This window comes from Lemur catta, chromosome 13 (genome assembly GCF_020740605.2).
Source record: "Lemur catta isolate mLemCat1 chromosome 13, mLemCat1.pri, whole genome shotgun sequence".
NCBI lineage: Eukaryota > Metazoa > Chordata > Mammalia > Primates > Lemuridae > Lemur > Lemur catta.
In genome coordinates this window covers 6,819,961-6,892,049 of record NC_059140.1, presented here as the reverse complement: position 1 = coordinate 6,892,049, position 72,089 = coordinate 6,819,961, and the positions used below count along the sequence as shown (strand labels likewise).

Genomic DNA, 72,089 nt, shown 5'->3' with positions numbered 1-72,089 from the left:
GATGTATTTCTCAGACTTCAGGCCCCTCTCAGAAGCCTGGATGATGTGGAGCCCCAGCCTGCTGAGCCACAGGAATGTAATCACTTGTCAGTGTGAATTCCATGCTTGGTAGTCTATTTGCAGAGCTGTGGAGCCATCATCTCATTCTAATTTAAGCACATTTCCATTAACCCCACCCTACAATTTCATACTGTTTCCAGTTACTTCCCATTCCCCTCCAGCGCTGGACTACTGTTAGTTTCCATTCTGTCCCCAGAGATTCATTTTTTTCTGGACTTGTCTTATAATCAAAACCATACAGAATGTGGTCTCTTGTGTGTGGTTTCTTTCTGTCAGCTTAATGTTTTTGAGCCCCATTCCTGTTGTAGCATGTATCATTTTATTCATTTTGATTGCTGAAAGGTGTTCTATTATAAAGGCATACCACACGTTGCTTTTCCTTTTACTCATTGAAAGGTATTTGGGTTGTTGTGCCTTTGTGTGGACGTAGGTTTTCATAACTTTTGAGCACATAACTGGCAGTGGAGCTGCTGGGTCAATGTGGTAATTCTATATAAAACATTTTGAGAAACTCAAATTGTTTTTCAAAGTGACTGCGCCATTTTATACTCCCAGTATCCATGTGTGGGAGTTCTGTATTCTCCAGATCATTGCCCTTTTTTGTCTGTTGTTATATTAGAGTTATTCTCCTGTGTATGAAGTGGTATTTCATTGTAGTTTTGATTTTCATTTGCCTGATGACTAACATTAAGTTTAGATTTACATATTTATTGTCAATCTGTATGTCTTTTTGGCAAAGTGTCTATCAAAATCATGACTTTGTTTTTAAATTTGCTTTTTAAATCGTATTTTGTAGTTTTTACTATAAAATCAGTGCACTGTCTTCCTAGATTTATTTTTGTATTTTCATTCTGTTTCATGTAATTTTGATTGCTATTGTTTTCTTAATTACATTCTCAGAATGTTCCTTGCTAGTGTATAGAAACAATTGACTTTTACTTCTCAATGTCATATTCTGCAACATTTCTGAACTTGTTTATTACTTTGCATTTTTAATAGATTCCTTAAGATTTGTTTTACATACAGTAGTATGTTATGGGCACTAAAAGGAAATACTCTTTCCTTTGCAAGTATATTTATACTTAAATATATGTCAGGCCAAAGGAAAATTGTACTAAATGATATTTATAAAATAATAAAACTCTAAATATTGAATATTATTATAAAGATGAGGAAATAGACTTCAAGCTTCACCTTCTCCAAAATAACATATTATCTAAAGCAAAATAGCATTGGGTTTTACAAATAGCTTTTCTTCCTTTCATTACCATTCTCTTCTGATCTAAGGCCATAAACTTTATAATCAGTTTTGGTTCCTGGTCTATTTAATTGTGTTATTCTCCCTAATGTTCCCAAGACTGTGTATATGCTTTGGGGCTTATAAAATTAAGAATATTCTAAGATGAAAGTGAGAATAATAAAGATGAACTGGATCTACATTATCTATCTCTGAGAGTCCTTAACGGTCTCTCCCTCAACGCAACCCAAAAACAACCTGGTTTCCACATGTCATCGTGAGTGCTGAGATTTGCACTCAAATTTATAAGTTTTTATTGTATCAGATAAGACCCACTCCCCCTTTACACCAAGACCTATCTATATGATCTCTATACGTTTTTCTTCTATTTCATTTCTCTCAGGTCTGCATTATGTTTTAAGATCCCATGATTATTTTATACTGTGGTAGCCAAATTCATTCAATGAAAATACAGGAAACACAGTTAAGTTTAAAATTCAGAAAAAAACAACAAATAACTTTATAACTATAAAATATTGAAATATTTTCATGCAACTATATCTACATATGTCCATCCTCCTAGATATTGTGTAGAATTAATATATATATACACACACACACACAGATTATTAGAAATTTATATTTAAGAGACTTTCTTGTACTTTATCTGTCGACCCCATGCAAACAGATTCATATGCCTTCCCAGTTCAGGCTCAGCACCAATGTCCTCTACAGTCTTCCTGCAGAAGGAGGCCATATGACCAAGCAGATACACTCACTCTTTCTTGTGGAATGTGAGAGCCATTTACAGAGTGAGGGCATGAATTAGAAGTTGTGGTGAGCTGAATAGTACTTGGAATGAGAAAAGAAACTAATAAAATTCTTATCTCTGTTACTTTTCCGAGTATTTTTATTAACTTTTGGTATATGGCTTACAATATTGCAGGACAATAATACAATTATTCAAGTAGATAGTTATAAATAATTCCACATACATTACTAATTCATGCCCAATTATTGTTTAACTTGTTCTGGATTGTGAGCCTTAAGATGTGGAGACCATTGAGCCTTGAAGTCAAAATCCTCCTGGTGCTTCTCCTGAGGGCAACATGGCAACAGATTTCAGCCAAGCTGAAGCTGCAGATGTATGTTATTGGGAACTATTCGGTTTCTTAATTCTAACAGTTGAGATAAATATGTCCATTTACTAGTTTAAGAATTTGGAGAAAGAGTAAGAAAAACATATGTAATGAACTGTGTAATTTTTCCTATAAAGTCATACATGTCAGGTGATTTTGGAGCAACGTTCTACCTCAGCCATGCTTTTCTGAGTATGAACCAGCAACACTAACTGAAATGTTATCTGCATTGTTTTACAGATTTATACTTTTCTTGCTGATTTTCCTGAGTTCTAAATAGATTCTAGTTATCAGTCCTTTATTGGATGTGTAGCATGCAAAAACTTTTTCCCATTCTGTAGGATGTCTATTTACTCTCATGACAGTTTCAAGTAGACCTACCATTTGATCCAGCAATCCCATTATTGGGCATCTACCCAAAAGAACAAAAGACATTCTATAAAAAAGACATGTGCACCCAAATATTTATAGCAGCTCAATTCACAATTGCAAAGATGTGGAAACAACCAAAGTGCCCATCAATATATGAGTGGATTAATAAGATATGGTATATGTATACCATGGAGTAGTACTCAGCTATAAGAAACAATGGGGATATGTTCTCCTGGATAGAGTTGGAATGTATTCTACTAAGGGAGGTATCCCAAGAATGGAAAAATAAGCACCACATGTACTCACCATCAAATTGGTTTCACTGATCATCACTTAAGAGCACATTTGGGAATAACACTAATCGGGTGTCGGGCAGATGTGGGTGGGGGGAGGGGATGGGTGTATACATACACAATGAGTGCCATGTGCACTAAGGGATGGACACGTTTGAAGCTCTGACTCAGGGAGTGGGAGGGAGATATACATAACCTAAACTTTTGTACCCCCACAATATGCTGAAATAATAATAAAAAAATAAAAAATAAATAAATAAATAAAAAAGATGCCTGTATTTGGAACAAATGACATGAGAATATAGTTTCTAAATTATTCAGTGAAATTTCACAAGAAATTCAGATACAGATACAGAGATGTCTTGATTTAGACACTCGGGGAGTCATCGATACTATTGGAGACCTAACTGTTTTTAAAGGCAAAAGGGTCATTAATGAGTTCATTGAAGTATCAAGAAAAGGTTTACATGTGAGCATTTTGATGCAACCTCATGGATATCATAATATTGGGAAACATGTCATTTGGTTATTTTGGTTTTTATTTTTATTTTTTTTTTGAAAATTGAAGGCAGAATTTTACCAATTCTCTCCTGAGATAAAGAGAATTTACATACAGGGTTTATCACATGGAAACTAATCTGGGAGAGAGACAGGACCATTTTGAGGAGACACAGTTAATGTTAAAAATGTGTACATTTTAATTCCCTGACCCTGGGACTATATTAGATAATCCAATCTAAGATAATTAAGGTGCAGATGCCATCAACATTAATAAGTAGCTGACTTTATGACAGAAAGATCATCCTGCACTGTCAGGGTAAGCCCCATGAAATTACAAGGGTATATAAATGTAGAAGAGGGAGGAAGGAGAAAAAATGTCAGTGGTGTGTTATGAGGTCAAATCAATGGAACGTTATTTTTCAAGATGTTTTTGGTAATTCTTTTCCATTTGCATAAAATTTTTTTTAGTTCAATTGTACAAACACCTGTGATTTATTTTTATATCACATTACTGTCCTGGGTGCTGAAAATTAAATACAGAAATGTAGAAAGTAAAGAAATGCTTTATAATGGCCCCAGGTACTGTAGGAGTATAGCTAATGTGCACCATATGCAGGTGTGCCAGTGAATGTCTGGGTGTTTGATATATTAAATCAATAATTTTGTGTATAAAATAAAATTTAGCTTGTATTTTTAAGAATTTATATGAGATAGGGTTAATCAAGACAAATGAGTGGAATTAAAATGACTTTTGTGATATTAATAATTTTGACTATGAAACAACATGGATGATAGAAAATTTATTCCTTTTTTTTCCCAGATACATAATATACATCTCCTTTTTGCCATTAAGATGAACACACTTTCCAATTATGATATCACTAAGGAGCACATTTCTTTTCCAAGCTGGTATTGGAATCTCAGTGAACACCTTCCTCCTTTTCTTTTGCATCTTCACAGTCCTTCTGGATCACAGGCCTAAGCACACTGACATGACCACCAGTCACTTGGCTCTTGTCCACATCATGTTGCTTCTTACTGTAGTGTTCTTGGTGTCACCAAACCTCTTTGAATCCTAAATTTTCAAGATGGCTTCAAGTGTAAGGTGCTTTTCTACATGAACAGGGTGATGAGGGGCCTCTCCATCCGCACCACCTGCCTCCTGAGTGTGCTCCAAGCCATCACCATCAGCCCCAGCACCTCCTGGTTGGCAAGATTTAAACATAAATTTAAAAATTATACTTTCCACACTGTTGCCTTGTTATGGTCCCTCAGTTAGTCCTGCAATAGTTATGTAATCTTCCTCCTATGGCTTCCTCCTATGTGACGCAGACTGATATGCTGCTGTTCAATAAATGCTGCTTAATTTCCCCAGTGAAGTCCATCATTAGGGGCCTTATATTCACTCTGATCTTATCCAGGCATGTCTTCCTTGTGGGAATCATGCTGCTCCCAAGTGCATACATGGTGGTTCACTTATTCAGGCATAAAAGAAGGTCCCAGCACCTTCACAGCACCAGCCTCTCTCCAAGAGCCTCCCCAGAGCAAAGGGCCACCAAGACCATCCTGCTGCTGGTGAGTTGCTTTGTGGTCACGTACTGGGTGGACTCCAGCATCTCATCCTCCTTAGTCCTATCCTGGGTGCCTGACTCAGTAATCCGTGGTGTTCAGGGTCTTTGGGGCAATGCCTATGCCATTGTCAGTCCTTTGGTACTAGTCAGTTCTGATAAAAGGATTATCAACATTCTGCAAAATATGCGACAGAAGTGTCATAGATTTTTAACAAGTGAACCATGAAAATAATTACCTGAAAATAGATTATTCTGACATCAGTTCAATTATTTAAATAGCAGATAATATGATATTTGTTTAATTAAATTATGTAGAATTACATTGTTATTGTATCTAAATTCTTTGGAAACTGATGCTGCTAAAGTCCAGTGCCCACTATGACTTGATGCCCATGTGTTGACAAGTTTCTTACCTTTTATTTGATTCCCTGAACTTAAGAAACCTTTCCTATCTTTTTGAAGTGTACTCTTAAAAAGCTCCTACTGATGATTAAATTGCTGATGAACAGACATTAAAGAAGAAAAACATTCAACTCACAGAGTCAGGAAAAAAACAATTCTGGTGAAAAGAGAGAAAGAACACTAACCATATAACAAAGTGTAAACACAATACATTTTTAGAAAAGTATTAATAAAATTACCGATCTAAGAACTGGTTCTTGTTTAAACAAATGCAAAGGACAAAATTAGGGCACAAGGGCTATGTGTTTACTTTTTAAGCTATCAGAAAACATCCTACAGCGGAAATTTGAAAATTTCAGATAAATGAAGGTTGTTGAAAACCATACAAAAAGGCCAAGATTGACTTGAAGTAGAAAACCTACACTGACCAATAATCAGAGAGGAAAACTGAAAAAGTTGTCAGAAAGGTGGCTCCAAAAAGCTCTGAGCGCAGACTGTTTCCGATGAGCCCTCCACGGGCCCCTGTCGCGGGGGCGGGGCCGCCCGGGCCGACCTCAGGCCGCGGCAGCGGGGACAGGGCGAGCTGCACAGGGGACCCGCGCAGTCGGGGCTGTTTCTGGCGAGGCTGCGGCACCGGGCGCCGGGCGCGGCCGACCCGCCTCGGGGCCCTCACGGCGGGCGGCAGAGGCGCCGGCACCGAGCGCCCCTTCGCCTCCGAAAGGCCCGCGGCGGCGCCGCCTCTCGGACGGGGAGAACGTCCCGAGCCCGCCCGCCGGAGCCCCCGGGGAGGACGGGCCCGGCGGTGTCGCCGTCCGCGGGAGGGGTCGGCCGCGCAGCCCTCCTCCCGCCCCGCGCCCTGGAGCCCCGGCCGCTGCGACCCCTGCCCTGAGCAGACCGCTGAGCGACACTGGCTCTTCTTTCCATGGTCATAGAATAGACCCTGACGTAGATAAAGGATTTAAAAATGGACAAACAGCAACAAAAGTACTTGCAACGAACATGACGAAGTGTAATTCCCTTATAACCGCAGCTAAATACCTGTAAATAAGGAACCACGGACACGCCGAAGGCTTACCAGGCAGCGGACGTGGGTAGACAACTCAACAGAAGTTAAATGTGAGTCACTGATAAACGTATTGTTAAAAATTTGTCTATTAAAACAGTGCAAGGTGTATTTGTTTTAACAATTATAAGAGTACAATAAAAAGTGTGGTTCGTATACTGCACTTGGAAACGTGTCATGAAAAGGGTTCATTTTTAAATGTTCAAAATCTTTTACCTAGTCATTTCATTTCTAGGAAAACTCAACAGACATTTTGGCACAGTAGTATCTGTAGTCTTATTTATAATAGAGGAAAATCGGGAATAGCCAAAATATCTAACAGTTGAAAACTAGTTAAATTATGGTGTGACTTCAAAGCCAGAAATCGTAGTGAAGAACATGGATATATTTGATTACACACAAAATTTAAACCACTGTACCATGAAATATTTGAATAATGACAAAGCAGGAAAAGTTTTTATATACTGCACAGGTATGTTATATATATATGATGTATTTTTAAAACTCATACACATCAACTAGTGAAAGAAAAGCATCCCAATTTAAAAATGAGCAAAGAACGTGAATTAATAGGTAACAAAAGAAGAAACCAATTAACCAATAAATAACCAAATAACGTATAACCAATAACCAATAAACGTAAGAACAAATAACCAATAAACGTAAGAACACATATTTAACCTCACCAGTAATCAAACATTTCAAATAAAAGTGCAATGTCACATTTTACGTCTCCAGATGCTTGTGTTTTATTTACAGGTTTTAACTAGGTTTGTACATGTTGACAGCAATAATATCAAAAAAGATGGCTTGTATACAGTGGGCTTATTTTATTTCTTTCTTTTTCTTTTTTATTTCAGCATATTATGGGGGTACAAAAGTTTAGGTTATGAACATTGTCCCTGTCCCCCTCCCCCCACCAATCAGAGCTTCAAGCGTGTCCATCCCCTAGATGGTGCCTGTGGCACTAATTGTGTATGTATACACCCATTCCCTCCCCCCGCCACTTCTACCGGACAACCGATTTATGTTATTTCTAAATGTGCTCTTAGGTGATGATCAGTGAAACCAATACAGTGTTGATGGAGACATAAGAAAATAAACACTTATATAAAGCTGGTGGACACTGGTCAATGTTGATAAAGGCAAAATTGGCAGTGTATGTAAAAGCCTTTATGAAATTTTACTTGAATGAATCAAGGAAGATAGAAAGTGTGCAGTAATGTGTGTGTGTGTGTGTGTGTGTATGATCTTATTTACATGACATTCAAAAAGAGGCAAAAATTATATTGAATATATAGATAAATACAGTACCAAGCAAATCTAGGAAAAGGTTAACCTCTGTCGGGCAGAGAGGGAGACCTAGTTGGGAAACTTCCAGAATGCTACTGGTACTAGTAGCAGCATTCTGTTTTCTAAGCTGGATAGTGGATATGTAGGTGTTTACTTAGTTTTTTTAAAACTTTACACATTATATATACATTCTTTTGTATATGTGCCATATTACACACACTTTTTAAAATGTTTATACATGGTGTTAAGGACAGCATGTTTTTGTTATGTTCTAATTTAAAACTGGAACTTAAAAGTGAAAGTCAACCCTGAGCCATCTTGTAGTATTCAGGGATACTTGTCTTTACAACTATATTCCAGTCATCTGTGTAACTGGCTAGGGTAACCTTAATATTAGGTTATTAAGCATGAAATGTCCAATTTCCTCAAGTACTATGTTTGACAGTTGATATCTGTGACATTGCATTTTGACACTTCTTGTTTTATGTTTATTGTGAAGGCACATCCTCATTCTTTCAGTCACATGTTTTGGCTTGTCATTATTCTTCAATTTTTTTTAGAGCAATTTTTGTCAAACCATGGATAAGTCCAAAATTTATGTTGTTTTTGAATATGAGTTCCATGGTGAAAGGAATGCAGCGTGGACAGCTAGAAATGTCAATGAAGTATTTGGGATGTGGCTAATGAATGCACAGTATGGCCCTGGTTTGAGAGCTTCTGTCCTGGTGATTTTAATCTTGAAAATGCGCCCCATAGGTGACCTGAGACCAAGGTGGATAATGATGAGCAGAAAGCTATAGTGGAAGTGAATCCATCTCAACCTGTGTGTGAAAAAGCAGCAAGGTTTGATGTTACTATTCCAACAATATTGGACCATTTGAAACAAATGGGCAAGATAAAGAAGGTGGATAGATGGGTTCTGCATGAATTAAACAAGCGTCAGAAGAGAAATTATCTCGAAGCTTGCCTTTCTTTGCTGTCATGACATAAATGGTGAATCATTTCTACATATTGTTACATGTAATGCAAAATGGACAATTTTTGACAATTGGAAGCGTTCGGCACAATCATTGGATAAATATGAAGTGTCTAAACACAGTCCAAAACCGAATATTCATTAAAAAAAAAAAAGCTAGTTGTGTCTGTTTGGTGGTCCAGTGCTGGTATTATCCACTACAGCTTTATGAAACGTGGTCAATCAATCATAGCGGATGTCTACTGCAACCAGCTGGATGAAATGATGAGGACGCTTGTAATGAAGCAGTTGAGATTGGTCAGTAGAGACAGGCCAATCCTCTAGAAAGACAACACTGGACCCCATGTCACACAAACAACATTTGTAGGGACCGTCCCTGGGCAAGAATTGTCGTGAGCCCAGAGTCAGCGAGGCTGGACGTGCTTGTTGGGTCCAAAGGTCGCCTTCCTTGAGCAATTTCCATAAGAAATGGAACATGTCACCTCAGGGCTCTAAAGATAGGTACCAGGAAGTAGCTGCTGGACAAAAGGAGTATAAAAATAAAGCGACTGGTGCTTTCGGCATTGAAGTCTTGTACCTTCTTTGTGTGTCTGTGTGTTTCTTTCTGTGTTCATCCCCCGTTCTGTAATCGGGCCGCTACAACACGGCTCAAACTACAGAGGCTGGACTTGGAAACTCTCTGTCATCCACCATATTCACCAGACCTTGTGCCAGCTGACTGCCACTTCTTTCAGGTTTGGGCCACTTCTTGCAAGGAAAAATATTTAATTCTCAAAAAGCCATCGAAAACACCTTTTGTAATTTCATTGCCACTCACTCTTCCGGCTTCTTTGTTGCTGGCATAAACAAGCTACCATCAAGATGGCAAAACTATGTCGATAGTTACTTTTGTTAATTGTACTGCTTCTTGTTTGAGATATAATAAACTAAACTTTTGATTTGAAATCAGACATTTCATATTTAATATAATGATAAGATGACAGAATCAGGCTTTTTAGTCTTAAGAAATGAGAAATTCATATCTGTATATTGGTTGTAAAATTTCACTTTAGGATTTGAGCTATAGTTCATAAATGTGAACTAATGAGTTGAACTTAGGGCTTTCCTTTAATTCAGAGTCAAGCCTATCAATACAAAATGGTTCTTAACCTCTTTTGAGGTTTTTAAAATTGTATATATATAAAGGTTTGTTCCATGGGACTTCTATTCCATCAAAGAGAATTGACAGCTATCCCAGACTTGATGATATATGGCAAGATTAAATTATTTCTCCGAAGATTTAATATTAACTTTGTATAACCTTATAATTTCTCTATGAATCACACCAGTGAGGAAGCTGTAGAAACAGCACCCAGGACTAATGACAATTTTTTACCACTCCTGGCCCCATAATCTAGCAGTTGGAAAAATGCAGTGAGTGGAAAAATCAAGTCACTTCTCAGCTATTCCATTTCCAGACTATCTTTGTACAGAAATGGTTTCATCACGTTAGACATTACAATAGTTTTCTGCATTTTTACTTTGTAACATTGAATTATATCAAGTACAATTTCATTCAGAGTTAGCATGATTTCATCTATGAGAAAGATAATATTTTCTGTAATATATCTCTTAATACTCTTCCTGATTCTGTATTTGTCATATTGTTTCTAATATTTTAACTTAAAAAATTAATGCATTTATCAGTCTTTTGATGCAGAGCCATAGTGGTTAGAGCTGTACATTATCTTTCCTACATAAACCACACCTAGACTACATCAGCTGTCATCTCAAATTTTGTTTTTTAAGTAGTTTAATAGCTTAAAGAAAATTTTGATATGTTGTTTTCATATTTGTCCCAGCAAACATGGCAACATTGGTTTTCATTAAAATATAAAATAAAAAATCCTAGAGTGTTATGATTTCTTGAATTTTTAAGTAATTCTCTGATCAATGCCAAGTTTATTGGCAATTCTTTTTTAAAGAAATGATTTGTCTTCATCAAGTTTCTCTAAAGTTTTGAACATATTTTCAGAAAAAAATTATCGTGTACTAATTTTACTGACTTGTAATTAAATAATGTTATTAAATTAACAAGTACTACTGGCATAAACAGGTTTAAAAATATAACTGCTTCATCATAAGCTTACAGCTCAGCTTGTAAGAAACAGAATACTTGTATTAAAGAGTAGCTGACTTTTTAAAAAAGAAATTGAACCGTGACCTCACACTATACCCAGAAATCAATTTCCAATAGATTATAAACTATTATATTTGTAGAAAAGAATAGAATAGCTGTATAACTTCTGAAGTGGAATGAATTTTTTAAATAATAGCTTACTAACATCCTTCAGTATACATGGGTAATATATTTTGTGGAGGGAATGGAAAGCTTTGGTTTATCCATTAGTAATTTTCTTAAGTAGACGTTTGTTAAGAGAGTGTCTACTGTATTTTAGCTTGACTATATTTTATCCCACAAAAGTATTCTTATTACCATTTTCTTAGCTCATGCCTATTAAAATTTAGTAATTTATTTAATATTTTCTTTTCTACATTGATTCTTATATCCTGACTCATTCCTTCAGCATGTAGTTTCATTCTTGGTAAAGTGCATCCTTTAGTAGTTCTTTCAGAGATGTTATTTCTACCCTCTGTGAAGTAATCTCTAGTTTTGCATGTCTAAAAACATCATTTTTTCCACTCATTCTTGGATGGTAATTTAGCTGGGTATAGACCACAAGATTGAAAGCTGTTTTTTTTTGATATTTTATGATATCTGTTGCAGCTGATGATCACAATACTCTTACTCTTATTAGCTTTCCTTTGTAGGTAATCTCTTTTCTTTCTGGTAGCCTACGTGATTTTGTCTTCATCTTTGATTTTCTCTATAATTTATCTACATGTATATTTGTTTTTATATATTATGCTTAGAATTTGGTATGCTTTTTAAACCAAAGACTCATGTCATCAATTCTGGAAAATACTGGCATTTGTTTAATAATATTACCTTTCCCTATTTCTCAATTTTTTTCTCCTGAAATTGCTGTAAAATATATTTTTGGGTTTTTTTTCCATCCCTATTTAATATATTCTATCTCCTCAGTTTCTTAACTTCTTTTCTGTATTTTTCTTCCCTCTCTTTATACTGCTTCATGCTTTAATTAGATCTTTCTTCCAATTCTGGCACTTTTAACATTTATTTTTCTGTGTTACAGCTTCTATCAAGACTGTGGAGATTTTTCTGTTCCCTTTGTGGTTTATCTCTATCTCTTATTTTAAGTTTTTCCCTCTTTTTTGTATTATACAATATGATTATCATTTTCATGGTGTATTTTTTCTTTATTTTCTCTTTTTGGCATAATGCTTTTCTTAATTTAAGGATTTGTGTAGGTTTTTAAGTGTACAAAATTTTAATTATTTTTGATTATTGTGTTTCATTCATTTTTATGGATTTTGGTGAAGCAATTATAGCTTAGTTTTCTCATTCTAGTCTGTATACATCTACACATATATTTATATTTTCTATCATTTTGACTTTTCTTCTGTACTTGGATAGATTCATTCTACTTACTCTCCCAGTGCACTATTTCTCTCAACAACTTAGTCTCATTTAATATTTTAGCCTATATATTTTGTGTTTATAAAATGTATTTATTTTATTTTTCAATTATTCAGTTTCTGCATAGCTCTTTCCAAATATACTTGTTAACTTTAGTTTTGTTCTTTCCACATTATTTTTAATTTTTACTGACTTAACAGTGTTTGTTTTTTGGATGCTTCTTGGCTTTCTGCCTTTATTGTCTTAGAAATCAACTTTTCAACATTTGCAGTAACAGAATTCCTGAGCCTTGGAATCCCTTTAACTGAATCATAGCCCTGGGAAATTCCTCATTAATGGTATCATTGAATGATTTTCTGTTGCTGCTAAATTAATATAGAAAAAAATGGAAAAAAAATCCACCAGTTGGCATCACAACTGTTTGAAAATTCTATGAAAATGCAACATTCTTCAGGTTTGTGATCTTAGTTAATAGCATTTCAGGATCTAAAGGCAGCTGCAGGGTATCCCGAAAAGCATGGTATTTGAGGAAAACAAGGAATCAATGTGGAGCACCACATTCATTCTCTGATCTACATTCTGGCGATACAAGATCTGATAGACGAATAAACTAGTCTCGATAGGTCTCAGACTGCAGGGCAGCTAACAACTCAGGTAGAAAGACCAGAGAGCCATGCCTCTAGCCCTGCATTCTTTATCTGAGACTTTAAAGTTCATGACGCAAAGCCTTTACCATAGAGCAGGTCAAACAGGGGCTAGGACAAAATGACAACATTCTAAGTCCTGGTGGCCCTGATTATTACCTCTGTTGGATGATGTAATGGAATATACAGCCTGTAAGGCAGTGACTTGGAAGAGCAGTAAGTCAGCAGTATAAAACCTACTGGCTGGATGATACTGTTATCAGTTAACAGACTATTAGAATCCAAAAAGCTCTCTGTCTACTGATATATCAGAAATAGCTTGGTGATTAAATGTGCCAAGGATCAAGTTTTATCTGTAATAAAATTACAGTTTCCTTACTTGTAAACTCTTTTTTATAAGATTAATTATTTTTATTTCAGCTCATTATGGGGGTACAAAAGTTCAGGTTATATATATTGTCCATGTCCCGCCCATCCCCCCAAGCCAGAACTTCAAGCGTGTCCATTCCCCAGACAGTGCGCATTGAATTCATCATGTAGTTATAGCCCCATCCCCTCCCCCCACCTCCCATCCCCCCCGAGTCAGAACATTCAAGCATGACCATTCCCCAGACAGTGCACAACACACTCATCATGTAGTTATGTACACATCCCCTCTCCCCACCCACCACCTCAGGCCGATACCCAAGTGGTGTTAATCCCAAATGTGCACTTAGGTGATGATCAGGGAAACCAATTTGCTGGTGAGTACATGTGGTGCTTGTTTTCCCATGCTTGGGATACTTCACTTAATAGAATGGGTTCCAACTCTCTCCAGGAGAACAAAAGGGACTCTATAAAACTGATATTTCTTATAGCTGAGTAATACTCCATGGTATACATATACCACCATTTACTAATCCACTCATGAATTGATGGGCATTTGGGTTGTTTCCACATCTTTGCCATTCTGAATTGCACTGGTATAAACATTCGGGTACAGGTGTCTTTTTTATAGAAGGACTTTTGTTCGTTTGGGTAAATGCCCAATAAAGGGATTTCTGGATCGAATGGTAGGTCTACTTGAATCTGTTTAAGGTATCTCCATAATGCTTTCCACAGGAGTTGTGCTAGTTTGAAGTCCCACCAGAAGTGTATGAGTGTTCATGTCTGTCTGCATCCATGCCAATGTGTGTAGTTTTGGGACTTTTTCATAAAGGTCATTCTCACTGGAGTTAAGTGATATCTTATTGTGGTTTTGATTTGCATTTCCCTGATAATTAGGGATGTTGAGCATTTTTTCATATGTTTGTTAGCCATTCTTATATCTTCTTTTGAAAAATTTTTATTCAGTTCATTTGCCCAATTTTTGATAGAGTTGCTTGATTTTTTCTTAAAGATTTTCCTGAGTTCTAAATAGATTCTTGTTATCAGTCCTTTATCTGATGTGTAGTATGCAAAAATTTTTTCCCATTCTGTAGTTTGTCTGTTTATTGTTGTGAAGGTTTCTTTGGCTGTGCAGAAGCTTTTTAATTTAATCAGGTCCCATTCATTTATTTTTGTTGTTGCTGTGATTGCCTTAGGGGTCTTCCTCATAAATTCTTTGCCTAGGCCAATGTCTGTAAGAGTCTTTCCTACATTCTTTTCTAGAATTCTAATAGATTCACACCTAAGGTTTAAGTCTGTTATCCACCGTGATTCGATTTTTGTGAGACATGAAAGCTGTGGGTCCTGTTTCAGTCTTCTACATGTGGCTATCCAGCTTCCCCAGCACCACTTATTGAATAATGATTCTTGTCCCCAGTATACGTTTTTGTCTGCTTTGTTAAATATTAGATGGCTATATGAGGATGGTTTTATATTTGGACTTTCTGTTCTGTTCCACTAGTCTGTGTCCCTGCACTTGTGCCAATACCAAGCAGTTTTAATAACCAGAGCCTTCTAATATAGTTTGAGGTCTGGCAAATTAATATGTCCCATTTTGTTTTTATTGCTGAAAATTCCTTTTGCTACATGGGGCCTCCTCTGATTCCATACAAAGTGTATAATTATTTTTTCTATATCTGTGAAAAATGATGCTGGTAATTTAAAGGGATTGCTTTGAATCTGTAGATCACTTTGGGTAGTACAGACATTCTGACAATGTTGATTCTTCCGATCCATGAGCATGATATGGTTTTCCACCTATTTACATGCTCTGCAATTTCCTTCCTCAGTGTTTCATATTTCTCCCTATAGAAGTCCTTTACCTCTTTAGTTAAATATATTCCTAGGTACTTTATTTTATTTGTTGCTATTTTGAAGGGTATTGAGTCCTTAATTTGGTTCTCCGTTTGAATGTTGTTGGCATATATGAATGCCTCTGATTTGCATTTTGATTTTGTATCCTGAGACTTTACTGAATTCATTGATCAATTCCAGGAGTCTCTTGGTTGAAGCCTTGGGGTTTTCCAGATATAACATCATATCATCACCAAAGGGTGAGAGTTTGATCTCTCTTTCCCTATTTGGACACCCTTGATTCTGCTCTCTTGGCTGGTAGCTCTCACAAGGACTTCCAATACTATGTTGAAAAGTAATAGGGACAGTGGGCAGCCTTGTCTGGTTCCAGTTCTGAGTGGGAATGCTTTCAATTTTTCCCCATTCAGTATGATGCTGGCTGTGGGTTTGTCATATATGGCTTGTATAATTCTTAGGTAGGTCCTGTCTATGCCTATTTTGTTAAGTGCTCTTATCATAAAAGGGTGTTCAATTTTGTCAAATGCTTTTTCTGCATCTATTGAGAAGATCATATGGTCTTTATTTTTCCTTCTATTTATGTGGTGAATTACATTTATAGATTTGTGTATTTTAAACCATCCTTCCATCTCTGGGATGAAGCCCACTTGATCGTGATGGATTATTTTTTTGATAAGCACTTAGATTCCATTGGCTAGGATTTTATTGAGAATTTTTGCATCTATATTCATAAGAGATATTGGTCTGTAGTTTTCATTTTTGTTGCATCCTTTCCTGGTTTTGGTATGAATGTTATGTTGGCTTGGTAAAATGTGTTGGGGACAATTCCATCCTTCTCGATATGGAACAGTAATTTATGTAGGATGGGCACCAGTTCTTCTTTGTAGGCATGGTAAAATTCAGGTGTGAACCCACCTGGACCAGGGCTTTTCTTTTTGGGAAGGGTTTTTTATTGCTGTTTCGATTTCTGTTCTTGATATTGATCTATTAAGGAATTCTATTTCTTCCTGGTTGAGCCTGGGAAGGCTATGTGTTTTATAAAAATTTGTGCATTTCCCCCACATTTTCGTTTGTGTGCATAAAGATTTTTGTAGAATTCATTCATGATACATGTATCATGTATCTCTGTGGCATCAGTTGTGATTTCTCCTTTCATGTTCCTGATGGAGGTTATTAGAGATTTTTCTTTTCTGCTCTTGGTTAGTCTAGCCAGAGGTGTGTCTATTTTGTTTATCTTTTCAAAGAACCAACTTTTTGTTTTATTAATCTCCCTAATGGTTTTTTTGTTGTCCTTTTCATTCAGTTCTGATTTGATCTTAATAATTTCTCACCTTCTGCTGAGTTTCAGGTCGGTCTGTTCATCTTTCTCCAGCTCTTTGAGTCTATTCATTAGGTTGTCTATTTGTAAGTTTTCTGTCTTTTTGATGTAGGCATTTATGGAAATGAATTTTCCTCTCAGGATTGCTTTGGCTGTGTCCCATAGATTTTGATAAGTTGTGTCTCCTTTGTCATTTAATTCAAAGAATCTTTTGATTTCCATCTTGATTTCTTCATTTATAAAGTAATCATTCAGGAGAAGTTTGTTTAACTTCCATGACTTTGAGTAGGAATGAGAATTTCCATTAGGGTTCATTTCTACCTTTATTCCACTGTTATCTGAGAAGATGCATGGTATAATTTCTATTTTTTTAAATTTTTTAAGGCATGCTTTATGTCCTAGGATATGGTCAATCTTGGAGAATGTCCCATAAGCTGATGAGAAGAATGTATATTCAGTGGATTTTGGGTAGAATGTCCTGTAGATGTCAGCCAGGCTCATTTGTTCTAGCATTCTATTTAAGTCCATTATTTCTTTGTTTATTTTCTGTTTGGAGGACCTGTCCTGTACTGTCAGTGGGGTGTCAAAGTCTCCATCTATTACAGTATTGTTATCTATCATTTGGTTCAGGTCAAGTAGGCTTTGCTTTATGAATCTGTGTGTACCTAAGTTGGGTGTATATATATTAAGTATAGTTACATCTTCTTGTTGAATTGTGCCTTTCACCAGCATACAGTAACCATCTTTGTCTTTTATTACTTTTGTTGGCTTAAAAACTAAGTTATTGGAAATTAAAACTGACACGCCATCTTTCTTTTGACTACCGTTTGCTTGAAATATATTTTTACCCTTTTATTTTCAGTCTAAGTGCATCTTTGCAGGTTAGGTGAGTTTCCTGAAGACAGCAGATACTTGGTTTCTATTTTCTTGTCCATTGGGCCAGTCTATGTCTCTTGAGTGGGGAATTCAATCTATTCACATTTATTGAGAGAACTGATAAGTGGGACAGAATTCTGTTCATCTTGTTGGGTAGAACTTCATTGCTATGTTTACTCTCTTGAGCGATTGTGGTAACTGGGATTTGGTCTTTAGCTCTGGAGTAGTTTTACATTTGTGGATCTTTCTTGTGCTGCTCCATGTGTAACTCTGTTTTGAGTACTTCTTAGAGTGCTGGTCTTATCTTGGTGAATTCCCTCAGTCCTTGTTTAACTGAGAATGTGTTAATTTCTTCTTCGTATGCAAAACTTAGCTTAGCTGGGTGCAAGATTCTAGGCTGGGCATTATTCTGTTTCAGAAGAGTGAGAATGGGTCCCCGGCCTCTTCTTGCTTGTAAGGTTTCAGTTGAGAAATCTGACATAATTCCAATGGGGTTTCCTTTGTATGTTACTTGTTTCTTTCTCCTTACAGCTCCAAGAAGGGTATCTTTAGTGGATATTTTGGTCAGTCTGATGACTACGTGGCTTAGTGTTTTCCTATTTGCTATGAATCTCCCAGGGGTTCCCTTAAACCTGTACATCTAGAGTTTTAGCAAGGCCTGGGAAATTTTTCTCAATTATATCTTCAAATAGCTAACCCAACCGTTGCTTATTTTCTTTTTCGCCCTCAGGAATGCCCATAACTCTCATGTTAGGCTTCTTCACATAATCCCACATTTCTTCTAGACTCTGGTCTTTTCTCTTATTTCTTTGCTCTATCTCTGTGACTGACTTATTTAATTGTAAAGTGTTTTCTTCGATCTCTGAGATTCTTTCTTCTGTTTGATCTACCCTGCTCTTGAGAATTTCCACTGTGTTTTGTAGCTCCTTGAATAAATTCTTCATTTCTAGGAGTTCAGTTTGGTTTTTCTTCAATATTTCAATTTCCTTAGTGAATTTTTTTTCCAAATCCTGCATTTTTTTTGTGGTTTCTTTGTGTTGGTTATCCATTTTTTCTTGTATATTATTCAGCTTGTTTATAATCCATAAATGTAATTCTTCCTGTGACATGTTGGTATTTTGAATCTGGTTCGTGTCAATTGGTAGAGAGCTGGTATTCCTCTTTGGGGGCAAGACTTCCGTTTGATTCTTTATACTCCCTGTTTTCATTCGCTGAGCCCTCCCCATCTGGATGAATCGTTAGATCTCTTCTTACAGCTTTAGTCTGGACAGCAGCACACCTTGTACTCTGTTCTTAGGCTGTGAAGCAATCTAAGTGTGTTGCTTCCTTTGATTAGGGGGAGCGTGCTGTTTATTGTTTAGAGTTTTTGTTCCTCAGTTTGGCGCTGCTCCTGATGGGTCCAGCCCCAGAAGGTTGATTTGACCTAAGACTGGTTTGATGAGTTAAGTGATTGTGTTGTGGACTTTCAGTTAGCAGCCAGGATTCACACTAGTTACAGGCAAAAAGTGTCTCTCTCTCTTTTTTTTTTTCTTGGCTCTTCCTCTGGAGGGGTGGTTTCCGACTCATTCTGTGTGAAAGACACTGGCTAGGGGGAGGGGGCGGTGCCCTCGCTCACCCAGCGCCCCAGCTGCTGCAGCTCTTGTGGGCAAAGGTCTGTCCCTCCCCAATGTCTGCAAGGTCCACGCTCCACCTCTCGCGATGAGTGAGGCACTCAGTGTTCACACAAGGACGGGGCTCCTAGAGAGGGTCCATGAACTAGGGGAGGGAGCCACCCAGGGAGCCGCCCAGCACCCTATGGCTCCGCAGTGGCTACGCTGACTCTCCATGGATTCACACCACTGTTCTTGCAGGGGAGCAATCCTCTAGCATTATGGCAGGCCAAGATCCATGCTTTCCTCTCCAGGAGCATGAATCCAGGAGGTCACCTCCACTCCGCCATCACAGGATCCCCCCCTTTTTTAATTTTTTTCTTTGAGACTGTCTCTCTCTGTTGCCTGGGCTAAAGTATAATGGCGTCATGATAGCTCACTGCATCCTCAAACTCCTGGGCTCAAGCGATCCTCCTGGCTCAGCCTCCTGAGTACCTGCCACCATCCCTTGCTTACTTTTCTAGTTTTTGTAAAGATGGGGTCTCTCTATGTTGCTCATGATGATCTCAAACTTCTGGCCTCAGGCAGTCCTCCTGCCTCGGCCTTCCACTGTGTTAGGATGACAGGTGTGAAGCACAGCACCCAGCCAACTTAACCATCTCAAACACAATTTCAATAGCTGAGGTTTATGTGGCACTTGATTTCTTCTGACCTGCCATTCTAGTAGTTCATCTCCTCATGTGATTTATAATTTACAATTTTGTTCTCAGATTGGGAAGATCTTACCTTTTGGAAGTCCCAAATCAGTATATTTATTTATTTATTCCAGTTGAACTGGGTGCAAGATGTGCAGTCTTGCCTTGAGATGTGCCACTAACCTCAGGGAGCACTTGCTTCTCACTTTCATCACTCTGAAATCTCTGATAAGATTTTCAATCATTTTCAACAATTATTTCCATTACTCTGAATCTTTCTCTTTACTCATTTTTCATCCTGGGATGTTCTGACTTTTTCCTTTCAGCTTTGTTGGACGTTTGAAAGATTCTTGTGAATTTTGAGACTTACTGGTTTGCAATAAAATAGCTAACTGTATTTGTCTCTAAAAGCACAAACCTCAATATTGTACACATGAGTTAAATATTTCCCTCAGTTTCTATCATTTGATACAATCACAATAGGAACGCTGGATTTTTTTATTTGGAACACCTCCTACAGTATATGATATAATTATTTACAGAATGTGATTATTTTGTTAATATTTGAAACATTCTTATGTTTTGAACACATTTTTGAAATTATAATGCTCCACTTTAGTGAATAGGAGTAAACGAGGCCAGAATTGATGTTTTTCCCTAACATTAATTTAGTAGAAACAGTTAGATGAATTCAAGTCCTTTGATTTCAGTTGCAAGACTTCTCTTAAGTACTTCACTAATTTTTGTAAAATATTCTTAGTTTGAATTTTCTTATCAATCCAAGTTATTTAAATCAGTCAAATAAAATTTGTATGTGGCTAGGTATTACTTGTTGATTTCAGTTGCATTGCCATTTTTGACTGTCAATTCACAGTGCTTAAAAAATGATTACCTGTTGGATTTCTGCTTTCACAAAGTTAATGGCATTTGTAGGTCTAAAACTTTTCCTTTTATGATATACTTTTCTATGATATTTGCAAATGATGTGTATGCCTTGTTTACTTGTCATTAATGCTACCTACTTGTTTTTGTATTAATAGTTAACTAGGCCGGGTGCGGTGGCTCACACCTGTAATCCTAGCACTCTGGGAGGCCGAGGCGGGTGGATTGTTCGAGCTCAGGAGTTTGAGACCAGCCTGAGCAAGAGCAAGACTCCGTCTCTACTAAAAAATAGAAAGAAATTATCTGGCCAACTAAAATACATATATACAAAAAATTAGCCAGGCATGGTGGTGCATGCCTGTAGTCCCAGCTACTCGGGAGGCTGAGGCAGTAGGATCGCTTAAGCCCAGGAGTTTGAGGTTGCTGTGAGCTAGGCTGACGCCACGGCACTCTCTCTAGCCCAGGCAACAAAGCGAGACTCTGTCTCAAAAAAAAAAAATAGTTAACTAGTCAAACTTTCTAATAAAGTTATTTAATACTCTTTATATCCACTATTTGTTATGCATTGAAATAGTTTATTTCTATGGTGGCTTAATGATATTTTCATTATGTCACTTTATCATTTACATGAATCTTTGTGTCATAAATTTAATCTCTTAGATATTAAATTCTTATATGTAAATATCTTGAAATAGTGACTAACACATTGTATATTCTGTGTATTTATCACTCTGACCAAATTTTAATGATTATATTATTCTTTATTTCAAATGTCATTTTGTATTTGTCCTTATTCAAATTTATTTTGTCACCATCTACTTGTTGATAAAAAAGATAAGGTAGGCTCAGCCTCCCATCCTTTGTGAATACAGATTTAAATGGCATATTTTCCTAATTTACCTTAGACACCCTTTGTCTCACTAATAAATATAAGTATTAAGTACAACAAGTATAATAATTTTCCCCTTCTTGTAACAGAAATCCTGACACACTGAAGCTTTCATAGATTTCCCTAAAGTCTCATTTTCCCATGTTAATTTTTCTTGGTCTTCCATCTCAACTGCCATGAAAACCTAGAAACATGAAATTCTACAAATTATAAACTAATTTCCAAATAAGCACAAATTATCAAAACCAATTCAAGAGTAAATAGATTATTTAAATAGACCTACAACAGGAATAGACATTAAAGTAAGACAAACCTTTCCACAAAGAAAAGCCCAGTCCCAGATAGCTTCATTGATAAATTCTGTTAAACATTTAATAAAAATTGAATACTAATCTTTTATAAACACTTGCAAAAAGTAGAAGAGAAAGAAAATCTTACAATTTATTTTATAAGGCCAGAATTACTCAGATAACTAAGCTAGACAAAATCATTACAAAAAAGAGTTTCACAGACCGCTATGCTTCAAAAACACAGAAATCCTCAAACACACTATGTTATATATGACAAATATTATTATAAATTTTCACATTTAGATTTAAAGCTCACCTGAAATCGATATGTGTTTCTTATGTGGGCTAGGAGTCATATTCATTTTTTTTCCTATGTGGACAACCAATTGACCCTGGGATATTTACAGAGAGGACTGTCTTCTCTCAACTGCTCTGCTGGGCCCCCATTGTTATGTACAAAATGTCCTGATGTGTAGCTCTGAGTTGGATTCTCTATTCCTTCTATTTTCGCTTTTGCCTCTCCTTGCCTACTACCACACACAGCCTGATTACTGCAGGTTTAATTTAAGTTGTAATAGCTGGACTGTAATTCCTCCAACTTTGTTCTTCAAGATTGTCTTGACTATTCCAATTTTTCTGTAAATTTTGAATTTGTCTAGTCAGTTTCCACATGAATTCTGCTGAAAGACTATATTATAATCTCTTGAATCTACAGATCAATTTGGGGAAAAGTGACATCTTAGTAATACGCAGCAAAGAAAAATTAACAAAAGACAAAAAATTACTCTCAAACAAAACAAAACACAATAATTCAAAAGGGGGGAATAAGAAACCAAGAATGAGTATTTGGAACTCATAGCACAAACAGGCTCACATCCCCAATACAAAGATCCTAAAAATTGTTAAAAAAAAATACATAAAGTAGAAAAATTGGCAAAAGATATTCTATAGTTCACAGGAAAGGAAATATCAATAGTTTTATATACATATTATATCACATGGGACAGGCCTCAGGAGCAGAGCGCTCAGTGCATGGCACAAGTGCAAGCTGGGGCCTAGGTGCATGCAGTCCTCTTCCCTGGAAAAGTGGCCTGGCTGCCCCATGCTCCACGCGTACCCATATCAGGCATGTCAGAAGGCCTGTGCACCTGTACACAGCTGAGACTGCCCTACACAACACCCCACCCAGGGTTGAAGGAGCCCCAAACCATATTCTCAGTGGGCATGTGCTTATGCAGTTCTGCCTCCAACTTCTCATTCTACAATTGGGAAACTGAGGCCCAGAAAAGGAGAGGAATTGGTCGAGACCACAGGAGCTGTTCAGAGTCCAGAGTATTAGGGAGGGCTCCAGATTCCTGGGCCTTGGCTACACGTACCCATCAGGTTTGTTTTGCAAATGAGAGCTTCTGTGATTTTCAGGGATTGCTGCTCCCTTCCTCTCCACATGGAGCCATTTTCCTATCCACACCCCCACATGCGAGCACACACACACACACGGACACACACACACACACATACACTTCTCAGGTGGGGAGTATAGAGGTGAAAGCACAGAGGGAGCAGGTACTGAAAAGCCACAAAAAGTGAAGAAGAAAGGGGTGGGAGGGAGCGCTGCCATGGGACAGGGGCACCTTCTCTCCTAGCTACAAGCACAGGGGCCCAGGGCATGTGCAGGATTCTTTAGGTCCCCACGGTTCTGCCTGGGCTGGGTCCCTCCTCAGCTCAGCCTTAGTAGGATAGGACTAGGGTCCTGCCATCACCTCTGTGGGCACCTGGGGTGAGTGTGGTCCTATGTGCCCTAGTGTAGACAGGGCACTAGGAGACTAAGCCTTAGTATCATTCTGTACATACTGAGGTGACTGGAGTGTGGAACCATGGAGTTCCACATACCAGAAAGGGTCTGCTGACCTTGGTTCTTCATCAGTGCTGAGACATGGGGAAAATGCTTTCCAATCCCTGGAGATCCTTCTGTGCAGAGAAAGGCTTGAGGGTTTGGGTGAATGAAGACTTGGGATAGAACAGAATGTACAAGATCGCTGGAATCAAGAGCACGGGCCTCCCTTTTAGAAATTTAAACATACATGTTCTTTGTTAAAGAAAAAAAGAGCCAATATATACAAATATGAATATTCCCTTTATTCCTGCAAAACTATTTTATAGACACATACGTTTATTGCATTTATGTATATATGTAGGAACATACATATTTATGTGTACACATATGAACTTAGTGTTGTTTAAATGCATATTGCATCATACTATGCAACTAGTTCTGTAACTGCAGACATATTTCAATTTTAAATGACCATGAAGAATTCGTGAAGATGGATGCTTCATAATGATTTAACCATCCTAAATTAATTACATGTTTTCATTGGTTCCAATTTCTAAATATTACAAACAGTTCTCTGTGAACTTCCTTGTATCTTTTACAACTAATTCTATAAGGTCTGATCAGATATATGGAATTTCACTGCAAAATGATCAGAGTTCTTAGATTCTTAGGACAGAGAGCCCTGTTCAGAATGCTATAAATGCCCGTTATGCCAACTTCCTAGATCAAGCAATCATTCCATCCAGGCTAGTTTTAGAAATTAAGAAACTGTGAGTAGAAAACTCTTTTATTCCCATTCTGGAAACATTAGAAGAAAGATTGGATTTATTTCACCTGGAAAAAGGAAATAGGTACGTAACCAAGAAAAGGATGGAATACACAATAAATCTAAAAATTTTCTAGGAATTACTCGCAGTATCTGATGTTCCTATCCTGTCCCAGGATGCTCTGCTGGCTTAGGCCTCATACATCAGCAACAGAGTTTTCCCAGCCCAGATGGTTTCTCAATCTGGTTCTGAAAACCTCTATGAGTTTCAAATTTTTTCTTTTCTTTCTTTCTCTCTTTTCTTTTCTTTGTTTTTCTTTCTTTCTCTGTCTCTCTTTTTTTCTTTTCCTTCTCTTTCTTTCTCCTTCCCTCCATTTTCTTTCTTTTCCTTCTTCCCTTCCTTTCTTTTGCCCTTGCCTTCCCCTCTCCTGCTTCCCTTCCTTCCTTCTTCCTTCCTTTCTTCTCTTTCTCCTTTCTTCTCTCTCTCTGTTCCTCTGTCACTTCATTCTTTTCTTCTTTCCTTTACCTTTTGTAATTATATGGATATAAACAAAAAGGCATGAATATAGCGTTTAGGGTGTTTTGTTCTGATTACTTGACATACTTATTGGATAAAATTATAAAAGAGATTACAAATCAATGGAGAAAATAAATTAACCCATAATCCTTCTACTGAGAATTTATATCCCTTAACTCCCAAGAATCGGGGCCTTTGTGCTTGAGATCAAACAGAACATGGACATTTGTTGTTGGCTTTTAGATGGCATTTCTATTTCCCTCTCAACTTGATGATATCATATCTGGAAAGACTAACCAGCTAGACATCACCTGGTTAGACCCCTCCTGTGTTTAGAGATGAGCAGCAGATAGAGACAGGGAATAGGAGACCTTTCAACTTTTTCTTTCACCTCAGCATAACCTCTCATTTTTATCCCTTACTCTTCACCTTGAAAAATGACTTCGAATGGAATTTAATTCTCTCCTTCCTCTACCACAATCCATGATCTGTCTTCCCCATAGCTCATAGAATAAAGGACGATAGGGAGAACCACAAGACCTAGCATTTTTTTTTGTTTATTCATTCAACAGATATTTATTGTATTTATTTCCTGATATGTACAATTCATTCAATCCACAGTGAATATAAAGACTAAGTTTTTTTATTTATCAAGAAAAATTGATTATTTAATGAATTACTTGGTTAGATTGCTTATGTATCAACACTTGAATGCTCAATTTAGAAATTTGAGTCATTCTTCAAATATATACACTGGAGGCACTGTGAAGAAAACTTAGTCTTATAAAGATAATTTTTCAATTACCATGTCTTCCAAATAAATGCTTTGATTGTATTAAAATGAATGTATATGTAGATTGTTTCAACAAAATGAATTTACCTCCAATAGCTTGAGTGGCAAAAAGTTTAATTAACTCAAAAATATGTCAAATTTGATAAAGAATAAAAGGAAGCTATTGACTTCAACTATTAGTGAATTTTGTTTATTGGTGACCTTTAGGAGACTAGTTCCAGTAAAATCTTGATTGAAAAAGATAGATTTCTGAGGATGAAGAGAAATCAGCAACCACTGTATATAGACTCCCAACTAAGAGCTCTTACTTGAGGTCCCTGGTCTAATGAAAAAAGGGATCTTAGCTTGATCCACGTGCTTATATACAGATTCTTTTATCTCTTTATTCCTCAGGCTACAGATAATGGGGTTGAAGAATGGGACAAAACTGCAAAGCCCAGAGCAATGGCTGTGCCCCAGAACAAGGAGTAGGTGGCAGAGAAGAGTAGGTACATGAGAGCCACATTGCCAAACAAGAGCAAAGTAACAGTGAGGTGGAAGACGCATGTTGAGAATGCTTTGCAGTGGCCTTTGGCTGAATGCACTTGCCGAATCACAGCCATGATACTAGTGCAGGACATGCCAGTGAGCATCGCGGCTGTGATACTCTGCACAGACGTCAACAGTCTGAATCATGATGATGGCTTGTGTGTCTGTGCAAGCCAGGTGCAGCACTGAGAGGAAGTCACAGATGTGCTCAAGGTGATTTGAACCACAAAATGGCAATGTAGAGATGTAGGCAATCTCAGTGAGGGGATGTGATAAAGCCACAAACACAGTAACTTAAAGTCAGCTGGGCACATAGCTTGGGGGTCATGAGAGTTGGATACTGAAGAGGGCTGCCGATGGCCAGATAGCGATCAAAGGCCACAGCTGTCAAGAAACACATCTCACTGATGCCTGTGGAAAGGAAGAAATATATTTGCAGGAAACAACCATGTAAGGAAATGCTCTTCTTTTCACTAAGCAGGCTTGACAGCATTTTGAGATGGTTGCTGTGGTAAACCAGATCTCCAGAAAAGAAAGCACATTAATAAAGGACATAGGAGTGTGGGGGTGAGTATTCAGCTGGACCACTGTGATGATGACCAGGTTTCCAACCACAACAATGAAAGCATAGCTGAAGAGCAGCGGAACAAAGCAGATGACAGACCCTCCCAGGAATAAGGAAAAGAAGAGAAGATAAAATCCTGTGAGGTGGTCCAGTTGGGGGTCTCCATCTCCAAGTCGGAAGTGAGAGTTTCAACTCCCAGTGCACTTAAGCCTTCTAGGAGGTTCTGCTATTGATCAGAGAAATACATTTGCCAGAAGTCAGCCTCTGGATTGATCCCTGTATTGGGGTACAGAGGAAGACAAAGGAAGACGGGACTGGTCCATATCCTATAGCTGCTTACAACTAAAGTCGCAGTATAGAAAAAGTCCAGTCCGAAAGCACAGCCAGTACTTTTGACCAGCGATTCTCAAATTTTAGTATGTGTCAGAACCACTTGTTATTAAAATGATGATTGCAGGTACCCATACTGAGAGTTTCTAATCTAGCAGTTCTTAGGTAGGGCCCCAGAATTTGCATTTCTAACAAACTTCCAGGCAGTATTGGTCCTGCTGGTCTGGGGACTATGATTTGAACCCACTTTGTTCAGATAAACAGAATTCAACAAGGCATTGAGAAATAACAGTTAAAGTGATTTTCTTTCCTGTTTCCAGATCTTATGAATTCTCTAACAATCTCCCCAAAGCTGTTGCAAAATTATTTTCTCAAGCTCCCAGTTCATCTGATTCTTCGCATATGATCTAACTGAATATTTTAACAATAAAGGCAAAGACATCACTGGTGAATTCTGTCCATCTTCCCTTTCTTCCTCTAAATAACTCACCCTCTCTTTACATATATATTTTTAAGAATAATTCAGAGAATATTTAGAGGAGAAAAACTATAGAAATGTTTTTAGGTTATTTTGTTTTCTTTTAAAGGATGATCTATTCTATCTCCTTCTGTTCTTTCTGTTCTGCATTTTCTACATAAGGGGATCTAAAGGGTGTTTTATATCACAAGCTTTTGGTCAAATGAAATAATTTATGGAAACTGAAAATATGTATTTCAAGGATTTAATCCCCTCAATCATTATGAAAAGGAAATCATAATTAACTGATTATTCAGATAAAAAATATTGGTGGTCAGAGAGTTTGTAATTTGACCAGAACATCTGAGATACGAAGTGGTGAGAACCAGGAAATGAGTCTAGTCTCAATAATTTCATAGTCTTTTCTAGAACAAACCCCTATGTCTACTGCCCTTTGGACTAACCAGAAAAATACAATTTACAGATCCGAGACTTTGGATTTGTGTGTTGAAACAAAGCACACATGCCTGAAAGTATGGAAATGCTAAGTGCATAGCTCAATAAATTCTCTAAAGCAAGCACATCAAGTAACCACAGCCCACAAGAACTAATAAATTACCAATCCTCCAGGAGCCTCCTTTAGGTTTCCACCCCAAGTCACGGCTCTTTCTTCCCCAAAGGTAAAAAAGTATGGTAACTTCTGAATCTTTTTATTTAAGTTGACTCATATAGAATGTACATTTTATGTCAGGATAACTTTTTATCTTTGTAAGTCTCATGCTTATTTTTGGATGTGGCTGTATTTTAATTTTTATACTATTCATTATATATGTTATATACAGGGAGAATCAAGATGGTGGATGAGAAAAACCACCAGCCAGACTGTCTCTGCAAGAAAGAAAGATTTTAGAAGAAAGTGAAAAAAAAAATAATCAGGCAGACGAACATAGATCAGACAATGGTCAGAAGGAAGAGTGCCTGAAACTATAGGACACTCCACATGAAGAAGCTGCGGAGGAGAACTGGAAGGAGAAAGGCCCCCGAGAGGTTTGGAGAGCAGCAACAAGGGTAGGTGGAGCAGCTACATTTCCCCTCCCTTGCATTTTGGACAGTAGGTGGGCTTCTGAGCAGAGAGACCTGCCCACACGAGCCCAGAGACAGCCACCACCAGTGAGCCGTGAGCCTCTTGCAGACAGGGCACCAGGCTCCCATCTCCCTCGGGGCACCTCCCGGTCTGCAGACCTGAGCCGATAGGCAGGAGCCATATTGCTTCATTCTCCCCTCCCCCTTTGCCTACCAGTCACTGCCAAGAGAAACAATTTAGCCACCACCCAGACGCATCTGCAGGGAATGAGACCTCTCCTTTGGGGGACCTACAGCAGACTGAGGGGTACTCAGATTGTGAGCTCCCTACCCACCTGCCCTCCCAGGTGCTGCTTGCCTGGTGACTCCAGGAGAGCAGGGCCAATCCTGAGGTGGAGAGACACCGATCCAGCCTGGGCACCCTGTGGGTGACTCGAGACCAGCACTCCTCTTCCTGGAAGGGTGAGGGATTGATCTCCAGGGCCCAGGGGACAGGCCTGCAGAACAGATCCTGGACACCCAGGCCTCAATCGCATTGCCCTGGGGCACAGAAGGGTTATTTGTGAATGACCCTACTGAGTGTGTGTGCTTTCAGGGGCAGACCAACATGCCTGAGGGGCAACCCTCCTCTCACAGAAAGGCCATGAGCCCAGCCCAGGCTGCGATCCTGGGCAAGGAACCTCCTGGCCTGCATGACAGCCAGGGTAGATCCACTGGCTTGAGGTCCTGCCTGCGGACAGTGGCCCCAGAGAAACTGTGGAATAGGGGAGGGTGGAAAGGACCAAGGCCTGCTCTAGACTGTAGGTCTCAGACAGGCCCACCCTCCACATGCAGACTTTTCTGCTGAGAGGGGCCATTCCAGCCCCTACCTAGTAGCTTTGCCCAGAGGCAAAGAATAGTCCTTTGACCCCTGCTAACAGCCTTTATGGAGATTGAGGGCAGGCTCACAAAACCCAGCTCTTCCCAGACTAACTCTCTGACCTGCCCCCACTGAAGTGCAGAATAAGGACACACCTGGAAGTCCCAGGGCCCCATGCATCATGTGAGGCACCAGAGTGCCTCTCTAGAGGAACGAGAGCTGGTTACAAGACCCAAAAACAACACTGCAGCCTTTCCCTTCCAGCAAGCACCACCTACTGACAGAGAGGTCATTCTGCACACCCTTTTATGCATCTACTGACTCATCATATAGGGTGTGGTCAAATCTCACCCACAAACACCATCTAGTGGCTCAGAGACCAAAAAGGGTGTGCCATCATCGAAACCAAAATCTAAAGGCAAGAAGCAGCAGCTGATCCAGATTAGAAGGAATCAGTGAAAGAACTCTGGAGGTATCAAGAATCAAATGGAAAGCACACCCCTGAAGAGAAACATCAGCTCTCTAGCAATGGACATTAACCAAACTCAGAACACCAAAATGACAGAAGAAGAATTTCAAACATGGACATCAGGAAACTGAATGATATGCAAGAAAAAATGGATGAACATCACAAAGAAACCACAAAAAAAAAAAATCCAGGACTTGGAAGAAAAATTCACTAAAGAAATTGAAACACTAAAGAAAAATCAAACCAAACTCCTGGAAATGAAGAATTTATTCATGGAACTACAAAGCCCAGTGGAAAGCCTCAAGAGCAGGGTAGATCAAACAGAAGAAAGAATCTCAGAGATCAAAGATAACACCTTCAAATTAATAAGTCATTCATAGAGATGGAGCAAAGAAATAAGAGAAAAGACCAGAGTCTGCAAGAAATGTGGGATTATGTGAAGAAGCCTAATGTGAGAGTCATGGGCATTCCTGAGGGTGAAGAAGAAAATATGCAAGGGTTGGATAAGCTATTTGAAGATATAATTGAGGAAAATTTCCCAGGCCTTGCTAAAAATCTATATATACAAGTACAAGAAGTCCAAATGATCCCTGGGAGATTCATTGCAAACAGGAAGACACCACATCACGCAGTCATCAGACTGACCAAAATATCCACTAAAGAGGCCCTTCTTCGACCTGTAAGGTGAAAGAACCAAGTAACATACAAAGGAAAGCCCATTCTAATAACTCCAGATTTCTCAACTGAAACCTTACAAGCAAGAAGAGACTGAAGCCCCATCCTCACTCTTCTGAAACAGAATAATGCCCAGCCTAGAATCCTGTCGCCAGCAAAGCTCAGTTTTGTATATGAAGGAGAAATAAAGACATTCTCAGATAAACAAAGATCGAGGGAATTCAACAAGACCAGCCCAGCCCTCCAAGAAGTACTCTAAACAGAGTTGCACATGGACCAGCACAAGAAACACTCACGAATGTAAAACTACAAAAAAGCTACAGATCAAAGGCCAGATACCACAGTGGCTCAAGAGAGAAAACATAGCAATGAAGTTCTACCCAATAGAATGAACACAAATTTGCCACACCTATCAGTTCTCTCAATAAATGTGAATGGCTTGAACTCCCCACTTAAGAGACATAGGCTGGCCCAATGGACAAAAAAACACAAGCGAAGTATCTGCTGTCTCAGGAAACTCATCTAACCTGCAAAGATGTATCTATATTGAAAATAAAGGGATGGAAATCGATATTTCAAGCAAACAAGAACCAAAACAAGGCTGCTGTGGCAGTTTTAATTTCAGATAACTTAGTTTTTAAAACAACAAAAGTAATGAAAGACAAAGATGGTCAATATATACTGGTGAAGGTTACAGTTCAACAAGAAGACATAGCTATACTTAATATGTATGCACCCAACTTAGGTGCACCCACATTCATAAAGCAAACCCTAATTGAACCAATCCAAATGATAAACAGCAACACCATAATAGCTGGAGACTTCAACACCCCACTGACAGCACAGGACAGATCCTCCAAACAGAAAATAAACAAAAAAGTAATGGACTTAAACAGAATGCTAGAATAAATGGGCCTGACTGACATTTACACGACATTCTATCCAAACTCCACTGAATAAATGTTCTTCTCATCAGCTCATGAGACATTGTCTAAGACTGACCATATCCTAGGACACAAAGCATGTCTTAAAAAATTTAAAAAAATAGAAATGATAACATGCACCTTCTCAGATCACAGTGGAATAAAAGTAGAAATCAACCCTAACAGAAATTCTCATTTCTACTCAAAGTTGTGGCAGGTAAGCAGCCTCCTCCTGAATGATCATTTCATAAATGAGGAAATCAAGATGGAAATCAAAAGATTCTTTGAACTAAATGACAAAGGAGACACAAGTTATCAAAATCTGTGGGACACAGCTAAAGCAGTAGTGAGAGGAAAGTTTATTTCCATAAATGCCTATATCAAAAAGACAGAAAATTTACACATAGAAAACCTAATGAATAGACTCAAAGAGCTGGAGAAAGAAGAACAGACTGACCCCAAACCCCGCAGAAGGATTGAAATTAGTAAGATCAACCAGAACTAAATTAAATGGACAACAGGAAAACTATACGGGTGATTAATAAAACAAAAAGTTGGTTCTTTGAAAGGATAAACAAAATTGACTCACCTTTGGCTTGACTAACTAAGACCAGAAAAGAAAAATCTCTAATAACCTACATCAGGAACATCAAAGGAGAAATTACAACTGATGCCACAGGGATAGAAGATATCATCTATGAATCTATAAAAACCTTTATGCATACAAACTGGAAAATGTGGAGGAAGTGAGCAAATTTTTAGAAACACACAACCTCCCTAGGCTCCACCAGGAAGAAATAGAATTCCTGAACAGACCGATATCAAGAACTGAAATCAAAATAGCAACAAAAAACCTCCCCAAAAGAAAAGGCCCGGACCAGATAGTTTCACACCCAAATTCTGTCACCCCTCAAAGAAGAACAGGTGCCTATCCTACCAAACTTATTCCACAACATATAGAAATATGGAATCCTCCTCAACATATTTTATGAAGCCAACATAGCTCTAATACCAAAACCAGAAAAGGATGCAACAAAAATAGAAAACTACAGACCAATATCCCTTATGAATATGATGTAAAAATTATCTGTAAAATCCTAGCAAATCGAATCCAGGTGCTTATCAAGAAAATAATCCATCATGACCAAGTGGGCTTCATCCCAGAGATGCAATGATGGTTCAACATACACAAATCTATAAATGTAATACACCACATATATAGAAGCAAATCCAAAGACCATATGATCCTCTCAATAAACACAGAGAAAGCATTTGACAAAATTCAACACCTTTTTACAAGAATGCTTAACAGAATAGGCATAGATAGGGCCTACCTAAAAATGATACAAGCCATATATGACAAATTCATAGCCAACATACAGAATGAGGAAAAATTGAAAGCATTCCCACTTAGAAGTAGAACCAGACAAGTTGCCCACTGTCCCCAGCGCTATTCAACATAGTGCTGGAAGTGCTTGTGAGAGCAATCAAGCAAGAGAGCAGAATCAAGGGAGTCCAAATGGGGACAGAAGAGATCAAAGTCTAACTCTTTGCTGATGATATGACATTATATCTAGAAAACCCAAGGATTCAACCAAGAGACTCCTGGAACTGATAAATGAACTCAGTAAAGTCTCAGGATACACATTCAAAGCACACAAATCAGAGGCAGTCATATATGCCAATAACAGTCAGAGAAGCAAATCAAAGTCTCAATACCCTTGACAATAGCAACAAAGAAAATAAAGTATCTAGGAATACATTTAAGGAGGTAAAAGACCTCTACAGGGGGAACTGTGAAACACTGAGGAAGGAAATCATAGAGCATGTAAACAGGTAGAAAACGATACCATGCTCGTGGATCAGAAGAATCAACATTGTTAAAATTACTATACTACCCAAAGTGATCTACAGATTCAATGCAATCCCTATTAAATTACAAACATCATTTTTTACAGATATAGAAAAAATAATTTTACACTTTGTATGGAACCACAAAAGACCCCATTTAGCAAAAGCAATTTTAGGCAATAAGAACAAAATGGGAGGTATTAATTTACCAGACTTCAAACTATACTACAAGACTGTGGTTATTAAAACTACATGGTATTGGCACAAATACAGGGACACAGATCAGTGAAACAGAATACAAAATACAGATATAAAACCATCCTCATATGGCCATCTAATCTTTGACAAAGCAGAAAAAACCATACTGTGGGGAAAAGAATCATTATTCAATAAATGGTGCTGGGAAAACTGAATAGCCACATGAAGAAGACTGAAACAGGACCCACACCTTTCATTTCTCACAAAAATCAAATCACGGTGGATAATAGACTTAAATCTTAGGTGTGAAACTACTAGAATTGTAGAAGAAAATGGGGGAAAGACTCGTATAAACATTGGCCTAGGCAAAGAATTTATGAAGAAGACCCCAAAGGCAATCACAGGAAAAACAAAAATAAAAAAATGGGACCTGATTAAATTACAAACCTTGTGCACAGATAAAGAAACAAACATTCACGAAAGCAAATAGACAACCTACACAAGGGGAAAAAATTTTCGCATGCTACACATCCGATAAAGGACTGATAACTAGAATCTATTTAGAACTCAGGAAAATCAGCAAGAAAAAAATCAAACAATCATATCAAAAAGTGGACAAAGACATGAATAGAAAGTTTTCAAAAGAAAACAGAGGAATGATCAATAAACATATGAAAAAATGCTCAGCATCTCTAATCATCAGGGAAATGCAAATCAAAACCACAATGAGATATCACTTAACTCCAGTGAGAATGACCTTTATCAAAAAGACCCAAAACAACAAATTTGAGGTAGATGTGGAGAGACAGGAACACTCATACACTGCTGGTGGGACTGCAAACTAGTACAACCTCTGTGGAAAGCACTATGGAGATACCTTAAACAGATTCAAGTAGACCTACCATTCGATCCAGCAATCCCATTATTGGGCATCTACTCAGAAGAAGACAAAAGTCATTCTATAGAAAAGACATCAGCATGTGAATGTATATAGCAGCACAATTCATAATTGCAAACATGCGGAAACAGCTCAGGTGCCCATCAATACATGAGTGGATTAATAAAATGTGGTGTATATATATCATGGAGTATTACTCAGCTGTAAGACATAATGCTGATATAGAACCTTTTATGTTCTCCTGGATATTGTTGGAATCCATTCTACTAAGTGAAGTATCCCAAGAATGGAAAAATATGCACCACATGTACTCACCAGCAAATTGGTTTCACTGATCATCACCTAAGAGCACATTTGAGAATAACACTAATCGGGTGTGGGGCAGATGTAGGGGGTAGGGGATCAGTGTGTACATACACAATGAGTGTGAAGTGCACTGTCTGGGGAATGGACACACTTGAAGCTCTGACTCGGGGGGTTGGTGGAGCAAGGGCAATATATGTAACCTAAACTTTTGGACCCCCATAATATGATGAAATAATAAAAACCAAAAAAACCACAAAAAAAGCAGAAACCAAAAAAAAAAAAAAAGAACCTAAAAAATATAAAAAATAATATATGAAAAATGTCCACCAGCTTATTTATACTTATTTTGTCACTGTATTTCTGAGTCATATTGATAATACACACTGCATAATAGAAGCCACATAACAGAAAGATAAAATTATTTGATAACTGTACAAACGTAAATATTTTATTATTTTTTTATATCTTTACAACAGATATTTAACTCACTCTCTTAAGTCATGTCCCCTTTCTGAAAATGGCTATGACATAATCCAATCAACAAAGCAGGTGACAATCCCTGGGACTCGATTATATTTAGGGAACCAGATACTCACAACAGACATGATAAACAGGTCATATCAGATACAATACCCTCAGGGCATCCTGTAATTATGGATGCATCTTCCCATATTCTGACCAAAATGACAGAGCCCAGGACCATATTCTACATTCCTTCATGATACACATTCTCAACATGTTATGTATAGAACAACTGTACCCCAACCCAATAAAGGTCCTATATGATAAATGCATAACTAACATCATAACAAATAGAAAAAAAGGTTGTAAGCTTTTTCTCTGGAATGTAACTAGGATTCCCACTTTCTGCACTCTTATTCTACATTGTCCAAGATTTCCAAGCCATAGAAATTAGAGAAAAAAATCAAAGATGGGAAAAGGAGAAATTAAATTGTCCTTGTTTACAATTGATATGATCTTATTTGTAGAAATCCCTAAAGATTCCACCAAAAAACTGTTAGAAATAATAAATTTAGTAAACATGCTGGATATAAATCAAAATAAAATGTAGGTAGCATTTCTATATGCTAACAATAAACTACCTGAAAAGGAAACCAAGAAAACATTCCCATATACAGCAGGTACAAAAAAAAACATTGGAAATAAATTTTAACCAAAATGTGAACAATCTGTACGTTGATGTAAGATCTTTAAGAAGTCAAAATAAATGGAAAGATATTCCTTGTTCATTTATTTGCATAATTAATATTGTTAAAATGTGTATACCACACAAAATGTTCTACAGCTTCAATGCAATCTTCATCAAAATACCCATGACATTTTTCACAAAAATTTCAAGAAACATCCAAAATTCATATGGTAGCACAAAAGACCCTGAATGACTAAAGCAACTAAGCAAAAAAACAAAAAACAAAAAAAAAAACAAAGTTGACTTCATCACACTGAATTTATACAACAAACTATAGTAACTGAAACAGTATAATACAACCAGAAAAACAGACATGTAGGACAATGGAGCACAGTGGAGACACACAAAATAAATGTATACATTAACAGCTAACTGATTTTAGTCAAAGGTGACAAGAACTAATAATGAATCAAGGACAATCTCTTCCGTAAGTGATGTTTCGACAATTGGATATCCACATGTAGAAGAAGGAAATGAGACCATCACCTAACACCATCTATAAAAAAAACAACTAAAAGGGATTAAAGACTTAAATGTAAGACATGAAACTTTGAAACTACTCCAAAATCATAGAAGAGTTCTATGACATCATTTAACAATGTGGTTTGGACTTAACTTCAAAATCGCAGGCAATGCAAAAAAATAAATAAATGAAAATAAAAGCAAACATGATCACTTCAAATTAAAAGCTTTTGCACATCACAAGATAGAATGGAATGATAAAACAACATACAGATTGGAGAAAATATTTCTAAGTTATACATCTAATGGTTTCATATCAAAATATATAAGGAACTCAAAAAACTATACAACATAAAACTAATAACTATTAAAAGGGGCAAATCTCCACAACAAACTTTTACAACAAAAAAACAAATTCAATAAAGTTCTAGGATACAAAATAAACATTTAAAATATCAGTAGCATGTCTATATGCCACCGGTAAATACTCTAAAAATGAAACCAAGAAAGTAATCTCAGTTACCATAGCTACAAATATTAAAATAAAATAAGAAAATAAAATAAAATACCTAAGGATAATCTTAACGAAAGGAATGACAGATCAGTACAATGAAAACTATAAAAAATTAATAAAAGAAATTGAAAATGACATAAAAATGGAAATATATTCCATGCTCAAGGACTGATAAAAGTCAATATTGTTAAAATGTACATACCACCAAAAGAAATCTACAGAATTAAGGCAATCTCCATCAAAATACCAATAACATTCTTCACAGAGATAGAAAAAAATAATGCTAAAGTTCATAGGAATCCAAAGAGACCTAGAATATCCAAAGCCATTCTCAGCAAAAAAGACAAAATTGAATGGGTTATAATTCATTATCTGGCTTCAAATTATACTTCAGAGCTGTAGTCAACAAAACAACATGGCACTGGCCTAAAAACAGACACATAGACCAATGTAACATAATAGAGATCCCAGAAATATATCCACACATCTATAGTGGAATTACCTTCAACAAGGTTGCCAAGAACATAGAGTGGGGAAAGAACAGTCTCTTCAATAAACAATTCGGGAAAAACTGGATGCCCATATGCAAAAGAATGAAAGTAGACCCTCATCTCTCACCATATACAAAAATCAAATCAAAATGGATTAAAGACTTAAATCTAAGGCCTCAAACTATGGAAATACTCAAAGAAAACATTTAGGAAATGCTTCAGGACATTGGTGTTTTCAAGGTTTTTTTAAATCTTTATTTCAGCATATTATGGAGATAAATATCTTTTGGTTACATGTATTGCCTGTGAACCACCTGAGTCAGAGCTACAAGTGTGTCCATCCCCCAGATGATGCATTAGGTTTGAATGTACCCATCTTTTCCTTCTCCTTCCCTCCTGCCCAACACGCAAAGAATCTTACTACTGTAAGTGCACACTCAACATCTCTTACCCTCATGGAAATGCAAATAAAAACCAAAAGGACATATCACTTTTCTCCAGTGAGAATGGCTTTTATCAAATAGTCCCAGAATCACAAAAGTTGGAGTGGATGTGGAGAGATAGGAATATTCATACACTGCTGGTGGGACTGCAAACTATTACAAACTCTAGGGAAAGTAATATGGAGATAAATCAAGGACCTAAAGTAGAAAAACTATGTGATTCTTCTTGAGTAATACCCCCAAAGCACAGGCAACCAAGGCAACATTGGACATATGGAATTATGTCAAGCTAAAAAGCTTCTGCACAGCAAAAGAAACAATGAAAAAAATGATGAGAGAACCCACAGAATGAGAGAAAATATTTGCTAATGTGGATCTGATAAGGGACTGAAACTAGAATATGGAAGGAGCTCCAACAACTCAGGAGGAAATATGTCAAACAATTCAATTAAAAATGAACAAAATATCTGCATAGACATTTCTCAAAAGAAGACATACAAATGGCCTCCAGGTGTATGAAAAAAATGCTCAACATCATTAGTCATCAGTTAAATGCAAATCAAAACTGCAATGAGATACCATCTCTCCCACTTAAATGAGCTTTTATCAAAAAGACAGGCAATAATGAATGCTGGAGAGGATCTGAAGAAAAAGGAACCCTCATATGCTCTTGTTGGGAATGTAAACTAGTGCAACCACTATGTAGAAGAGTATAAAGGTTCCTCAAAAAGTAAAAATAGCAATCCCCTTTCTAGTTATATATCTAAAGGTGGGGAATTCAGCGTATCAAAAAGTTACATGCACTCCCATGTTTACTGTGGCACTTTTCACAATAGCCAAGATATGGAATCACCTTATTGTATTTATCCTTTATTGTATCACTTGATAAAGAGACTGTGGTCAATATATACAATGGAATATTATATAGTTAGAAAAAAGAAGTAAATTCTGCCATTTGCAATAACATGTATGGAACTGAAGAACATTAGGGAAGTGAAATAAGCCAAACACTGAAAAAGAAATCTCTCATCTTCTCACTCATATGTGGGAGCTAAATTAAAACCAATTGATTTCATGAAAACATAGAGTAGAATTATGGTGAATAGAGGCTGGAAAGCATAGCAGGAAGGGGAATAAATTGAGAATGGTTAATGGGTGAAAAGGTATCATTGCTTAGAATGAACCATGTTTGATAGCACAACAAAGTCACTATAATCAACAGTTATGGTATACTTTAAAATAACTAAAAGAATGAAATTAGAATGTTCCTAACACAAAGAAATGATAAATGTCTGAGGTTATGGCTACCCCAATTATCCTGATTAAATCACACTGTATTCCTGTATCAAATTATCACATGAACCCTATAAACATATACAACAAATATTTACCCACAATAATTAAAAAAAAAAAGGAAATAGACTTAAGTAGATTTTTGTCAAAAGCAGACCCACAAATGGCCAGCATATAATTGAAAAATTCTCAAGGTCAGTAATCATCAGAGATTGGGAAATCTAAAATGCTATGAGACGTCAACTCACTCCTGTTAGAATGACTACTATTAAAAAGATACGATGTAACAAATATTGGCAAATATGCACAAAAAAGAAGAATGCTGTTACACAGTTGGTGTGAATGCAAATCAGTACATTATGAAAAACAGTATAAACATTTCTTTAAGTATTAAAGATAGAACAACCATATGATATGGCAATCACACCGTTGGCCCTCCAAAATGAAATCAGTATGTTTAAGAAACATCTTCACTTTCATATTTATTCAGCAATAGTCACAGTAGTGAAGATATAGTATCAATTTACTTGCCCATCATTGAAGGACGATTAAGTAAAATGGAACATATATATATACAATGAAATACTATTCATCCACAAAAAAGAAAAATACTGTCGTATTAAATCACATGGGTGAACATGGAGAACATGTTAATTGAAATAAGCCAGGCACGGACACATGCTTCATCATCTGTGATCTCACTGAAGTAGAAAGAAAAATGGTGGCATCAGAGGCTAGGGTTTTAGGAAAGAGTAGGTCTGGGGGAATGTCTTTCAAAGGCTACATAATTTCAGTAAGATAGAAAGAATAAATTGAAGAGATCTACTGTACAGCATTTATTATAATTAATGATGATATTTTTAATACATTTTAAATGATATTTTTAAAATATGCTGAGACAGTCAATAAGTGTTCTTCACCACAAAGAACTATGAGATGTAAAGCATCTGTTAATTAGCTAGAATAAGCATTAGACAAAGTGTGTGTGTGTGTATTTCAAAACATCACATTTTACATGATAACTACATATAATGTTATCAGTTAATTAAAAAAATCAATAAAAATCTTTGAAGTATAGCATTGTCCTAAATGCTCAGCCTGGATCTTTGCCATGAGCTTAGCTGAACTGTATCAAAAATATATAGTTTTAGTGCTGTTTTTGTCATTCTATTTGTCAGTCATAAGCAAGGGAACTCTGATATTTACCAGCAGATTTAGAATCCAGCACAGAACATGAAAGGGGCTTTAACACTTTTATTTGAAACTAAGGACACCTGGACTTCTTGGTGCTGATTATTATGGTATGGAAGACACTAAAGAGGTATGTGGTGCTCACTGTCCCAACTCTGGCCACTGTCAGCACAGAAAACAAGATTGCATGCCAAATCACTGATGAAATTTTCAATCAAAAAGCTGCCATGATCCGAGATTCCTCTAGAGAGAATGACCAAATTGTTGGCCACAGTTAGATGACCAAATAGGAAAACTATGTACTGTGCACTGTATGAACTCAAACAAAGTCATGTAAAATAAATTATCTAAGATTGAAATATCAGGTAAAGAAAGATTATTCCAAATTTTAAATCCATAGAAATCATTCTATTATATACTAACACTGAAAATACATACTCATAAGTAGATTCTACATGGACGCATATGTTGTACTATAAGTAATTCGTAGAAAATTAAATTCAGACTTATTCATTTACCTAAACTCTCTATTAAGAGATAGCCAAATTCTGATGTTTCTTTATATAGTGCTTACCATATGCATCACACACTTATCAATGCTTTACTTATTTTAATTATTTTCATATTTATGACATATGTTAGGATCTAATAACATCTTGCTTTTACAAAGCAAACAATACTGAGTTCTTGATTTAATCCTCTGGCATTCAGAATTGTTTATCTTTCTTTGTACTTTAAGGTTCTTGTTTTTAGCCTAAGACACTGAATCTCTCTAATCTAAACTAATCAGAATGGTCCATGTATAACCTATTAATGGCCTCAAATTACCTGTTAAATATTTTTCACCAAATTAAAAATTCTGCACTTCTCATCAGAACTTTTAATGTACTGTGTGAACTGGCAGGGGGTGAGTAACATAGTGAGAAAGCTGTAGCCCAAGCACAGGCAGAAAGAATGGCTTAGATACATTTGTAGAAGCAAATGAAGATAAAAAGATAGCAAAAAAACTGGAGATAATTATGAAATCAAAGAAGTAGAGTTTCCACTTATGAATTCCAAGCATTGGTTGTTCTGTAGGTCTCCTCTCTCCACATGCAAAATCAGTGCCATTTTTTCACCCTGGACATATTCAATCTCTTACCTAGAGCCACAAACTCACTCCCACAGAAATATTTATTGCTAATTATAAAGCATCTGTTACATACATAACCCTGTTCTATACTTCTTCCTTCTATTTAAATATCAAAACAACCCCATAATTTATAAATCCTTCTTAGTGTTTACCTGAACAAATTAGCCTGACACAGTCAATAAATCAAGTAGGTCAATGACCAAAAGTAAAAGAAACAGTAACCAAAAGTGCTTTTAATACACTCCCCAAATTAGAAGGAAAGTATAGAATGTACTAAGTAAATAAAATGAATTTAATACACTGTGGAATTACTCATACCTTCAGATTATTTTATGAGCCCCATTAAATTTTATAAAAATCATTCTTATATTTGAAGAGCATGTCATATAAAGAATACTTAATAAACTTTGAAACAATAAAATTATACATTAGGCCTAGCATGAGTAATAAGCATGTAAGAACAGAGGATTGGCGAGGGCAGGTTCTGAACCAGAAGCTTTAGGGTTTTAAACAAAGTAATTCAACATAAAGGAAAATAAAATTGCTTTCAGAATCTTTGAAGTTTCTAGTTTGCTAGTAAATTCTCAACACTTTGGAAATTACCATTTTTTCTAATATTTCTTCTTTTCTTTTCAAAATAGGTATACATCCACATTCACACAAACATAATTATTTACTCTGTAAATCTATTACAGCTAAAGTTCATCTCAGCCATGATGTACTTGTATGTTTGATTTGATGTAAATAAAAAATGTGTTTATTAGTTCTTCACTGGCTAGAGAGGTTGCATGTTGAAAGAAAAATGTAGGATAAAATGGAAGAAGTAGTCATTCAGTGTTCAGAAATGTATGGCTTTTCATTAAGCGGCCAATCTTTATTATAATCATTACAGTAACAACGTAATTGCAAAAAAAAAATAAAACTTTTGGGAACATTTTAATCAAATTATTAGAAATTTAAAACAACTGGAAAAAGGCTAACAAATGATGTCATTTTAGTGTGTAACCCAACTGCACATTTTTAGAATCCATTACCTCCAACTTTGAGTAACATCATATAGGTTAATTGTAGAGGCAAAATAACATTTCATTGAATCTACAACATGTTTGACACATTAAAAACCTTTTTTAATTTAATAAAACAAATTAAGTTTACATGTAATCTAAAAATATTCCAAAATTCACTCTATTTCATCACCCTAATTTGCAATTAGTAAAACAATTTATAATATTGTAATTGTTTCATTCTGATTATAATGAGAAGAATGTTAGTATGTGTACCTACATTATACATCACTTGAAATGCTGTTCGTTAAAAGTCAACCACAAAGCACCTCTCCATTTAATACATGTTACATTTCACTGTTTTTAATTTTCCATGGAAAAGTACATGAATGATGCCTACTTAATAAGAAAGACTTCTAATAACTGTGATGTAGCTACCATTAACCACACACATTCACATACACACTAGGAATGAAAGCATAGCATCTACTGCTTTGAGAGTTGAATCACATCAATATTTGCTTGTCAAAAAATGGAAAAAATTATACTATATTACATTTTGACCCCCCTGACCAGAAAGTATATTTTACATGTAATTATAACTCTCAAAAAATCTCTCTCTTTTTTTAAAACTGACATACAAATAAATTATCTAACTATTTTAACTAGATTATTCTCTATAATCAACAACCTGGTTTAAAGAAATGGGTGAACGTGTTAGTGCCTTAGTGCATTGTACTGTGAATCCTCTGATATATATTTAGACTTGATGTTTGATTAAATCTGTTCGGAAATTTATTATATCTGTAAAGTGGTTTTAAGTATCAGTTCTCTGTTGTTCTTTAAGGCATACCTTTTGCATAATCTTTTTTCACATTCATTAAGTTTGTAAGGTTTCTATCTATTAAAAATTTTCTGATGCTGAGCAATGCTTGAGAAAATATTGGAGAGTTTCTTTCAGTGTAAGTTCTCTCATGTCCAATAAGATCTGTGATAGAAGTAAAAGTATGTTCAGTGTTCTACATTATTATTGTTTACTTTCAGTATAAGTACTATTGTGCATTTAAGGCTAATGGATTGGGAAAGCACTTCCATAGTCATTACATTTATCTCACTTTTATCTAGGCTGATTTCTTTGATGTTGAGGAAGATGTGAGCACTTATTAAAGACTTTGCCACATTTTTCACATTTGTAGAATTTTTTCTCTGGTGTGAAATCCTTTATGTAGATTAAGGTCTGAGCACTGGGTAAAGGCTTTGCCACATTCTTCACATTTGTAGGGTTTCTCTCCACTATGAATTCTTTTATGTAGAATAAGTTGTGAGCACCGGGTTTAGGCTTTGCCACATTCTTCACATTTGTGGGGTTTCTCTCCACTATGAATTCTTTTATGTTGACTGAATACTGTGCACCAGCTAAAGGCTTTGCCACATTCTTCACATTTGTATGGTTTCTCTCCTGTATGAATTCTTTTATGTTCAGTAAGACATGAGCAGTGGGTAAAGGCTTTGCCACATTCTTCACATTTGTGGGGTTTCTCTCCACTATGAATTCTTTTATGTAGAGTAAGGTTTGAGCACCGGCTAAAGGCTTTGCCACATTCTTCACATTTGTAGGGTTTCTCTCCTGTATGAATTCTTTTATGTTCAGTAAGACGTGAGCAGTGGGTAAAGGCTTTGCCACATTCTTCACATTTGTAGGGTTTCTCTCCTGTATGAATTCTTTTATGCAGAGTAAGGTTTGCACACCGGCTAAAGGCTTTGCCACATTCTTCACATTTGTATGGTTTCTCTCCTGTATGAATTCTTTTATGTTCAGTAAGACGTGAGCAGTGGGTAAAGGCTTTGCCACATTATTCACATTTGTAGGGTTTCTCTCCTGTATGAATTCTTTTATGTAGAGTAAGGTTTCGGCACCGCCTAAAGGCTTTTCCACATTCTTCACACTTGTACGGTTTCTCTCCTCTATGAATTTTTTTATGTTCAGTAAGATGTGAGAAGTGGGTAAAGGCTTTGCCACATTCTTCACATTTGTAGGGTTTCTCTCCTGTATGAATTCTTTTATGTAGAATAAGTTGTGAGCACTGGGTATAGGCTTTGCCACATTCTTCACATTTGTAGGGTTTCTCTCCACTATGAATTCTTTTATGTCGACTGAATACTGTGCACCAGCTAAAGGCTTTGCCACATTCTTCACATTTGTATGGTTTTTCTCCTGTATGAATTCTTTTATGTTCAGTAAGATGTGAGCAGAGGGTACAGGCTTTTCCACATTCTTCACACTTGTAGGGCTTCTCTCCTGTATGAATTCTTTTATGTGGAGTGAGGTTTGAGGAACAGGTAAAGGCTTTGCCTCATTTTTCACACTTGTAGGGTTTCTCTCCAGTATGAATTCTTTTATGTGTAGTAAGTTTTGAGTACCAGTTAAAGGCTTTTCCACATTCTTCACACTTGTAGAGTTTCTCTCCTGTATGAATTTTCCTATGTCCAGAAAGGTTTGAGATGTGGTTAAAAGTTTTGCCACATTTATTATGCTTGAAACTTCCCTCTCCTGTATGTCTTTTGTTATATCTATACAGATTTGAAGTTTTCATAAAGACTTTTATACATTTGAAGGTTTTCCTATGGGTAGATGACAAACACTGGGTAAGACCATCATAATATACTTTATGCTTCTTACACTCATTCACACACTCCCAGTCTTCTCTTAAGTGTTCAATTTCAAGGCCACAGCTTCCATATGGTCTCATTATTGATTTCTTGAATGAATCTTTTATGCCCTGCAATGGCAAAAGGTCTCGGGTGCAATGGGAAGACATTTATGAAAGAAATGAAAATAAAAAAGTATCTCACTAATTAGACTCAGGTGAACATACTTCACAACTTGAATATATAAAACTATACCAAGCATATTAGCAAGAAAGCACAATAGAATCCCATGGTCTTACTTCCATCATAGATGTATGACCTTAAATATATACTTACAAAGATGACTTTTTGAGAAATCATAACTGCTAATAGTTCATAGCACCCCAGATGAGACTGACACTAAGAACCAAATGGAACTGGAAGGAAAGTTTGTTACATTTACCTACCAAGGCCCTTCCTCTCCGCTGATATAGAGGAATCACATTAGTAGTAAAATCCCATCTCCTGGACTCCCTTTCAAAAGAGAATGAAACTATTGGCACATATGTCTATATATCTGGTTTTTTATGGCCTTTCCACAGGCTGGTTTCTGTCGTCTATGACAACTACATAACTCTCTGTGAAAGGTATGCATATATCAAAAATAAAATTCTGCAGTATTATAATGATGGTACAAAAACATTTAATTATGCTATAAAATTTGAAAGATAAAATAAAAAAGAGCATTACTATATGTTAATTGATATACAATATAAAAATACATAATTATTGACCTCAATAACATCAGGTTGGGGGGAGACGTAAAGATTAAGAATTTTTGTATGCAACTGAAGTTGAGTAGTTATCACTTCAAAATATTTTGCAGCTTCAAAGGATTTTAGGTAATTCTCATAGTAAACATCAGGAAAATGTTTATAGAGACACACAAAGGAAGGTGGACAAGAAACAAAATATGTCCCTAAATATCAGTGGCACACAGTGTAGGAGAAAAGGAGAGGAAAGAAAGAAAAAATAGTGACACAAGTTATATAAAACAATTAATATTAGGGAAATTATAAGTCCTCCCCTTTGAGAAAATTATGTAAATATTTATGTACTAGTATTTCCAGTCAGAAGACACAGTTAAATAAAGGGATTGAAAAATCCAGCTATATTCTTTCTAAAGAGACTTTACTTCATATCTTGGGAAAACAATAGACTAAAACTGGCAGGATATAACAAGATATACCATGAACACCTTAAGCATATAAGAGCAGTGGAGTTCAGAACTATATTAGGCACATTACATTTGAGGTGAAAAATGTTATAGTTTATAAAATATACTTTAGGCCAAAGCTGTCACAAGAGACAAACAAGGACATTTAATATAAAAAGAGGTCATCCACTGAGAACCCATGAAAATAATACATATATATGATATCTATCTTTATCTCACATCAAGGTTCGCAAATATATAAAGAAAACATTGACAAAATTGAAGCAAGAAATGGACAGCAAATTAATAGGATACTTTGATATTCCACTTTCAATAATAATAAAGCTAGTCAAATTAATAAGAAAAGAAAAGATTTGAAAACATCATAGAGCATTTAGACCTAACAGATATACAGAGAACACTCTATAGAATAATAATAGAACATACAATCTTCTTGATAGCTCATACATCCTTCCTAAGAAACTACCTGTTTGGCTACAAAACAAGTCTTAGCCAATTTTAGAAAACTGAAATTTTACGCACTTTAATTTCTGACCAGAATGGAATGAAACTGTAAATAAATAACAGAAGAAACACAGAAAAATTTACAAATATATGAAAATAACACACTTTTGAACATGTTCTTGTTCAAGGGAAGAAGACTTAATGCTCTGAAGATGTCAATAGCGGTCTACAGATTCAATGCAATTCCTTTCAAATTCTCAATTTGAGTTTTTCAAAAACAGAAACAGCAAACACAAAAATAAATATGGAACCTCAAGAGACCAAAAAGATCTGAACAATCATCAAAAAGAGAAACAATGCTATTGCGACCATACTTCCCCATTTTAAAGCATTGAAAAAGCTACAGTAGTCAATGAAGTTTTCTACTGGCAGAAAAACGGAAAACTGGACTAATGAATCAGAAAGAAACACAAATATAAACTCTTGCATATATTGTAAAATAAAAAGGTATCTTCACACTCACATTTATTTCATCATTATTCACAAAGGCAAAAACAGATAATCTAATAACATCCGCAGTAGAGATAAAACTTGAGGACATCATGCTTAATGAAATGTCAGGCACACTAAGACAGATGTTTTATGATTATACTTGTACGATATTTCTAAGCCAGTTACACTCCTAGAAACAGAAAACATGATGGTGCTTGTCAGCATTTAGGCAATGGGGAAAATGGGTAGTTTTCTCATGTGTACTGAATTTTAGTTTTACAAAATACATACATTCTAGACATATATTGCATAATGATGTAAATATAGTTAACATGACTGATGTGAATAAAGTAATTAAGATTGTAATTTTTGTGATTTTACAATAATTAAAATAAAAATAATATCTTAAAGAGATACACAGTTATGAGGCTTTTCAAAAATTTCCTACATATGATAAAACTGTTTCTTTTTTTATATCTTATGGGAATAAATCATTTAGATTATATGTATTGCTTTTGCACCGACTGATCAAATCTACAAGTGTGCATATCCACAGATTGTGTGCACCACACTCATTAGGTGTCAATTTTCCCAACTGTTTCACCCCCTTCCAACTGCCAAATACCTGCTGATTTTTACTTCCATTTGGTCACATATGTGTGGATCAGTTGTTAACAATTTGATAGTGAGTACCTGTGGTGCATGTTTTTCCATTCTTGTGATACTTTATTTCAAAGAATGGGCTCCAGCACAATCCAGGATAATACAAGGTGTGTTATTTAACCACTGATTTTTGAGGCTCAGTAGTACTCTATGGTATCCATATACCACATTGTTATATGTATTTATATATATAAATTGTGATGTTATAAACATTCAAGTGCAGATGTCTTTATTATAGGATGACATTTTTTCATTGGGTGGATACCAAGTATTGGGATTGCCGGATCAAATGGTAGTTCTAGTTTTAGTACTTTGATGTGATTTCATATAACTTTGCATAGAGATTATGCCAGTTTGTAGTCCCACCAGTAGTATATATAAGTGTTCCTATCTCTCTACATCCACACCTACACTTTTTTTGGACTTACTGACAAAAGCCCTTCACACTGGAGTAAAGTGATATCTCACTGTGGCTTTCATTTGCGCTTCCCTGATGATTAGAGATGTACACTTTTTTCTCATATGTTTGTTGCCCATTAGTACATCTTCTTTTAAAAACTTTGTGTTCATGTCCTTTGCACACCTTTAATGGGGCTGTTTTATTTTTTTCTTACTGATTTTCCTGAGTTATATATAAACTCTAGTTATTAGCAATTTATTGGATATATAGAATGTAAATATTTTCCCCCATTCTCTAGGCTGTCTATTTGCTCTAGTTATACTTTCATTGGCTGTGCAGAAGCTTTCTAGTCTGATCAGGTCCCATTTACTTATTTTTTTTTTCTGTGATAGCTTTTGGGGTATTCCTCATAAATTCTTTGCATAGGCTGAACTATTTAAGAGTATTTTCAACATTTTCTTCTAGTATTCTTATGGTTTCACGACATAGGTTTAAGTCTTTTATCCATTGTGAGTTGTTTTTTGTGACAGATGAGAGGTTTGGATCCTGTTTTAGTCTTCTACATGTGGCTATCTAATTTTCACTGGACCATTTATTGAATAGGGATTCCTTTCCCCAGTGTATTTTCTTGTCTGCTATCACATGGCTATATGATGATGGTTTTATGTCTGGGTTCTCAGATCTCTTCCATTGGTCTATGTCCTGTTCTTGTGACAGGACCATGCTGTTTTGGTTACTATACCCTTGCACTATAGCTTAAAGTCTGGTAAATGGATGCCTCCCAATTAGTTCATTTTCCTTCAGGTTGCTTTGGTTATACAGGGTCTTCTCTTGTTCCATATGAAGCAATGAATTACTTTTTCTCAATCTATAAAACATCATGTTAATATCTTAACAGTGATTGTATTCAATCTATAGATCATTTTCGGTAGTAGAGACATTTTAACCATGTTGATTCTACCTAACTGTGAGCATGGTATGCTTTTCAATATGTTTGTATCCTCTTCAGTTTCCTTCCTCAGTGTTTTGTAATTCTCCCTATAGAAGTCCTTCACTTCCTTAGTTAGATATATTCCTAAGTATTTCATTTACTTTGTTGCTATTATGAAAGCTATGAGTCTTTGATTTGGTTCTTACTTTCACAGTTGTTGGCCTATGTGAAGGCTACTGATTTGTGTACACTGAGTTTGTGACCTGATACTTTGCTGAACTGATTTATCAACTCCAGTAGTTTCTTGTCAGAATGTTTGGGGTTTTCTAAGATCATGTAATCTGTAAAGAGCAATAGTTTGACCTCTTCTGCCCCAATTGTGATGCCCCTGATTTAATTCTCTTGCCTGACTGCTCTGGCTAAGACTTTCCATACTATGTTGAATACAACTTACAATAGAGGGAAATATTGTCTGGTTCTAAGCAGGAATGTTTTCAATTTTTCCCTGTTCACTATGAGATTGGCTGGGGGTTTGTCATATATGGGCTTTATCATTTTGAGTTAAGTCCCCTCAATGCCTATTTCCTTAAGCGTTCTTACACAAAAGAGGGCTGAATTTTGTCAAATGCTTTTTCTGTGAATCTTGAGAGGATCATATGGTCTTTGTATTTATTTCCCTTTTATATAGTAATTATATTAATAGATTTGCATATGTTCAACCATGCCTGCATCTCTGGAATGAAGCCCACTTGATCATAATGGATTATTTCTTTGAAGACCAGCTGAATTCCATTTTCTAGGAATTTATTGAGAATCTTTATCCATATTCATAAGGAATGTTTGTCTGTATTTTTCTTCTTTTTGTTCTGTTCTTTTCTGGCTTTGGTATCAAGGCAACGTTGGCTCTGTAAAACGTGTTGGGGAGGATTTGTTCCTTCTCAATGTTGTACAATAATTCCTGCAGGATAGGCTCCAGTACCTATTTTTAAGTATGGTAGAATTCAGGAGTGAAACAATGTGGTTCAGGACTTTATTCTTAAGGAAGGTTATTTATTACTGCTTTAATATCAGTCCTTTTATTGGTCTGTTCAGGAATTGTGTATCATCCTGAATGAGCCTAGGGAGGTTGGGTGTTTCTAAGAATTTGTCCATTTTCTCCACCTTTTCAAGTTTATGTGCATAGAGATTTTTAGAATATTCAAAGATGATATTTTGTATTTCTGTGGAATGAGTTGTAATTTCTCCTTTTTCATTCCGAATTGAACTTATTAGAGTCCTATATATTCTGCTTCTGGTTAATCTCATAAAAGGCAGGTCAATTGTGTTTATCTATTCAAAAACCAACTTTCTGTTTCATTCATCTTCTGTATAGTTCCTTGGTTATCAATTTAATTTAGTTCGGTTGTGATCTTGGCTATATTCTTTCTTCTGCTGAGTTTGGGATTGGTTTGCTCATCCTTTTTCAGTTCTTTCAGTTGATTCATTAGATTGTTGATTTGTTACCTTTCTGTCTTTTGGATGTAGGGATTTATGACTATGAATTTCCCTCTCAGGTTGCTTTAGCTGTTTTCACAGATTTTGATAACTTGTGTCCCATTAACATTTAGTTGAGAGAATATTTTCATTTGCATCTTAATTTTCTCCTTGACCTACCAACCATTCAGCAGTATGTTGTTTAGTCTTCATGACTTTGTGTAGAGATGAGTGTTTCTGTTATTGTTGATTTCTAATTTTATTCTAGTGTGGTCTGAGAAAATGTATGGTATAATTTCTATTCTTTTTAATTTTGGGGGGACATTATTTATGGCTTAAGATGTGATGAATTTTAGAGAATATCCTCTGAGCTGATGAGACGAAATTAGTTTTTGGTGTCTTTTGGATAGAATGTTCTATAACTGTCTGGTAGGCCTATATGTTCTGGAGTTTTATTTAAGTCCCTTGTCTTTTTCTTTATTTTCTGTTTGGAGGAGCTGTACAGTTCTGTGAGCAGGCTGCTGAAGTCCCTGGCATTATGGTTGTATTATCTATGATTTTGTTTAGGTCAACTAGATTTTGCAGTATGAATCTATGTGCTCCTGTATTTGGTGCATAATAAATACCTTAGATTGTTATACCTTCTTGGAGAATTGCTCTCTTTATCATTATATAATGATCATCTTCCTCTTTCATTACTTTTGTTGATTTGAAGACGAAGTTATCTGATATGAGAACTGCTACTACAGCTTTCTTTGGGTTTCCATTAGCATAGAATGTTGTCCATTTACCTTTAGTCTGGATGAGTCCTTGTGGGCTAGATATGTTTTCTGAAGATAGCAGATACTTGTCTTGTGTATGTTTATGTATTCAGTCAACATATGGCTCTTCACTAGGTAGTTAAAACCATTCACATTTATTGAAATATTTGATTAATGCAGTGGATTTCTGTTCATCCTGTTGAGTTGAACATTGTTGGTTTCTTTTATCTCTTAAGCCACTGGACTTCTACCTTAGCTTTTGGGTGATTTCATGTTGTTAAGTGTTTATCATGCTGATCTATGAATAATGAAGTTCTGAGTACTTCTTACAGGGAAGTTCTTATCTTGATGAATTCCCTCAGTGTTTGCATGTCTGAGAAAGACCTTATTTTCACCTCAAGTGAAACTTAATTTTGGAAAACACAAACATCTAGGCTGGACATTATTCTGTTTGAGAAGACCCAATAGGGCCCCGATCCCTTTTGACTTATATGTCCCAGTTGAGAAGTCTGCACTTAGTGTAAAGGGGTTTCCTTTTAAGTTACCTGCTCCTTTCACCTTATAGCTCTTAGGAGTATATCTTTCATGTTTATTTTGGCCAGGCTGATAACAATGTGTTGTGATGTTTTTGTCTCTTGATGATTCTCCCAAGGGTCCTATGAGCTTCTTGTACCTGGATATGCAGAGTTGTAGTAAGGACAGGAAAATTTTCCTCAATTTTTCCCCCCAAATTATCCAACCCTTGTTTATTTTCTTCTTCACCCTCAGAAGACCCTAAGATTCTCATCTTAGGCCTCTTTACATGATGCAATGTATCTTGTAGGCTTTGCTCATTCCTCTTATTTCTCTGCTCTATCTCTGTGATTGACTTGTTTAATTGAAAGGTGTTATCTTCAAGCTCTGTGTTTCTTTCTTCTGCCTGATATAACCCATTCTTATGGCATTCCACTGTGATTTGTAGTTCCTTGAATGAATTTTTCCTTTCCAAAAACTCCATCCGATTTTTCTTTAACAATTCAATTTCTTTTGTAAATTTTTCATTCTTTTTTGCATAGTTTTTGTGGTTTCTTTGTGTTGAGTTTCCATTTTATCTAGCGTTTCATGAAGCTTCCTTCCTATACATGTCTGAAATACTTCATATGTCCTTTCAATATTCTGTTTTTGGTTGTTATCCATTGCTAGGGACCTGGTGTTCCCATTTGGGGGTGATGCTTCACTCTGATTCTTCATATGTCGAGTCCATTCACTGGTTCCTTCTCATCTGGAGCAGACTTTGCTTCTTTATTTTGTATTTTCTTTTGTTTAGATAATGATATGCGCAGTTAATTCTCTGAGTCAGTTGGTGCTTGTGAGTGAGAATCAACTACATCCTCTATGATTCAGTAAATGTTGTAAAAGGCATGTGAGTTTATCTCCCTGTCAGTAGGTGGTGTTTGCAGGAAAGAAGAAGGCAAACTATTGTTTTTGGATCCTGTGACCAGCTCTAGTTCCTCAGGAGAAGCCCTCCAATGCCCCAGGTGGTGGGTGGGGGCCCTGAAACCTCCATGTAAGTCATTTATTTATTACCACAGAACAGTCAGGTGGGGAATTAGGCTGGGTGAGCTTAGGTTGGATTATGCTGTCCTCCAGTTCCACAAATGCTGGTCACAGATATGTAAGGCTTAAAGGTCCATTCCATACCTCTGGGTCCAGAAGGGTTTGAAGTGACCACATTCAACTATAGTGTCTTCTCTCTATCCTCAGGAAACTCTGACAGGGGGACACTTCCCCTTGGGGAATACTGGCAGGTCAAGGAACTTTTGGATCAAGCTAAACTCTCTATTAAAGTGAGTGGTGTTGTGGGTAGCTGCTCTAAATCAGATGGAGGCACCAGATGTATTTAGTTACCATGGTAACCAGTACTTAGGCAAATTAATTCTCCCTCGTTCAGCAAAATCCAATATGGAAGTTCCCCAGGGGAAGTTTGGATGGGGACCATTGATAGACCAGTGTTTTCCTTTTCTCCTCCATACCCTCCCAGTGAACAGGGCCTTTCATTCACTGCCTGATTTTGAAACTGGGACTTTTCCCCAATGATGCTCATCCTGTTGACTGTGCTGTCAGCAGGCAAATGCACCAAGTGCCTGTCAATGGGAAGATCACAAGCTGAGGCCAAGCTGCTGGAGCTAGGTGAAAATGCACCCATGGCACTGAGAACTGGGCATCTCAGCACAGAGAATTCCAGCATCAGCTATGGTGGTGAGAAGGGGCCATGCTCTTCCTGTTGCACTCTCAGGAATAGTGAGTGCCAGGGCACACTCCTCCTCTCTGAGTTGCAACACCAGCTACACTTTCCAAGGGAGGCTTGGCTGGTAGTTTGCACCCCATTGCCAAAGGCGTGCTCAGTCACTCTTTGCAGCTTTTGCTGGAAGTGTGCTACTCGTTGCCCAAGGCAGGCTTAGTCACTCAGTGCAAGGTGCTTTGGCAGTTGCTATGGGGTGAGTGTGGTCACACAGCTATGAAAACCTTAAGCCAAAATTACTTCCTGGGATGCCTGGAGTGTATCAGGTGCGGAGTAGGGGGTGTGCAGGTGCAGTGATGCTGGCTCTCTTGCTGCTCATAGCACACTCCCATGGGATGAGAGACATGCATCCTATTGCAGGCCTGAGGCACCTGGGTGGGGGAGGTCAAAATCCTTTACTTTTTCCCTGGGCTCCAGAAGTCCTGTGATTTTGTTTGTGCCAGTTCCTAACTTCTATCTTCCTCTCTTCTCACTTTCTCAGTACCTGCTGTTAGTTTCCTGGACTCCACTTATTTCAGACCCTATGGTCCACTGCTGACCAGGAATCATCCTCTGCTCCCCTCTGTTGAATTCTCAACTGTTCTACTTGAAAGATCTGATGAGGCTTGATTCTCGTCAGCCATCTTGAAGTCTCCTTACACGATTATTTCTTTCACACAAATATAATACACATTCACCCATAAAGAGCTGCTGAAAGTACAATTTTTATGACTGCTCACCTAGTCAAGATAAAAGAATCATGGACCAAAAACCAAGAAAACAAATAAGTAAGTTTGAAACAAACAAGACATAATTTTTACTCATACAGGCAATCAAACACATAGAGAATTATTTTAGCAGTGAATAAATCGGTAATTTATATTTAAATGGTAACTCATGCTGTGTTAAAGTGAGCAGAGTTGAATATTGTCACACAAAATTACAATATATAGGTAAAAACAAAGATAAAATTAACTGAACTTATCACAAGATTTCAGGGAATGCAGAGGATTCACAAAATCTGTCCCACAGCAACAAAACCCATAAATCTCCAGGAATCAACTCTTAAGAAATGGAGATATTTGCAGTATCTGAAAAACATTAAAAATAATCATCTGAAACATCCTCTACTAGCAAAAACAAAACACAGACAACAAAATCTGCAAAATGATGCCTGAAGGAACTGAGATATTAACAGATATAAAAACTATAACAAGAATCCAACACAAATTGTAGAGCTAAGAATAAAATAACTGAGTTGAAACAGTCACTAGAGAAGCACAGAAGCATACTTAATGAAGGAGAAGAATCAGAAAGTTGAAGACATTTCATTTATAAGTATTGAGTCATGGAAGCAAAATTTTAAAATGGAGACAACTGAAGGTGGAGTATGGGACTTATTGGACACAATCAGGTAGACCAATATATTTAAGAAATATTCCTAGAAGAAGAATATAGTGGGAAAATGGCAGAAAGATTATTCGGAGAATAAGGCAGCTGAGAATTTTCTAAATTCCAGAGTGATAAAAAAAATACTACCAACTAAGAAGGCTTCCTCTCGGAAATATTATTTCAAAAAGAAGAGAAAAATTAAAGGTTTTACAAGTTAAGCAAAAGTCAATGGTGTTCATCACCACTGAAATAGGCCAGAAGAAAGGTAAAGGGAGTCCACTGTGATGACAAATAAAATGATGTTTGGTAGCATTATAAACACTTAAAAATATAAAGCTCTGTGTTAAAGATAATCCTATAAAGAGATACAGAATTATATATGACCATGATGGTTCATAAACCCTCATAATAATTCTATAGAATTAAAAAAACTGAAAGCATAAATGTGCAAAAATCTGTTATCATATATAAAATATAAAAAGTATAATTTGTGACATTAATAAGAACACGTGGCACTTTAAGATGTGTAGGTTTTTTATTCACTTGAAGTGAAGCTGTTATGAGATTAAGATATATTGTTGTAACATAGAGATTATTTAGGTAGTCTCCATTTCCTAATGTGGTCACAAACAGAATGCCTGTAGAAGGTATGCAAAAGTAAATGGGAAAGCAATCAAATCATGTCACCTCAAAATCAAGGAAAAAAAAATAAAGAGAATAAAATAGGTAATAAGGAACCATCTATCTACAGGGCACATGAGAAAGAATTAACAAATTTCAAAGGTAACTTCATATCCTTTAGAATTTACTTTAAATATAAGTGGTTTAAACTCTCTAATGAAAATAAGATAACTTTATGGATAAAAAAAACAAACAGCACCCTACAATATGTCACCTATGAAAGCCTTCCTTTAGCTCTAAAAAGTCAAATTGGTTGAAAGTAATTGTAAAAAAATGTATGTAAATAATTAGAGGAGGATATTGTGACCATAATTAAAGTAAATACTGTATAAGTCAAAAATCATCAGAAGAGACAAAGACTGTTATAATATAATGATAAAATGGCTCATTTAGCAGAAATCTACAGCACAGAATACACATAGATGATATATATAAAATGCACATATTTTATCATATTTTTAAATATATATTATATACATCAGGGCTTCTAAATATATTAAGGAACTATGAAAAAAAGTGTGGACAGAAGTGTTGCAAGAAACACCTAGCAACACACTAATTATAGGAGACTGCATGACCTCACTTTCAATAATGAATACAATTTGATAGAAGTTCAATAAGAAACAGATAACAGGAAAAACATTATAGACCAGTTAGATGGGAAAGATATTTACAGAGGTTTTCAGTCAAAAGCAGCAGAATACACAATAGTTTCAATCAGACATGGCAAATGCTGTTAGGACACTTAAGTCTTATCAACTTGAAGAAGATTAATAACATACAACATATATTTTTTGGCAAAAATGAAGTGGACCTAGAAATCAAAAGCAAAAGATAAACTGGCCAATAGAAAGATATTTCAAAATTAAACACACTCTTAAGTGTATTCATGCTCAATGGTCAGATGATTTAAAATTGTTGAGATGTCAGTAATATCCACAGTGATATACAAATTTAATGCAATGTCAATAACGTTCCAATCATACTTGATCTGGAGATATATAAAATAATTCTAAAATATATTGGAACAATTGCCAGGCTGTTTTAGAAAATAAAAACAAAAAGACATTGCACTTCTCGATTTCAAAACAAATCTTCAGGAATAAAAACAACATGCTACTAGCACAAAGACAAATAATGAGATGAAAGAACAGAATGGAGAACCCAGAAATTAACCTTTGTGTCCATGATCAAATTACATTCCTCAAGATTGCAATGACCACACAATGAAAAAGAAGACTCACTTCAACAAATGCTGTGGAAAACTGAATATTTATGAGAGAAAAAAATGATGTTGGACCCTTCCCTTGTACTATATATAGAATGTATCTTAAATGAATTAAATACTTAAACATAAATGGAGTATTACTCAGCTATAAGAAATAACGGTGATATGGAATCTCTCATGTTCTCCTGGATAGAGTTAGAACCCATTCTACTAAGTGAAGTATCCCAAGAATGGAAAAATAAGCACCACATGTACTCACCAGCAAATTGGTATCCCTGATCATCATCTAAGTGCACATTTGCGAATAACACCAATTGGTTGTCGGGCAGATGTAGGGGGGAGGGGATGAGTGTATACCTCCATAATGAGTGCGATGCGCACTGTCTGGGGAAAGGACACGCTTAAAGCTCTGACTCGGGGGGGGGGGGCATGGGCAATATACATAACCTAAATTCGTGTACCCCCATAATAAGCTAAAATTTAAAAAAAAGAAATACATGTATAAAACTCTTAGAAGAAAATAAAAGGGAAAGGTCATGATATTGGTCCTGGCACTGTTTTAGTAGATGTAACATGAAATGCATAAGCAATGAAAATGAAGAAAAGAAAAATGCGATTGCATCAAACTTCAAAATTTCTGCACAGGAAGACTCAGTGGAGTAAAAATGTCTCCTACAAAATGGGTAAAAATCGATGCAAATCACAATATTGGATAGGAGTTAACATCATGAATGTATAAACAATGACTAAAATTCAACAATAAAAAGTGAACAGCTTGATTAAAAACTGGACAGTGGACTGATCTGGCATTTCTACAAAGAAGATATACAAATGGCCAAACAGAATTTGAAAGGATCCTGAAAACTGCTAATCTTTAGAGAAATGCAAAGCAAAATCACAATGAGATATCACCTCACATCTATTATATTGAGAACTTTTAAATAAATAAATACATATGCAAATAAACACACACATACATACATACAGTGAGAATGTAGAGAAATTGAAATGCTGTCACGTTATTCTGAAACTTTGATTCTAAAATCATAAAAAATTGAAATAGAACAGATCAGAAAATAAAAATATATAAGGAGACTAAACTCAGCAATATGGTGGGATGGGAAGGATCCACTTGTATTTTTCCAAGCAACAACATAACTTTGGCAGCCATCTACAGAAAATTATATTTATCTGAATTTGGGGACTTAAATAGAAGGTCATTAAGCCCTAGTGGAACCATAAATCTTGGAGGGCCATTTTGAATATTCAGGTTCTCATTCAGGTGCCAAAATTAAGGACCCATTGTCATGACTACAGACTACATCATGGGTCAACCAACTTGGATACACAGAATCTCTAACTGTTCCCTGTGACAAAGTTGCAGTGGTTCTGTTCATCCAGAGACTTTGAGAGAGACATACCTATCTGCAGCTATGGAGGCAGACCTGAATAACTTGGTCTTACTGTCATCTGAAAAGCAGACCTGTGACTCCGCTAGAGCTGTCTCAACTACAGTCAATGGCTAGTTCTTTTAGTGCAAAGATCCACACAGTGACCTGAAGGGAAACTTCCAAGGTACTCATTGGGAGCCACACCCATGCACACATCTGCAATCAGCCCTACCATATGCAGAATCAACTGCACAAACTTATCCTCGTATGTGTTATACAGATCAAAATCCTGAAGACAACCAGTTTACCCAGAAACAAGAAAGGATTGAAAACTGCCCAAGCCCTTCAGAACTGGCCCACCAAATGCAGACTCCACTGCAGAGCAAAGGGCAGTCTTGTGACCTAGCAAGAGCAACTCTTCATTGAAAACCCAGTGGATGTACCCTTAGCCCAAGTACCCAAAAGGAAACATCTTTACCTTCCAAAACCACTTTATAAAAACTGGAAAAGGTATTTAATCCTTCACATGCACAGATACCAATATGAAGATAATGTGCAACCACTTTTAATGTTTCTATTTTATGATATTACTACAACACCTAAGCAGAAAAACTAGGCAAGAACATGACAAGAATCAACTCAAATTAGACAGGAAAGAGTAAAAACAACACTGTTTGCAGATGGCATTATCTTATATATCAAAAACTATAAAGAAGAAAGGAAAAAAATCCTTATGAAGTAATAAAACAACTCAGTTAAGTCACAGGATATAAAATTTACATACAAACATCAGTTGTTTTTCTACACACTAATAAACTATCCAATAAAAAAGAAAAACACTCTCATTTACAATAACATGAAGAGAATAGATTGCTAAGAAATAAATTTAACCAAAGTGGTAAAAAAAAAACAACTTTTACACTGAGTACCATCAGATATTAATAAAAGAAATTGAAGATGACATGAGTAAATAGAAAGATGTTATCCAAAACAATGTATAGATTCAATGAACTCCCTATCAAAATTCCACGGGCATTACTCACAGTATTATCAAACAAATCCTAACATTTGTATGATATCCCATGTACCTTTGATGAGCCAGAACAATATTGAGAAAGAAGAAAAAGGTTCTGGCTTCACACTTTCTGATTTCAAACTATATTTCAAGGTGATAGTAATAAAAACAAAATATGAACATAAAACCAACACAAAAAAAATGGAACAGAATGGAGAGCTTAGAAATAACCGAAGTATATAAGGTCGATTAACATTTATCTAAGGCACTAGTAATGCACAATGCAGAAAGTGTGGTCTCTTCAATGCTTGGTGCTGGAACACTGGATACCCACAAACAAATGAATAAAAGTAAACTATTTTTTTCTTACATGATATTCAAAAACTAACTCCAGATGTAATAAAGATTTAAATGGGAGACATAAAATTCTTTTATGAAGGTAACATGAAGAGTAACTCTGCATCACCAAACATCATGTAAACACAAATCAAAATTATCAAAAGGTATCACCTCACAACTGTTAAAATGGCTAATGTCCAAAAGAAGAGACAAAACAAGTGTGGGCAAAGTGTGCAGAAAAGCAATCCCTGTATACTGTTATGGATTGTAAATAGGTAGTGTCATGATAGAGATTTGTTTAAAAATGTAAATAATAAAACTACCTTATCATTCATCAATTCTACTCATGAGTATAATCAAAGATGTAAAATGAGTATCTCAAGAAAATTCTTCCCCCCCTTGTATACTGCAGCAATACATACAATGGGTACAATAAATATATACAGTTATGCAATCCTTATTTGTGGAAAAATTTACCTATTTAACACACATGCAAATATATATACACATATTCACACATATATATGAATGACAATTTCCTGATAGTACTAAGTAGGAGAAAATTATGGAATATAAGTATCAAAATACAATGTATCAATTGGGAGTATAAATATATTCAGCAATTTGAAGCACTCAAAGAGACAGTATATTTAAGAATTCTATGAGGTGAGTAGGGAAAATACACTATATTGCAATTTGTTAATCTGGGTACAGTAAAGTTGAAATTTTACTCGTATTTTATACTAGAAAAAAGAATATACATAAAAAAAGAAAAAGAATATTTCTAAGTGAAATGACATTAGATGCTCTTGGGTTTAGGAAGAGGCTATGCATCTGTATAAAATTAGTGAGTCTGAATTTCTGTAGAATCACCTCTGAAACCTTAGAATTGGAAATCATGATGCAGAAAATATGAAACATCTGTCCCTAGTGTTTCTAGCATTACTGAAGCAAATCTCAATATCTTCACTATTCCCTTTTACACATTTCAAAAACAAGGCACCAAAAGGAACTTAAAAAAATGGAGTTGGGCATGGTGGATCACAACTATAATCCCAGCACTTTGGGAAGCCAAGGAAGGAGGATCAGTTGAGGTCAAGATCTTTAAACCAGCCCCAGCAACATAATTAGACTCCATTTAACAACAAAATAATAATAATAATAATAGGAATAAATCAGCTGGCCATGGTGGCTCATGCCCATAATCCTAGGTACTTGGAAGACTGAGGTAGTAGGATCCCTGGAGCCCAGAAGTTTCAGGTTGCAGTGAGCTATGATCAACCACTGTACTACAGATGGGGCAGCAGAGCAAAACGCTGTCAAAAGATGCTTTAACGTAGAGGTCTTCAAAATATGTATAGATATTCCGCTATCTCCCTGAACAATAGAAGTGTTTACAGATAATGTAGTCCCTTATGAGCCATGACAAGAAGTTTGACTCTCACTGAATTCTAAGGAAGATCACTGTAGGGGTACAGTTCTTAGAGAGTTTAAGAGCATGGGACAGAAGACGTCCTTCTGGAAGAGAAAGAGAAACATACACAGGCTTCTCAAAAAAACATTTCCGATAGAGCGGAACATTCCAAACCACTTTTTAATATCTGCCTTCCTCCTTGAGCTTTGGCTCTCTAACATTTGTTATCTGCTTTACTGAATCTCACCTACCTGGATATTTAGCTGTTGTTTCCTCTTTCTTCATAATCCAGGGCTCTATCCTTTGCTCCAGGCATGTGATCAGTTCTGGCTTTGAGACAGCAAGACCTGTTTTATTAGAAGGAATTCACATGACTCTTGCTGAAGACTCTCCAATTACTAATCCAATACTATACTTATATAAACAGAACTTTATAGAAGATTCTAAAAAATTGTTTTCCAAAATATTGTTTTCTGAGAGACCCTGTAGAATGATAAGAAATTATTTCAAATTTATGGCTCCAGAGCACCAATTCCCACTAGCACCAAATAAAAAATAAGTGGTGGAAATTGTATTCTAAGGTGCAGGAAACAATGATATACCCTGATTTCTAGAGGAACCACTAATCTAGAGTGAAGTATACAAATCAGCTCAAGAAAGGAAAGGGTTCACAATAAGATGAGACATCTAGTGATTTCATTTTCTACACCAAAATCCTTCAAATTTTCTTTAAAAGCAGGGATATAAAATTCATTCATGTAAAGTAGAAACTTCCAAGAAACAATCTACAAAAATAAAATCATGCCCTTAGTGTGGAATAGGAATTGTGTATTGAAGTGATCCTCACCAAGGGAGACCAGGTTTCCATAGTTCTCTAACATCACATCCCTATACAAATTGCGCTGAGCATTGTCAAGGCATGCCCACTCCTCTGGAGAGAATTCTATGGCCACATCCCTGAATGTCACCAGTTCCTGAAAAATATACATATTTCCCAAGTTGCGAAGGAGAGAGTTCTTAATTTGACTACAAGGAAAATGAAAGTTATGAGAACTGTTTCTGACATATGGGTGACCGTAATTATCCAATAAGATATTTTTTAGCACAGTGATATTCTTGAACATATTCTCTAATTCTCAGGAATAAAGATCATATAACATGTATGAAACTAGTGTGCATATGATACTGTTTTGCATGATAAAGTATTTAATATAAAATTAAAGGCCTCAACACTGCAATATAAATTTATGTGTGCTATACTTACATCATATGAAATAAGTTGTGCATATTTCTCTCATAGAGAAACAGTGAGTTAGAAGGTATCACCCAATTCTCACGTGTACAATAATGAACTGGCGATCTTGTTAAAATACAGATTCTAATTCAGGAGATCTGGGATGGGGTCTGAGTCTCTGCATTTCACAGAATATAACCAGTGAAGCCAGTGCATCTAACCTAAGGACAGTATTTTGTCAACATCCAGTTACTGATAGACTTTCAATTTATCTCACTTCATCTGACCAGAAGACACAGATAAGAGCCTTCATTTTCCAAAGCAAGCTATAAGAAGAAAGGGGAGCTTCCAGTGTAAATGTGATGGTTCATGCACATCAGTCAGTAAATCTCCAAAAGACACTTAATTATAAAGGAAAAACAATTAACTTTACATTGGATGAATCTGTCACTTAACCAAGTGAATGATATTAACATCAACTGTGGTGGGACAAATTGGTATTAGGCACCATTTCACAGAGTATAAAAAAAATCACTGCTGGGATGGTAGTGCCCAACAACACGTAACCATGAACAATCATCAGTTTTATGCAAATTCATGTTATAGATATTTCCCATGTTTTGTAATCTTTAATAATGTATGCAAATACTTTTCATTATACAGAGCAAGTCTTCTATTTTTTATTTTTCCATAATTTTCTTGTTATCCTAGACAATCAATGCTATCCTCTTTCTCCATTTTCCAAATACTATTTCACATACAGATGATGAAAACATCCAGATCAAATCTTGAGAGTACACATTCCCCTTCTTCAATGCAATACAAAGACTCTATCCCATCTCCAATAGGAATCTCAGATATCCACACTATTGTAAGTTGACCTGTCACAATGGGAACATTTTCAATATTACATATCACACATTTATTATCAAACTTGATTATTTTATTAACAAGCGTGGGTGGAGAGAATGTAGAGCAGGTTTTGTTATATAGGGAGGAAGGATTTTCCAGGGCTCCTTGACTATCATAAGAAGAAATGAAAAAAAATGTAGAGGGAAAAAACTCATTAGGCATAAACATCAGAAGTAAAGATGTAAAGGTTTACAAGTTCTGAAAATTGAAGCTCTGCATGACATTCCAGGAGAAATAGTGGACAGAGCCCCTAACCTGGGACACACTTACCTGAAAACCAGCCATTTCTCCTTCTCCTTCTCCTACTCTGAAATTTCTTTTCAGGTGAGATTGAGTAGAACAATTAGAATTACATCTTGAGACTATGCCCTGAAAGGAGTCAGCACAATTTCTTCACCTGTTTACACAGCAGCCACAAGCAGGAGGACCACAAAATGCAGAAAAGGCTACACTCACTGGTTCTTAGTCACAGGAAACAGTCAGGTATGATGTCTCCTTATGGAGACTAAAATGTGAGGTTCTCCTGTCTTTCCCTTGGTGACCTCCTCCTGCCACATGTGCCAGGACTTTCTGCTACAGCAGTGGGAATCTGGACCACACTGATCTGCCCCTACCAAACCCAAAACAGCAGTGACTTCTCTCTGGAACAAAGTCTAAACTCAATCTCATGAAAGTATTCAGGAATTCTAATGCTTGACCCTGTTATCAAATTAGAATTATTTGGGGCATAATTAAAACCACATGGATGTTCCCACCCAGCCCAATAGACAGGTGATGGTGTTTCTTTCAAGCTAGCCAGGGGATCCTAATTGAAAGGCGGGGCTGAGAGGCAATTACTTAAAAATTATCTCTGAACCATCAGTGTGAATATAAATCATGTGGTATTGTCGGGCTCACTCTAAGAAATGTGATCTGCTGGTGTGGAAGGGGTACATTAATTGGCTTCTTTGTCAAGTCCCCTTTTAGTGCTGATGTTGCTCAACCTAGATCCATTATTAGTAGCACTCAGCTAGAGACAGCAAGCACAGCACACAGAATGTCTTATGCCCAGCAGTCATCACAACACAGGTACTTAGTTTCCAAAGTGAAGACCAGCATAAAGCAATGTCTACTGAGCATGTACTGTGTGCTCATAAGTATGGTATGCTGCACTGGGAAGAAGCCTTTACATTGTGTGACTTAATCCTTATAATACCAGAAAAGGTGAGTACTAAGTGTCCAATAATTTCCAAAACAATTTAGATGTGATGCCAGTCTTTCTATTCTTCTCCCACAACTATAATAGGACACTACACAAGACCTAGAAAATTCTTTACACCCTCCCTAAAAAGTCCCTTCAAAGTCAACTTATAAAGTCCATGTTGATCTCATACAGTGCAGAAAATGTCTCCCTTTAGTTTTTTGTACATCCTCAGTCCAAAGTCTGCCTCTGTCTTGTGAATTGCAGGTTGAGGCCAAGTCTAGGTTGGATCAAACTTGCTGTGTATTCTTTGGTGTTACAGTGAGGTAAGGAAAACAGGAGGAGAGATTCCCCTATGGAACCTGCTCTAATGCATCCTGAAAAACCTTGAGTCTTGGATTCAGAATTCAGAGCTGCAGATTTAGGCCCCTAGGGAGGCCTGGATTCAGTAGCACCCACAGCACATTCCCTGGCATTTGGGCAAGAGGACAAGGCAGAAGGGTGTTTTCTGGTTTCAAACCAGTGCGCATAATCTTGTTCCGGTTTGTGTCATGGCCCCATGTTCTCTGAATCTGTTTCAATTCTGAAGATATCAGGTGCATTTAATGAAAGCCTAGTACTACTGATTACTATCCTGCCAGAGTGTTTTCATAGGAATCTGGTCTAAGTATTCTCTCGATGAGACAGCAGACCCCAAACAGGCAGAGAGAACTTATGGTGTGCAGATGTGGGGACAGTGAAGGTCTGTGCTGCACAGTTGTGAGTTAGGGACTGGAAGCTAAAGAAGGAATCTAGTCTTCAAAGCACCTCCAGTGTAAATCCTGGGGGGCACATTTTATTTTCATGTTACATTTTTAAATTCTGGAAAGTATTCAGGAAATATTTTTGAACATAAATAACCTCCAACCCAGAAAAACCTCTCCACAAGGTTAAAAGAGAAATAAATAAACCCTTTTATTACTGAATTAAATCATACATATTGTACATAATGCCAATCCACTGAGAGACTTCAAAGACATACATAAAGTCATTACATTACAAAGCAAACCCTACCTTTTACATACATGTTCTCTAGATAAATAATAAGTTTTGAAGTAAGAAGACTTGACAGCACAATTTGTCATAAAGAGCAATTTACTTGGTAATTTACTTGGTAATTAGTAAGACTCTCTTTCTTGCTAATTGGTTTTATTCAAATAAAAAATACGCATTTCAAGTGTATGTAGGAGGAGATAATTTTGCAACTTAAAGCTAGGTGCTCACTGAAGTTAGCATCTCATCTTCATATGGAAATTGTGTGATAGGGCACTATCTTCCTTGATATTTCATTTCAAAGAGATGTATCTCAGGTTCAGAAAAAGCATTTTTTTAATTTCAGCCTATAATCTGGGCACAAATGTTTAGGTTATGTATATTGCCCTATACTATTTGCTACAATGGCTGTATTGAGCAAATAGATGTTTAAGAGTCAGAAGGGAAGAGGGTGATTGGGGTTGAGGGATCAAATCTTATCTACTGGGTGCAAAGTATATTACTTGAATGAAAGGTACACTAAAAGTACTGAATTAGGAGAATCACCGTCGGACACAGGGAACAGGAAAAAACAGAGGCGAGTGGGAAATCGGACTGAGATAATTTGGAGAGTGCGGGACGGCCGTACCTGCCTCACCGGACAGTGGGGCGGGTTCAGCCCCACAGCAAAGCGGCTTGATCTCCCCACTGACCCCCACATCCACTAGGTCAAGGATCTGACTGAAATCGGTGCAGAATCACCGCGGGAGACCTGGAGCTCTGAGGACAGGTGACATAGGCGGGCGAGAGCTTGGACTCTGGCGGGTCTCCGGCGCCCTATCTCTTAAAGGGACAGACGCGGGCCTGCGCCGAGGCGAGGGGCCGCGAGCGTGAAATATTAAAGCGGGACTTTTTTTGCTTTTTTCTGCCCCCATGGCAGCTCTCCGGCCGGGGAGCTGCTGTGGGCCCTGGCGCCTGCCGAGCTCTGAACGCTCTCCCCGGGCACCTGCAACCGGCGGATGCGCGGTCGCCATCTTGGTTCCCACAGCTAAGCCTCTGGCGGGTCTCCGGCGCCCTATCTCTTAAAGGGACAGACGCGGGCCTGCGCCGAGGTGAGGGGCCGCGAGCGTGAAATATTAAAGCGGGACTTTTTTGCTTTTTTCTGCCCCTACAGCAACCAGCTGCTGTGGGCCCTGGTGCCTGCCGAGCTCTGAACGCTCTCCCCGGGTGCCTGCAACCTGCGGATGCTCGGTCCTCATCTTGGTTCCCACAGCTAAGCCTCTGGCGGGTCTCTGGCGCCCTATCTCTTAAAGGGACAGACGCGGGCCTGTGCCGAGGTGAGGGGCCGCGAGCGTGAAATATTAAAGCGAGATTTTTTTTTTTATTTCTCTCTTTCTTTCTTTCTTTCTTTCTTTCTCTTTTCTTTCTTGTTTTCTCTTTATTATCCTTGTTATTCATATTGTTTCTCTCTCTCTCTCTTTTTTTTTTCTTTTTTTCTTTTTTCCTTTCCGGTGGCCCTCCAGCCCAGGAGCTACTGTATACTCCTGAGTGCTCCAGACCCCCAGCTCTGACTCCTATTGGTCCCTGAATATTGCCCCCCAGTACCAGTGAACTGCGGGTGGGCAGCAGCAATTGTGCGGGCCAAGGTCTAACTGCTGCACAGCCATAGGGTGCCAGGCGGCTCCCCAGGAGGCTCCATCCCCTGATCCATAGACCCTCTCCAGGTCCCCTTCCCAGGTGTGAACACTGAGTGCTTCCCCAGACGCAAGAGTGTGGAGCCCAGACCATGGGAAGACTGGGACAGTGTAGACCCTTGCCCGTGGGAGCTGCAGCAGCTGGGGCACTGAGGGAGTGAGGGCACTGCCTCCTCGGCCTAGCCAGTGTCTTTCCTGCAGAAAGAGACAGAAACCACACACCCAGAGGAAGAACCAAAAGTCAGGGGGGGAAGAAGAAGGAAGAGGAAGAGAGAGGAAGGGAAGAAAGAAGAAAGAAAAAAAAAAAGAAGAAGGAAGGGAAAGAAAAAGAGAGGGAGAAGAGGCTTTCTGCTTGCAAATAGTGTGAATCCTGCCTACTAACTGAAAGTCCACAACACAGTGATTTAACTTGCCAAACTGGTCTTAGGTCAAGCCAACCCTCTGGGGGTGGACCCATCAGAAGCAGTCCCCCAACTGAGATAGAAAAAAGAAACTCTAAACAGCACACAACAGTCTCCCCCTATAGATAAAGGAAGCAACATTCCTAGACTGTTCCACAGCCTAAGAACAGAGTACAAGACGTGCTGTTAACTAGACTAAAGCTGTGAGAAAAGTACTAACGATAGAGCCAGATGGGAAGGGCTCAGCGGAAAAATATGGGGAGCACAAAAAACCAAACGGAAACCTCGCCCCCAAAGAGAAATACCAACTCTCCTCCAATTGGCACAAGCCAGTTTCAGAATACCAACATGTTACCAGAAGAATTTCAGTCTTGGGTTATAAATAAGCTGAATGATATACAAGAAAAAATTGATATCCACCGCAAAGAAACCGCAAAAAAATTCCAGGATTTGGAAGAAAAATTCACTAAAGAAATAGATGTATTGAAGAAAAACCAAACTGAACTCCTAGAAATGAGGGATTTATTCAGGGAGCTACAAAACACAGTGGAAAGTCTCAAGAACAGGGTAGATCAAATAGAAGACAGAATCTCAGAAATCGAAGATAACTCTTTCCAATTAAATAAGACAGTCACAGAGATAGAGCAAAGAAATAAGAAAAAAGATCAGAGTCTTCAAGAAATGTGGGATTATGTGAAGAAACCTAACGTGAGTGTTATAGGCATCCCTGAAGGTGAAGAAGATAATAAGCAAGGGCTGGATAAACTATTTGAAGACATAATAGAAGAACATTTCCCAGGCCTTGCTAAAACTTTAGATATACAGGATCAAGAAGCTAAAAGAACCCCTGGTAGATTCATAGGAAATAGGAAAACACCACGCCACGTAGTCGTCAGACTGACCAAAATATCCACTAAAGAGACCCTTCTTCGAGCTGTAAGGAGAAAGAAACAAGTAACATACAAAGGGAGACCCATTAGAATTACGCCAGATTTCTCAAATGAAACTTTACAAGCAAGAAGAAGTTGGGGCCCCATTCTCACTCTTCTGAAACAGAATAATGCCCAGCCTAGAATCTTGTACCCAGCTAAGCTAAGCTTTCTATATGAAGGAGAAATTAAGACATTCTCAGATAAACAAGGACTGAGGGAATTCACCAAGACAAGACCACCCCTCCAAGAAGTACTCAAAAGAGAGTTACACACGGATCATCACAACAAAGGCCCACGAATGTAAAACCACCCAAGAACTAAAGATCAAATTCTAGCCACCACAATGGCTCAAGAGAGAAAACATAGAAAAGAAGTTCTACCCAATAAGATAAACAGAAATCTGTCCCAATTATCAGTTCTCTCACTAAATGTCAATGGCCTGAATTCCCCACTCAAGAGACATAGACTGGGCCAATGGATAAAAAAACACAAACCAAGTATCTGCTGCCTTCAGGAAACACACTTAACCGGCAAAGATGCATTTAGACTGAAAATAAAAGGATGGAACTTGATATTTCAAGCAAATGGTAGCCAAAAGAAAGCTGGTGTGGCAGTTTTAATTTCCAATAACTTAGTCTTTAAACCAAAAAAAGTAATAAAAGACAAAGACGGTTACTACATACTGGTGAAAGGCACAATTCAACAAGAAGACATAACCATACTTAATATATATACACCCAATCTAGGTGCACCCAGATTCATAAAGCAAATCCTACTCGATCTAAACCAAATGATAGACAACAACACTTTAATAGTTGGAGACTTTAACACCCCACTGACAGCACAGGACAGATGCTCCAAGCAGAAAATAAGCAAAGACATAGTAGACTTAAACAGAAGGCTAGAACAAATGGGCCTGACTGACATCTACAGGACATTCTACCCGAAATCCACTGAATATACATTCTTCGCATCGGCTCACGGAACATTCTCTAAGATTGACCATATCCTAGGCCATAAAGCAAGTCTTAAAAAAATTGAAAAAATAGAAATCATACCCTGCATCTTCTCAGATCACAATGGAATAAAAGTAATAATGAACCCTAACAGGAATTCTCATTCCTACTCAAGGTCATGGAAGCTAAACAACCTTCTTCTGAATAACAATTTTGTAAAGGAAGAAATTAAGTCAGAAATCAAAACATTCTTTGAATTAAATGACAAAGGAGACACAACTTATCAAAATCTATGGGATGCAGCTAAAGCAGTCCTGAGAGGAAAATTCATTTCCATAAATGCCTATTTCAAAAAGACAGACAACTTACAAATAGACAACTTAATGAATAGACTCAAAGAGCTAGAGAAAGAAGAACAGACTGACCCCAAACCCAGCAGAAGGCGAGAAATTGTTAAGATCAAATCAGAATTAAATGAAAAAGACAACAAAAATACTATAAGGGAAATTAATAAAACAAAAAGTTGGTTCTTTGAAAAGATAAATAAAATAGACACACCACTGGCTAGACTAACCAAGAGCAGAAAAGAAAAATCTTTAATAACTTCCATCATGAACATCAAAGGAAAAATCACAACCGAAGCCACAGAGATCCATGACATTATCCATGAATATTACAAAAATCTTTATGCACACAAATTGGAAAATGAGGAGGAAATGGACAAATTTTTAGAAACACACAGCCTTCCCAAGCTCAATCAGGAAGAAATAGAATTCCTGAATAGACCAATATCAAGAACTGAAATTGAAACAGCAATAAAAAACCTTCCCAAAAAGAAAAGCACTGGTCCAGATGGGTTCACACCTTAATTTTACCATACATACAAAGATGAACTGGTGCCCATCCTACATAAACTATTCTTCAATATTGAGAAGGATGGAATTCTCCCCAACACATTCTACCAAGCCAATATAACATTGATACCAAAACCAGGAAAGGATGCAACAAAAAAAGAAAACTACAGACCAATTTCTCTCATGAACGTAGATGCAAAAATTCTCAATAAAATCCTAGCAAATCGTATCAAAGTGCTGATTAAAAAAATAATTCATCACGAGCAAGTAGGCTTCATCCCAGAGATGCAGGGGTGGTTCAACATACGAAAATCTATAAATGTAATTAACCATATAAATAGAAGCAAAAATAAAGACCATATGATCCTCTCAATAGATGCAGAAAAAGCATATGACAAAATTCAACACCCTTTTATGATAAAAACACTTAACAACATAGGCATAAATGGGACCTACCTAAAAATAATACAAGCCATATATGACAAACCCACAGCCAACATCATACTGAATGGGGAAAAATTGAAAGCATTCCCACTCAGAACTGGAACCAGACAGGGCTGCCCACTGTCCCCATTATTTTTCAACATTGTATTGGAAGTCCTTGCGAGAGCTATCAGATAAGAGAGCAGAATCAAAGGTGTCCAAATAGGGACAGAAGAGATCAAACTCTCACTCTTCGCTGATGATATGATGCTGTATCTGGAAAACCCCAAGGACTCAACCAAGAGACTCCTGGAATTAATTAACGAATTCAGTAATGTCTCAGGTTACAAAGTCAATACACACAAATCAGAGGCATTCATATATGCCAATACCATTCAATCGGAGAACCAAATTAAGGACTCAATACCTTTCAAAATAGCAACAAAGAAAATAAAATATCTAGGAATATATTTAACTAAAGAGGTAAAGGACCTCTATAAAGAGAACTATGAAACGCTAAGGAAGGAAATTGCAGAACACGTAAATAAGTGGAAATTCATACCACGCTCATGGATTGGAAGAATTAACATCGTTAAAATGTCTATACTACCCAAAGTAATCTATAGATTCAATGCAATTCCTATTAAATTACCAACATCATTTTTCACAGATTTAGAAAATATAATTATACACTTTGTATGGAAACAGAGAAGACCCCGTATAGCAAAAGCAATCTTAAGCAATAAAAACAAAATGGGAGGTATTGATTTGCCAGACTTCAAACTATACTACAAAGCTGTGGTGCTTAAAACTGCTTGGTATTGGCACAAGGGCAGGGACACAGACCAGTGGAACAGAACAGAAAACCCAAATATAAAACCATCCTCATATAATCATCTAATCTTTGACAAAATAGACAAAAACATACTCTGGGGACAAGAGTCCCTATTCAATAAATGGTGCTGGGAAAACTGGATAGCCACATGTAGAAGACTGAAACAGGACCCACAGATTTCACCTCTCACAAAAATCAAATCACGGTGGATAACAGATTTAAACCCTAAATGGGAAACGATTAGAATTCTAGAAGAAAATGTAGGAAA

The 72,089-nt window shown here is 36.8% G+C and overlaps 1 protein-coding gene and 1 pseudogene across 1 annotated transcript; both read right to left on the bottom strand.

The window, feature by feature from the left end:
- Positions 1-20,080: 20,080 nt before the first annotated feature.
- Positions 20,081-27,017, bottom strand: LOC123649018 (annotated as a pseudogene).
- Positions 27,018-43,920: 16,903 nt separating this feature from the next.
- LOC123649182 (zinc finger protein 726-like) lies at positions 43,921-62,357 on the bottom strand (the record flags this gene model as incomplete). The annotated part of the gene is given in 4 exon segments (XM_045567144.1): positions 43,921-44,873; positions 45,042-45,460; positions 61,640-61,736; positions 62,237-62,357. Coding segments are annotated over 4 exon segments (1,503 nt in total), but the record flags the coding sequence as incomplete, so codon positions are not given.
- Positions 62,358-72,089: the final 9,732 nt, after the last annotated feature.